Here is a 64,707-nt window from a genome sequence, read left to right on the forward strand (position 1 = left end):
GTAGAAGTGTTTAGAAACATGGCTCCAAAATGACAATCCGTTATTTACCATTAACTTCTTTCTACTGGGCACAAAATCAACTGAAGCACAACCAAAACAAACAGAAAATGCATCTAACAAAATTGTTGTCACAAGCTTGATGTAGTCATTCCGTGCTAGGAATATGGGCCCAAATATTTTTGCTCCACCAAAATGGGGGAGGGGGTGGGGGTGGGGGCAGACTATGTACAAAAAGTACATACCCGAAGTGTATGAAAATACCCTCAAAAGTATTTGCCATATTTTACCAAGGTCTGGTTTAATGTAGCAGTATGGGTTGACTCTCACTCAGGTTTTGCCGTTAATTCTTCCTCCGCTCTTGGAGAACTGAGAATAAGGGATGGACACACAAGTGGTTATGACAAAGGTCAATGGTAATCTAATTGCCTGGGACTTAAGAAACTGTGTCATGCGGATACTGTACACATCACATCGTTATTCACACATGGGAGTTCTCCAAACAAGGGTCTTTTACAGAGAAAGTGTTTATGATACTGTCACGACTCTTGTCGTCGGTGGAAGAAGTGGACCAAAGCGCAGCGTGGTAAGTGTTCATGATTTATTTTCAAAAACACTCGAACAAAATAACAAAGAGCAAAACGACAACGAACAGTTCTGTCAGGTGCAGAAACACAAAACAGAAAATAATCACCCACAAACACAGGTGGGAAAAGGCTGCCTAAGTATGATTCTCAATCAGCGACAACGATAGACAGCTGTCCCTGATTGAGAACCATACCCGGCCAAAACATAGAAGTACAAAACCTAGAAATAAAGAACATAGAAGGCCCACCCAAATCACACCCTGACCAAACCAAATAGAGACATAAAAAGGATCTCTAAAGTCATGGCGTGACAGATATGCTTCTGGTCCTCCCTCTATTTTTCGGTTCTTATTCCCTCCGCCTCTGATCGGAACCAAGGATGATGGTTTTCCGGCACCTTGCAACCCTTCCCTGTGAATTTCACTGTGACGGAGCTACTTTGACGCTTTTAAAAGCAGGCCAAGAAAGTAATTTCCCCCTAGTGTCACCACAGCTATGCTTTAAAGGATTTCTGTGAAACTAAGCCGGACAATAGGGAAAAGGGTTAGACTTTTACATCATTATATTTTTCCATAAAATCGAGTCAATTGTCCATGCACACGTCATAATAGGCAAGGCCAATGGTGCATGTATACTATCTTTATAACACTGAGTATGTTTAAACATAGAGATCAGATGAAATCGATAATCTGTTGACCATATATTGACTGACCCCATAATCTCAAACAAGGCAATGTACTGTAGCATCTGCGTTTTGTTTTTCGTGAGCTCAACCAAGCTTTCAAACAGTGGAAAATTGAATTAGAATTACAGACGAAAGAAAGAACACTGTAAACCTGCCCTCGCAGATTAATCTCTTTGTTGAGCCACAGATGGTGCCTTCAGCACAACATTGTCAAACTCTCCCATCTCGTGTAGGATTTTTAGTCCCTTTTGTGATGGAGAATATCTGTATAAATGTTTGATAACAGACTCTGGGCAATTGTTCCTGATAACCAGCTGTCAGCCTGCTAGCTAAAGCCCCGCCTTATCTCTTTTGATGAACATATCAAGACTGTTTCAAGGACAGCTTTTTTCCATCTACGTAACATTGCAAAAATCAAAAACTTTCTGTCCAAAAATGATGCAGAAAAATGTATCCATGCTTTTGTTACTTCTAGGTTAGACTACTGCAATGCTCTACTTTCCGGATACCCAGACGTGATCACTCCTGCTTTCCTCATTTCATATGAATATAATGTATTCTCTAATACTGTCTTTAAGTCAGTGCCACTCCGAAATTGTTTGTCCTAATATTTATACATTTCTTAATCCGTTCTTTTACTTTTCGATTGTTGTGTATTGTTGTGAATTGTTTGGATACTACTGCACTGTTGGAGCTAGGAACAAGCATTTTGCTACACCCTCAAAAGCATCTGCAAAATATGTGTATGTGACCAATAAAATTTGTTTTGGTCACAGATATATTAAAATAAAAGGTAGGGGCATGGATCAGAAAACCAGTCCGTATCTGATGTGACCACCATTTGCCTCATGCAGCGCCACACATCTCCTTTGCATAGAGTTGATCAAGCTGTTGATTGTGGTTTGTGGAATGCTGTCCCACTCCTCTTCAATGGCTGTGCGAAGTTGTTGGATTTTGTCAGGAACTGGAACACGCTGTCGTACACGTAGATCCAGAGCATCCCAAACATGCTCAATGGGTGACATGTCTGGTGAGTATGCAGGCCATGGAAGAACTGAATTTTCAGCTTCCAGTAATTGTGTGCAGATCCTTGCGACATGGGGCTGTGTATTATCATGCTGAAACATGAAGTGATGGTAGTGGATGAATGGTATGACAATGGGCCTCAGAATCTCATCACGGTGCCTCTGTTCATTCAAATTGTCATCGATAAAATGCAATTGTGTTCGTTGTCTATAGCTTATACCTGCCCATACCATAACCCCACCACCACCACCATGGTGCACTCTGTTCACAATGTTGACATCAGCAAACCGTTTGCCCACACGACGCCATACTGACTGTCTGTCATCTGCCCGGTACAGTTGAAACCAGGATTCATCTGTCAAGAGCCTGCCAGTGGCCATCGAAGGTTAACGTTTGCCCACTGAAGTCGGTTACAACGTCGAACTGCAGTCAGGTCAAGACCCTGGTGAGAACAAGGAGCACACAGATGAGCTTTGCAGAAACGGTTCCTGACAGTTTGTGCAGAAATTCTTTGATTGTGCAAACCCACAGTTTCATCAGATGTCCGGGTGGCTGGTCTCAGACGATCAATTTTTTTCAGTGTAACAATTAACTTTTTTTTTTTAATGTGAACTGTTTGTGAACTCGTTCTTGCCATTGGGCCTGGGCATCAGACTGCAGAGCCATTTATGGCATAGATATGTCAGTGAGGTGGCCGGTTTTAATCTGGCTAACACTTATCACATGGTTAGTGCAGGCTGAAATGTGTAAACTGATATATGGTGTGTTGAGATATACAAAGTATTCACACCCCTTGACTTTTTCCACATTTTGGTGTTACAGCCTAAATGTTAAATGGATTCAATAGCGAGGGGGGGGGGGTCACCCCATAATGTCAAAGTGGAATTATGTTTTTCTAAATGTTTACAAATAAATTCAAAGCTGAAATGTCCACCCCTTTTGTTATGGGAATCCTACATTAGTTCAGGAGTAAAAATGTGCTTAACAAGTCACATAATACATTGCATGGCAATAATTAAAAAATATGTATGACTACCTCCTCTCTGTACCTTATCTCTGTACATAGATATAATTGTATAAGGTCTCTCAGTCGAGCAGTGAATTTCAACCACAAAGAACAGGGAACCTCACAAAGAACGACAGATATTGGTAGATGGGTAGTTATTAAGCATGAAGACGTTATTAATGACACTTTGGATTGTGTATCAATACACCCAGTCACCACAAAGATACAGACGTCCTTCTTAACTCCGTTGCCTGGGAGGAAAGAAACCGCTCAGGAAATTCACCATGAGGCCTTTAAAATGGTGACTTTAAACCAGTTACAGAGTTTAATGGCTGTTCTTGGAGAAAAGTGAGGATGGACCAACATTGTAGTTACTCCACAATACTAACCCAATTAACACTTTGTATTCAGGACAAAAAGTTATGTTTGGGGCAAATCCAATACAACACATTTTTCTGAATACCACTCCATATTTTCAAGCATAGTTGTGGCTGCATCATGTTATTGGAATGCTTGTAATCGTTAAGGACTGGGGAGTTTTTGGTATAAGACAGAAACAGAATGGAGCTAAGCACAGATAAAATCTTAGATGAAAACCTGGTTCAGTCTAATTTCCACCAGACACTGGGAGATGAATTTACCTTTCAGCAGGACAATAACCTAAAACACAAGGCCAAATCTACACTGGAGTTGTTTACGAAGAAGACAGAGAATGTTGGCGTTACAGTTTTGGCAAGACCTGAAAATGCTTGTCTAGCAATGATTAACAATGAATTTGACAGAATTTAGTTTTAGGAATAATGGGCAAATGTCACCTAGAAAGACTCACAGTTGCAATCGCTGCCGAAGGTGTGTCACAACTCCTACCGAAGGTGGCTCTCCTTCCTGTTCGGGTGGCGCTCGGAGGTCGTCGTCACCGGTCTACTAGCTGCCACTGATCCTTTTTTTCCCCTAGTCTGTTTATTCGTTACACCTGTGTTTAGTTAGGTTAATTGGTTGGGCTTTATTATCCAGCCGGCCCGCCTGCTGGGTGTGCGGGATTATTTTCTGTGTACTATTGTGCACGACTGTAAGTCACGGTTGTCCGTGTATGTATGTTTTTCTGGACTGTTTAGTTCCCCGTGTTTTGGGGCATTTGTTTGGGTGGCGTCCTTTTCACCGGTGTGGTGAATTAAAAGTATCGCTACCTTGAACTCTCTGTTTCCTGCGCCTGACTTCTTCCTCCACTACACCCCGGGCATTACAAGGTGCTTCTACAAAGTGTTTACTCGGGCGTGAACACTTACTGTATGTTAATGAGATATTCCTGTAATTCAATTTCAATACATTTGCAAAAAAGTCACATTTTGTTTTCAATTTCTCATTATGTGGTACTGTATGTAGATGGGTGAGGGAAAAATCTATTTAATCAATTTTGAATTCAGGCTGTAACACAAAAAATGTGCAATAAGTCAAGGGGTATGAATACTTTCTGAAAGCATCCCAACCATACTGTGCCATCGGAAACAAGCATGGTAACAAGCGTTCATTGTTACACCTCTGTAATTACAGACTGCAGTTACCATCAGATACACGTTATTACAGTGTAACTATGTATTATTACAATTGTACAATACTTGTTAATGTAATTACATATGTAATAAACTGTAATAAGGACCCCTTAAATGAAGGGTTACTCTTTCGAATTATAGAAAGATCCGTCCTGAAACAGCTTTGCAATGCATACAGTAGATACAAATAACTCTGAGTGAAAGCCTCGTTCTCTCAGAAACCCACAGTACAGCAGCTAGGTGAAGTGCTGACACTGTTCATGTACGTGTCTGTTTGGAGGAGACTGATGCAGGAGCTACCAATGCTCTCGCTTGGCTGTCAAAGATGATAGAGTGGCCAGGCAGCGCTTTCCCTCTTAGTGAATGCAGAATGGCGTCCGGGTCACGGTGTGAGCCTAACGTGACGTGTTGTGGGGATATGGGAGGTGACAGATGACAGAGTCGGTTGCCACTGACTGCAGCACCATCTCAGACAGTGTTTATCTCCACCTCAATGTCCTAGATGGAGAGGGATCTGGACAGAATTTGACTTGGCATCAAATAGAAGTGTGTAAGTTAATATGCATGTATCACACTACAATGCTACCCCATGATATTGACCTGTCAAGGTTAAGATGTTCGATCATAACAATACAGATTACACTTGGACAAAATATGTTGCTTCATCGACGTCACTTTAATTAATTGATGTTAATCTTTAATTAACAGAAGCAACATTTCCATTCAGTTCCCAGCTATAATTGAACTATGAGTAAACATTGTTCAAACGCACGCACACACACACATATATTAAAACTATTATAGAAACTTTAAATAACTGACTAGTCCAAACGATAAGGATGATACAGCACATATGGCCAGAACATTATCTCTCCTGTTCATGACACAAATACTCTCCTGTTGGTGCAGGTTTAAAGCTTATTTCCTGCAATTCTACACATTTTGTCATGGGTGTAGTTTAGACAATGTTTAGACAATGTTTGTCACGTTCGTCGTATAGAGGAGACCAAGGCGCAGCGTGATGAGAATACATTCTTCTTTTAACGAACGAAGAACACTTACCAAACTATACAAAACAACAAAACTAACGTGAAGCTATGAACAATGAGTGCCGCCACAGGCGACTACACATAGACAATAACCCACAAACTATCCAAGGAAATGGCTACCTAAATATGGTTCCCAATCAGAGACAACGATAAACAGCTGCCTCTGATTGAGAACCAATCTAGGCAACCAATTTTGTCAAGTTGACCAGTGTGTTACTCATGCTCCTGCTTTTTCCTTCTGTTTCTTGCCTGCCTTGACTCTGAACCCGCCTGCCTGACCATACTGCCTGCCCTGACCTCGAGCTTGCCTGCCACTGTACCTCCTGGACTCTGACCTTGTTATGAACTTTTGCCTGTCCACGACCATTCTCTTGCCTGCGCCTTGGATACTAATAAATATCAGAGATTCAAACCATCTGCCTCCCATGTCTGCATCAGGTCTCACCCTGTGCCCTTAATGTATTAACAAAGATTTACAGTTTCTATGCCTTCAGTTTTCCATGTGGACAAATTTATCAGTAAATTCTGAAAAGCTATCCAAGGATTGTTCATTAGGGTTGTGTTTTTAGGGAGTGAAATTAGTTATTGTAAAAAATGTTTAATTTTCGTCCATATTGTTATAGTGTTCTTGACTATGAAGTTGTTAATGTTCATAGCTTTATCCTTTTGAAAATAGACATGTAAAAAGATTCCTGGGATGAACATACATGTTCAGTATGTACCCATTCTTCCTCTTTAGTACCTTTAATTATATGTCACAAGTAAAATCCCTGGGTAGCGAGTTGATACAATTCCAAGTCTGGAAGATTAAAACCACCCTCAGACTTAAGAAAATGTAAAACTTTCCTTTTTATTCTCAGTTTTATTTGCCCATTTCAAGTCGGCTTTGACCACAAGTATACTTTTTTAAAGAATGTCTTTTGGTCGGGTAATTGTTATTACCGAGAATAAATATACAATGTTTCGGAGCCATGCCATTATTTTTTTTATTAAAAAAATAACTTTTTTCTCCCCAATTTGGTGGTATCCAATTGTTAGTAGTTACTATCTTGTCGCATCGCTACAACTCCCATACGGGCTCAGGAGAGACGACTGTCGTAAGATTTATGGGGAAATGTTTCCATTTAATTAGATCTGCTTAATGGGATAAAGTTATCTTCATATATTTGTGGTTTGTCACTTATTAAGCTTCTGTCTTTATTTAAAGGGGAGATCAAGCTGATTTTAGCTGTTAGGCCTATTTCTATTTTGTACTGTTTATCAAAAGTTTTGGGAAAAACTTGTCAATAATCAACTGACTGGCTTTCTTGATGTCTATAGTATTCTCTCTAGTATGCAATCTGGTTTCCACTCAGGTTATGGATGTGTCACTGCAACCTTAAAGGTCCTCAATGATGTCACCATTGCCCTTGATTCTGAGCAATGTTGTACTGCTATTTTTATTGACTTGGCCAAAGCTTTTGATTCGGTAGACCATTCCATTCTTGTGGGCCGGCTAAGGAGTATTGGTGTCTCTGAGGGGTCTTTGGCCTGGTTTGCTGTGTGTTAAATTTTTTTACATTTTTTATCCCAGCCCCCATCCCGGCAGGAGGCCTTTTGTAAATAAGAATTTGTTCTTAACTGACTTGCCTAGCTAAAAATAGGATGAATAAAGTGTTTTATGGTCCACTTAAAGGATTGTTGTAGCCTTTGAGTTATTTTTATTTGTCATATTGCCTCTCTGACTGCAATATATAAAGTCAGAACATCTGTTAAATAAAGGTTAAATAAAATAAATATTGCCTTCTCATTTATTTAGTATTTTTGAGTATTCTGAAATTGATATATTGCTAAAATGATTTTTAGCAATATGGCATAGATATATGGCATAGATTGTGAACAATATGGCATAGAGATCTCTTTCTGTAAGAGATTCAATTGCCAGTGCAAACAGAATGGGGAGAGAGGACATCCAAAGGACTGGTGCCCCTTTCTAAAGCAATTTCATCAGATAATGTATTATTTGTGTATTTTTGCTTTAGGACATACAATACCAGTCAAAAGTTTGGACACTTACTCACTCAAGGGTTTTTATTTTGACTATTTTCTACATTGTAGAATAATAGTGAATACATCAAAACTATGAAATATCACATAGACTCAAAGTGTTAAACAAATCAAAATACATTATATTTTTCAAAGTAGCCACCCTTTGCCTTGACAGCTTTCCACACTTTTGGCATTCTCTCAACCAGCTTCATGAGGAATGCATTTCCAACAGAGTTTCCACATATGCTGAGCACTTGTTTAGCTGCTTTTCCTTCACTCTGCGGTCCTACTCATCCCAAACCATCTCAATTGGGTTGAGATTGGGTAATGGTAGAGGTCAGGTCATCTGATGCAGCACTCCATCACTTTCCTTCTTGGTCAAATAGCCCTTGCACAGACTGGAGGTGTGTTTGGGTCATTGTTCTGTTGAAAACAAATGATAGTCCCACTGATTTACGCCATCCCATCTGGTTTGTGCTTAGTGGGACTATGTTAACACCCAAAATAAACACACAAGAAATAAGGTAGATATGTACAGAGATAAGGTGACTAGGCATCAGGATATATGATAAACGGAGTAGCTGCAGCATATATGATGATTGTATGTGAGTGCATGTGTGGAGTCAGTATAAATGTATGTGCATATTTTGCGTGTGAGCAAATTATGTAGTAAGTGTGAGTGTGCATAGAGACAGTGTAAAAATAAAATACAAGAGTCAACTCAGAGTCCGTATAGCTGTTTTGTTAGCTATTTATATAGTTAGCTATTTAGTAGCCGCATGACTTGCGGATAGAAGATGTTCAGGAATCTGTTGGTGTCAGACTTGATGCCTGCTGTGCTCCAGAGTTCCTTTGTGGAGATGGGAGAACCTTCCAGAAGAACAAACATATCTGCAGAACTCCACCAATCAGGCCTTTATAGTAGAGTGGCCAAATGGAAGCCACTCCTAAGTGAAAGGCATATGACAGCCCGCTTGGAGTTTGGCACCTAAAGACTCTCACACAGTGAGAAACAAGATTCTCTGGTCTGAAACCAAGATTTACCTCTTTGGTCTGAATGCCAAGTGTCCCGTCTGGAAGAAACCTAGCACCATCCCTACGGTGAAGCATAGAGGTGGCAGCATCATGCTGTGGGGATGTTTTTCAGCAGCAGGGACTGGGAGACTAGTCAGGATCGAGGGAAAGATGAACGGAGCAAAGTACAGAGAAATCCTTGATGAAAACCTGCTCCAGAGTGCTCAGGACCTCAGGCTGGGGCAAAGGTTCACCTTCCAACAGAATGATGACCCTAAACCAAGTGCTTCAACAAAGTACTGAGTAAAGGGTCTGAATACCTATGTAAATGTCATATTTTAGCTTTTCCTTTTTTATTTTTAATACATTTGCAAAGGTAAAAAAAACAATGTAATTAATTTTAGAATAAGGTCAAGGGGTCTGAATACTTTACGAATGCATTATATTGCGCCACTGGCCTGAGATGATTGAAGTTCAATATGTAGCCTAGATCTAGCCTAGTAGGCTCACGTTAACTGGCTAGATAACTCAGCTGGTTCATTGTTGTACATGAGAGGAAGTTAGGCTAGCAAGCATTTTATCTAGGTAGCCTATGATAACAAAAACTAAAAGCGTGCTGTATGACAGTTCCACAGACCATTTTGCCAACATGAACGAGAGGAGGATGTCAATGGTGTTCTACTTGTCTACAAATAGGGTGAGTGAACTTACTTACGCACACACAGATGGAAATCAGTACCATGGACAACCATATGATGTTGGCAACATTGAATGGACTAAATTGTTTTTGTTACCTTTAAGTTTGTTTTCAATGTATTAAACTAAGCATTTATAGTTAATGTGATGATGTTTAAATGTTTAAATTGAAATGGTGCTGGAATAGAAGAGGCAATGATTCTGTTGTCCTTGTGCTGACTTGCAGTAACTCCGTGGTTCTAAATCAGTAGTTGTTTAGTAAACTGTCTGAAACATTAACTTGCTTGACCATGCTGCAACATAGCTTCAGCGTATAAATCAGCTAGAAAGATGTGCTGGCATCGAGTAATTGTCTCTGGCCCCCTCCTAGTTAGGGGGAGTGATGAGCTCTACAGCAGAGTCCCACAACTCAATCGCTGGTTGAAAACTGTTTTCTGCCCCTCCCAAAAGATAGAATTTGTAGATATTTGGACCTCTTTCTGGGACTCACCCACACACAGGACCAAGCCTGGCCTGCTGAGGAGTGACGGACTCCATCCTAGCTGGAGGGGTGCTCTCATCTTATCTACCAATATAGACATGGCTCTAACTCCTCTAGCTCCACAATGAAATAGGGTGCTGGCCAGACAGCAAGCTGTTAGCCAGCCTGCCAGTTTAGTGGAGTCTGCCACTAGCACAGTCAGTGTAGTCAGCTCAGCTATCCCCATTGATGCCGTGTCTGTGCCTCGACCTAGGTTGGGCAAAACTAAACATGGTGGTGTTCGCCTTAGCAATCTCACTAGGATAAAGACGTCCTCCATTCCTGCCATTATTGAAAAAGATTGTGATACCCCACATCTCAAAATAGGGCTACTTAATGTTAGATCCCTCACTTCAAATGCAGTTATAGTGAATTAACTAATCACTGATCATAATCTTGATTTTTATTTTTTTACCTTTATTTAACTAGGCAATTAACTAGGCAGTTAAGAACAAATTCTTATTTTCTATGACAGCCTAGGAACAGTGGGTTAACTGCCTGTTCAGGGGCAGAACGACAGATTTGTACCTTGTCAGCTCAGGGGTTTGAACTTGCAACCTTCCGGTTGCTAGTCCACCGCTCTAACCACTAGGCTTCCCTACCACCCCGATGTGATTGGCCTGACTGAAACATGGCTTAAGCCTGATGAATTTAATGTGTTAAATGAGGCCTCACCTCCTGGTTTCACTAGAGACCATATCCCCCGTGCATCCCGCAAAGGCAGAGGTGTTGCTAACATTTACGATAGCAAATTTCAATTTACAAAAAAAAATTACGTTTTTGTCTTTTGAGCTTCTAGTCATGAAATCTATGCAGCCTACTCAATCACTTTTTTATAGCTACTGTTTACAGGCCTCCTGGGCCATATACAGCATTCCTCACTGAATTCCTATCGGACCTTGTAGTCATAGCAGATAATATTCACATTTTTGGGGATTTTAATAATCACATGGAAAAGTCCACAGACCCATTCCAAAAGGCTTTCGGAGCCATCATCGACTCAGTGGATTTTGTCAAACATGTCTCTGGACCTACTCACTGTTACAGTAATACTCTGGACCTAGTTTTGTCCCATGAAATAAATGTTGTGGATCTTAATGTTTTTCCTCATAATTCTGGACTATCGGACCACCATTTTATTACGTTTGCAATCGCAACAAATAATCTGCTCAGACCCCAACCAAAGAGCGTGCTATAAATTCTCAGACAACACAAAGATTCCTTGATGCCCTTCCAGACTCCCTCTCCCTACCCAAGGACATCAGAGGACAAAAATCAGTTAACCACCTAACTGAGGAACTCAATTTAACCTTGCACAATATCCTAGATGCAGTTGCACCCCTAAAAATTAAAGACATTTGTCATAAGAATCTAGCAAATTACGGACTCCTCTTTAAATCTACGTATTCCTCCAAAGCTCAGTTGTCCTGAGTCTGCACAACTCTGCCAGGACCTAGGATCAAGAGAGACACTCAAGTGTTTCAGTACAATATCTCTTGACACAATGATGAAAATAATCACGGCCTCTAAACCTTCAAGCTGCATACTGGACCCTATTCCAACTAAACTACTGAAAGAGCTGCTTCCTGTGCTTGGCCCACCTATGTTGAACATAATAAACGTCTCTCTATCCACCGGATGTGTACCAAACTCACTAAAAGTGGCAGTAATAAAGCCTCCCTTGAAAAAACCAAACCTTGATCCAGAAAATATAAAAAACTATCGGCCTATATCGAATCTTCCATTCCTCTCAAACATTGTAGAAAAAGCTGTTGCGCAGCAACTCACTGCCTTCCTGAAGACAAACAATGTATACAAAATGCTTCAGTCTGGTTTTAGACCCCATCATAGCACTGAGACTACACTTGTGAAGGTGGTAAATGACCTTTAAATGGCGTCAGACCAAGGCTCTGCATCTGTCCTCGTGCTCCTAGACCTTAGTGCTGCTTTTGATACCATCGATCACCACTTTCTTTTGGAAAGATTGGAAACCCAAATTGGTCTACACGGACAAGTTCTGGCCTGCTTTAGATCTTATCTGTCGGAAAGATATCAGTTTGTCTCTGTGAATGGTTTGTCCTCTGACAAATCAATTGTAAATTTCAGTGTTCCTCAAGGTTCTGGTTTCGGACCACTATTGTTTTCACTATATATAGTGGGACAAAAAAGTATAAATACTTATTTTCCACCATAATTTGCAAATAAATTCATAAAAAATCCTACAATGTGATTTTCTGGATTTTTTTCTTCTCATTTTGTCTGTCATAGTTGAAGTGTACCTATGATGAAAATTACAAGCCTCTCTCATCTTTTTAAGTTGGAGAAATTGCACAATTGGTGGCTGACTAAATACTTTTTTGCCCCACTGTATTTTACCTCTTGGGGATGTCATTCGAAAACATAATGTTAACTTTCTCTGCTATGCGGACGACACACAGCTGTACATTTCAATGAGACATGGTGACGCCCCAAAACTGCCCTCGCTAGAAGCCAGTGTTTCAGACATAAGGAAGTGGATGGCTGCAAACTTCCTACTTTTAAACTCGGACAAAACAGAGATGCTTGTTCTAGGTCCCAAGAAACAAAGAGATCTTCTGTTGAATCTGACAATTAATCTTGATGGTTGCACAGTCATCATAAATAAAACTGTGAAGGATCTCGGTGTTACTATGGACCCTGATCTCTCTTTGGACGAACACATCAAGACTGTATCAAGGACAGCTTTTTTCCATCTACGTAACATTGCAAAAATCAGAAACTTTCTGTCCAAAAATGATGCAGAAAAATGAATCCATGCTTTTGTTACTTCTAGGTTAGATTACTGCAATGCTCTACTTTCCGGCTACCCGGATAAAGCACTAAATAAACTTCAGTTAGTGCTAAATACGGCTGCTAGAATCATGACTAGAACCAAAACATTTGATCATATTACTCCAGTGCTAGCCTCCTTACACTGGCTTGCTGTTATGGCTAGGGCTGATTTCAAGGTTTTACTGCTAACCTGCAAAGCATTACATGGGCTTGCTCCTACCTATCTTTACGATTTGGTCCTGCCGTACATACCTACACGCACGCTACGATTACAAGACGCAGGCCTCCTAATTGTCCCTAGACAACAGCTGGAGGCAGGGCTTTCTCCTACAGAGCTCCATTTTTATGGAATGGTCTGCCTACCCATGTGAGAGATGCAGACTTGGTCTCAACCTTTAAGTCTTTACTGAAGACTCATCTCTTCAGTGGGTCATATGATTGAGTGTAGTCTGCCCCAGGGGTGTGAAGGTGAACGGAAAGGCTCTGGAGCAACGAACCGCCCTTGCTGTCTCTGCCTGGCCGGTTCCCCTCTCTCCACTGGGATTCTCTGCCTCTAACCCTATTACAGGGGCTGACTTACTGGCTTACTGGTGCTCTTTCATGCCGTCCCTAGGAGGGGTGCGTCACTTGAGTGGGTTGAGTCACTGACGTGATCTTCCTGTCTGGGTTGGCGCCCCCCCTTGGGTTGTGCCGTGGCGGAGATCTTTGTGGGCTATACTCAGCCTTGTCTCAGTTGGTGGTTGAAGATATCCCTCTAGTGGTGTGGGGGCTGTGCTTTGGCAAAGTGAGTGAGGCTATATCCTTCCTGTTTGGCCCTGTCCGGGGGTATCGTCGGATGGGGCCACAGTGTCTCCTGACCCCTCCTGTCTCAGCCTCCCATATTTATGCTGCAGTAGTTTATGTGTCAGGGGGCTAGGGTCAGTTTGTTATATCTGGAGTACTTCTCCTGTCTTATCCGGTGTCCTGTGTGAATTTAAGTATGCTCTCTCTAATTCTCTCTTTCTCTCTTTCTTTCTCTCTCTCGGAGGACCTGAGCCCTAGGACCATGCCTCAGGACTACCTGGCATGATGACTCCTTGCTGTCCCCAGTCCACCTGGCCGTGCTGCTGCTCCAGTTTCAACTGCTCTGCCTGCGGCTATGGAACCCTGACCTGTTCACCGGACGTGCTACCGGTCCCAGACTTGCTGTCTTCAACTCTAGAGACAGCAGGAGCGGTAGAGATACTCTCAATGATTGGCAATGGCTATGTTCTGTTATAATCTCCATACGGCACAGCCAGAAGAGGACTCTGTTACAATGTACATTGTCTGGGAAAGCCCAGGAAGTAGTAGCTGCTCTCTCCCTGGAAGACAGTTTACATTACGATACAGTTAAAACTACCGTGTTGCGGGCTTATGAGTTGGTGCCTGAAGCTTATAGACAGCGCTTCAGGAACCACAAAAAACCCTCTCACCGTACATTTGTTGAATTTGCTAGGGACAAAGAGTCTCTGTTTAGTCGCTGGTGTTCAGCCAGCGAAGCTAACACCTTTGCTGATATTCAGGAGTTGATGCTGTTGGAGGACTTTAGAAGCAACCTCCCAGATAGAATTGTAGTTCATTTAAATGAACAGAAGGTGGCGACATTGGCCCAAGCAGCAGTGTTGGCAGATGAGTACGCTTTGACACACAAGACTGTCTTTGGTGCTCCGCGTTTTGAAGGCCGGGCGATTACGTCATCAGTTCCTCGTTCAGGTCGCTTTTCCTCTGACAACCCTAAGCCTTTTCATGAAATCCGTGAATGTTTTTACTGTCACCAAAAGGGTCACGTGATTGCGGACTGCCTAGTTTTGAAAAATAAACCGCAACAGTCCCAGTCACCGTCCCCAAAAATGAAAAGTTTGGGTTTAGTCAAGTCTTTGGCCCGTTCCTTGGATCGAGTTATTGATTCAGCATTTGAGAAACCGGATCCTGTCTATGCTCCGTTTATCTCTGCCGGTTATGTTTCCTTAACGGGAGAACAAGCTGATCAAAAGCCTATCCAAATCCTACGTGACACCGGGGCGGCGCAGTCAGTAATCATTACTGATGCTTTACCCTGGTCTCCTGAAACGTATTGTGGCTCGCATGTCATATTACAGGGGATAGAGACCGTACCTGTACCATTACACTGGGTCCACTTAGTGTCAGACTTGGTATCAGGACGTTTCCATGTTGGTGTAGTGTCTACACTGCCAGTAAAAGGAGTCACATTGCTACTAGGGAACGATATCGCTGGTGGTAATGTCACTCCTGTGTTAGAGGTAGTAGACAACCCAGAAATCAGAACTACAGATGAGAAATTGGTTCAAGCATTTCCACATGTTTTTCCTGCTTGTGTGTTAACGAGGGCACAATCTCGCAAGCTAGGAGATATGGTGGATTTGGCTAGTTCCATTTTTGAGAATGTTGAGGTAGAAGACAATGCACCGAGTATGCCTTCTGCTATGCCAACAGTTTTTACCCCCGTAAAAACTAAGGTAGGGGAAAACGAAATTGTGCCCCAATTACATGACATTCTTTTGTCTGTCACCCCCGAGAAGGTGATTGAATGTCAAAAAGAAGACACCAATCTTCGCAAGTGTTTTGCTTCGGTAATTTCCATTGAGGAAGCTAAAACTAGAGAGACCGCCTACTTTATGGAAGCAGGAGTTTTGATGCGTAAATGGGCATCTCATGACACCGTTAATGACTGGAATGAAGTGTGTCAAGTGGTTGTTCCTACACCGTTCCGACAGCAGGTGCTGTCACTCGCCCATGACCAGGCGTGGTCTGGACACTTGGGGATCACAAAGACTTATAACCGGGTCCTTCGTCATTTCTTCTGGCCAGGTTTGAAGTCTGACGTGGTCCAATTTTGTAAAACATGTCACATATGTCAACTCACTGGGAAAGTGAATCAAACAGTTCCTCGAGCGCCGCTCTGCCCGATTCCTGTGGTGGGGGAACCGTTTGAAAGAGTGATAATTGATTGTGTATGTCCATTGCCGAAAACCAGGTCAGGTAACCAGTTCCTACTAACAATAATGTGCAGTGCTACTCGATACCCAGAGGCTATTCCTCTCCGTACTATAACGGCTAAGACTGTGGTGAAGGCACTAGTGAAGTTCTTCTCTACGTTTGGACTCCCTAAAGTAATCCAAACTGATCAGGGATCCAACTTCATGTCTAAACTGTTTTCAAATGTGTTAAAGACATTGTGTATTTCCCATCAGGTCTCCAGTCCGTATCATCCAGAGAGTCAAGGGGCACTAGAACGCTGGCATCAGACGCTGAAGGCAATGCTGCGCAAGTATTGTATGGATACCAGTACTGATTGAGATGAGTGGGTGCCGTTTGTCCTATTTGCTATAAGGGAAACGATACAAGAGTCCTTAGGGTTCAGCCCTGCTGACCTTGTGTTTGGACACACCCCACGGGGTCCGCTGAAAGTTTGAAGGAGAATATCTTATCTCCTACACCCAGTAGCGCCCCTAAAAAATGTGATGGATTATGTCAGTAAGATGCGGGAGAGACTGCACGCCGCATGTGCGTTAGCCCAAAAGTCTCTCTCCTCGTCTCAAAAACGCATGAAGTTGCATTATGACAAAAAGGCTGTTGGCCGTTCATTTGCACCAGGGGATCAAGTTTTAGTTTTGTTGCCAATCCCTGGCTCATCTCTGTCAGCACGTTTTTCTGTCTTACAGTTCTTTGAGGTATATGTGGGCTTCAGTGCTTCAGTACAGATAGCTTATGTGAAGGGCTCGGCGAATGTGGTTGCTGACGCTCTATCACGGGTTTACTAACTGGGGATGCGTTGGCTTTTGTTATTGCAAAAACTAGGTTTGCAATTTTTGTGGTGGGCGTGTTACGTTCCCCAATTTATGTGTTGTAGTTTGTGTATTTGCATGTGTTTATTTCAGGAAATGGCTTCCTGAAATCCCTCAAGCAGCTGATTGGTCGACTCCATGGCTAATTGGAGAGCTGACCCCGCCCCCTCGTCAAGACACAGCTGTCTCCAATGACCCATTCCTTCTGAAGCTATATAAAAGCCAGTGTTCTGTTCAGGAGAGAGAGATTTTGGGAGATAGAGATTTGCTAGAGAGATTTGCTAGAGAGATTTGCTAGAGAGATTTGCTAGAGAGATTTGCTAGAGAGATTTGCTAGAGAGATTTGCTAGAGAGATTTGCTAGAGAGATTTGCTAGAGAGATTTGCTAGAGAGATTTGCTAGAGAGATTTGCTAGAGAGATTTGCTAGAGAGATTTGCTAGAGAGATTTGCTAGAGAGATTTGCTAGAGAGATTTGCTAGAGAGATTTGCTAGAGAGATTTTGGCTAGAGATTTTGGAGGTAGGGATTGCTGAGAGAGATTTTGCTAGAGGTTGGTTTTTGCTGGGAGTTCATTGCTCAGATAGAGCTTATTTGATGTCCTTTGTTTCTTAGTTTGTTTGTGAAATTGTTTAATATTCTGTTTCATTTGTTCCTAGGGGAGAAGGGGAAGGCACCTTGGGAGTGCTTAGGCAAGAGGCCCGCGGGCATACATATACCCGTAGTATATTCACTGTCTAAGCACACTAGGTAAGACCTGGGCGGACCACCCCCTGTATTTTGGTTAGGGCACCAGGTGGTGCTAAATTAGGTAAGTAGTGGGTAGGCGGTAAGATAGGAGAGGGGAGGCTTTGAGATTTACTTTCTTTGCTTTGGTTCCATCCAGCCCCTTTTCCCCATATTACCGTGTAAAGGAATAAAGTCCTTGTAAACGGTACCACATTCTGCCTGTTGTCATCCTTACTCGCACCTACAGTCCATACCTTTTTCACTTCACGAAGAGCTTAGTTGTAGCAGGGTGTTGCGTTCCCTCTTCATAGAGGCGTGCGTAACACAAACGTATGTGTAGTTGAATTTATTCGGCCAGTGTGTGACTTGTCTTATTGTTGTCATGGCCTTATTGTACTTCACGGTGGCGTATGAACGAATGGGTTATTGAGCAAACAATGCAATTATCACAACAGGTTGTAATCTGGCTTTTTTACTGGCTTGGCCTCCTCAGTGATATTACCCACACAACTCTACTGCTTGTGTCTTTGGGGCTCCCGAGTGTCACAGTGGTCTAAGGCATTGCGTCTCAGTGCAAGAGGCATCAATACAGTCCCTGGTTCAGTTCCAGGCTAGATCACATCCGGTCGTGATTGGGAGTCCCATAGAGCGGTGCACAGTTGGCCGGGTTTGGCTGGGGTAGGTCGTTATTGTAAATAAGAATCTGTTCTTAACTGACTTGCCTAGTTAAAAAAAAAAAAATAGCCCTACACAAGAGAAACTATCAAATGTCACAGCTGCACACATTTTGCAATAACACCTGACTACATTAATCTATCTCAGTGCATACAAGCTACTGCATCTTCTACCACAACACCAAATATCAAATCTGCAGTGTGATCTGTTAAGGAAAGCTGTTTTCTGTGTCCATGCTTGTAAAAATGAACGTGGGCTTAGCGTCAGTGTGAACTCACATGCAGAAATGTGGGACAGGCTGGGTAAACAGGATGGTAACATTAGTGCTCGAAGACATTCTGCTTTTAGAAAATGCTCATTTGAATCTCGCCCCTTTTGTGGGCTACTTGGATTGAAACACCGAAAATACAAATGTACACCACAGTTGGTCACAAGTCGTCCACATACAATATTCCATGCAGCTTCATGAAATAACTAAACTATACTAGTAACTCATGATATTCGGTCAGTTTTTCTCTCACTACCCAATTTAATCATCACCTTATCTACAGTTGTCATAATTGTATATGCAGTTGAGTCATTGTTCTCTGAGATCTATGTAGGTATATGAAATTAAAGTCATTGCATGGCATGAGGGCACATTTCATGTAAAGCTTGATAGTGATGAAAGCAATCCAGAGACTACAATCCAGTACTGTTGAAATGAATTGCATAAATCATTGAGAGCCTTGTCCTGAGGAGGATTTCACACTCAATAAATTATGTAAATACTCCCACAATCACGTGAGTGTGTGCGTGTGTGTATAAATCACCCAGAAGGAGGAAAAGCTCTGCAACTCAAACTTCAGGACTTTTCAATCACTACACAATGCCATTAGGAACGCAATCACAAAATGAAGCAAGTCATTGCAAAATCCCCAAATCCCCAAATCCCCAAAAAAGCCCAGCTGCCTAGCAAGAGCGAGCTGTGGTAACAAACCAACCCCCCAAAAAACGGCTCATGAATTTCATTATGAAATGAGCTCTAGAGACTTCCTGTGGACTGGCCAGTATATCTCTGAGGATGATTTTGAGCTTTGTAAGCCATGTTAGTATCTGTAGCCAACTTATCAGTGACAGATGAAATACTACAGTCCTCCTGGGGGGCTGCAGAAGGATGGGTGAGGGTGAGCGGCTGAGAGAGGAGTGAGGGGAGGGGATGTCCTGTTTAGGTCATGTGCACTGGAGCAGTTAGTGTGGGAAAGGGGAGCGCCTCAGTGGTTCGGGTGAAGGGAGAGAAAGAGACCGAGAAGCAAGGCCTCACTGTTGTGACAGTCTGTTGGAGGACTCAGGGAGTTTTGAATGTTATGGGGACTCCGTGAGAATAGGGAACTTAAGCACACACGCACACGCATGCATATTTTCCTGCAGTTGGCAGCTTTTGGGTTCTCTTCCTCCCTATGGTTCACTCTCTCTCTCTTTCCCTCTCTATTTCTCTCTCTTTCTCTCTCTCTCCCCTTTTTTCTCTCTCATGGAACACACTTGACATTTCCATGAATCATGACTGTAACCTTTAGTAATTCATATTCTACACATTATAAACAAGGATTGGGGGGTGGAGTGTGTGTGTGGGGGGTGTTGCTGGAGACCGTTAAACTCTCTGAGCTGAACAGTGCCGTTGGCAGACCCAGTCATAACAATGCATGTATGGGGAAGTATGGCACTCTTTGTAGTTCCTGTACCTCTTTTGGTTAAAATCATAGCCAGCCCATTTCCTTTAATTCTTTGCCTACTCTGGGAAACAATTTTATATCCTTCCTGCAGTCCAACTTTTGTGCTGCGGAGGCACTGGGAAGTCATCCTTGAGGGCATAATGCAAGACGGCTTCTCAGAATGAACTATTGTCTTTTTGTTTGTGTTTTAAACCCTTAATACAATGCCGAGCTGTTTCTTGTAGTGTAAATAACGCCCGTTGTCTTGCTCTTCTTTGTTTATACCCGAAAACAATGCTAACAATAATCACTTCTCATTGTATATCACTCCGTTTGCCATCCTGATGATCAGAGCAGAGTCGCATTGTCAACATCAATTCTCTTGTCTTTTCATACGTTTGTTTTCATTTCATAATAATGGCAAATGCTCCCAATTTTCAAAAGTGACTCTGTTTTGTCTTTACTGATTTACACAGGGGAATATGAACTCATTGAATAGGCCTAGTTAGTATCAATGCCCATATGGGACTGTGTCAATCAACAATGTTGAGTTTTACCTTGAAATTAACCTCATTTTCAGAACAACATACTTTTAGTTATGTAGTGTATGTGGACACCTGTTTGTCGAACATCTTATTCCAAAATCATGGGACTTGGTCCCCCCTTTGCTGCTATAACAGCCTCCACTCTTCTGGGAAGGCTTTCCACTAGATGTTGGAACATTGCTGCAGGGACTTGCTTCCATTCAGCCACGAGCATTACTGAGGTCAGACACTGATGTTGGGCGATTTGGCCTGGCTCGCAGTCTGCATTCCAATTCATCCCCAAGGTTTTCTATGGGGTTGAGGTCAGGGGTACGCGCATTGCCAGTCCATTTAGATTTTCCAACGGGGCTATACATTTTGGTGACATTTTTTTTTCTCACCTGAGTAGCCTCATTTCACTGCCAAAAATAAAATGAAACCATCTTGTGTTCAGCGAAATTCCAACACAATATCAAATAGAGGTAGCCTAGTCAAATAATTAACATTCAATCACATTAACAGTTACTCTCTCGCAGGAATTCCACTAACAGTCCATATGTAGCCAAACGTAGCTGCTGCTCATTCCGTTTGCTTGAAAATGGATAAATGGTTAAAAAAGTAAGGCACTCGTCCATAGAGACACACATACCAGCTTAACTGGGCTCCTGAGTGGCACAGGGGTCTAAGGCACTGCATCTCAGTGCAAGAGGTGTCACTGCAGTTCCTGGTTTGAATCCAGGCTGCATCACATCCGGCCGTGATTCAGAGTCCCATAGGGCTGGCTGTGTTTGGCTGGGGTAGGCTGTCATTGTAAATAAGAATTTGTTCTTAATTGTCTTGCAATAGTTCTTAAAATAGAACATGTACTGGTAGTGCTGCTACTACCAGCAGTACTGCACCTGCCGACGACACAAGTTGTCCTGCTTCCATGAGCACATCCAATGCTAACATCAGTAATTCTACATTTGTTGTTAGCCCAGCTAGCATGGACACTGACAGCTGTGAATCTGATGCAGCTGAAGAGCTACTGCCCCCTTACCTGGGAAAACACCGAACAACAGACAGGGATGTTGGACCATGGAAGAGGTGTAAATATGATGAGAACTACATTGATTTGGGGTTCACTTATATTGGAAGTAGTGTGTTATATGTGCCAAAGTACTATATCACAACTCAATGAAACCTTCACTCTTGCGCAAACATGCCAATTTGAAAAATGAGCCACTGGAGCATTTTGAGTGAGAATTAAGAGTATAAAAGCAACAGATTCCATTAATAAGAAGGGGCTAGAAACATCTTATATGGTGAGCTACCGAGTGGCTAGGACAGGCAAACCCCATACGATTGTGGAGGGCTTCATTCTTCCTGCTGCCGCGGATATGGCTGGAACAATGCTGGGGGAAAAGGACAAAAAACTATACAGACAATGTCTTCATCAAACAACACTGTTTCACGACGCATCAGTGACATGGCAGGAGATTATTTTAAACAATTACAGTTTCGCATACAAGCCAGTGAATTCTATGCATTACAGCTGGATGAGTCAACAGACAGACAGACTCAGGGCCTGGCACAGCTCCTGGTATATGTCTGTTATGTTTATGGGGAGTCAATTAAGGAAGACATCCTCCTCTGCAAATCACTGGAAACCAGGACAACAGGAGAGGATATTTTTTTAAGTACGGGACAGCTTTGTGACATTAAATGGACTTTGGTGGTCAAAATGCGTTGGTATCTAATACTGATAGCGCAAAAGCCATGACAAGGAAACATAGTGGAGTGGTAACGCACATGCAAGCAGTTGCTCCCGACGCCACTTAGGTACACTGCAGCATCTGCCAAGGGAATGCCTGACAGCTTGAAATACGTTTTGGACACTACAGTGAAAATGGTTCTCGTGTAAGAAGAAAGAATCTTGTGTATTTTCTGCATTATGCAATGATATGGGCAGCGACCATGTAACGTTTTTACAACATACAGAAATACACTGGTTATCAAGGGGCAAAGTATTGACAAATGCATTTTAAATTGAGCGACGAGCTTAAAGTTTTCTTTACTGACCATCATTTTCATGTCTGACCGCTTTCATGATGACGAGTTTCTCACACGACTGGCCTATCTGGGTGATGTTTTTTCTCGCTTGAATGATCTGAATCTAGGATTATAGAGACTCTGCAACTATTTTCAATGTGCAGTACAAAATTGAGGCTATGATTAAGAAGTTGGAACTCCTCTCTGTCTGCATTAACCAGGACAACACATCCATCACTGTATGATTTTTTTTTGTGTGCAAATGAACTCCAGCTTACGGACAATGTCAAATGTGATATAGTGAAGTACCTGAGTGAGTTGGGTGCGCAATTAAGCAGGTACTTTCCCGAAATGGACGACACAAACAACTAGATTCGTTATCCCTTTCATGCCCTGCCTCCAGTCCGATATCTGAACAAGAGAGCCTCATCAAAATTGCAACAAGCGGTTCTGTGAATTAACAAAAAAAAATCAGAAGCCACTGACAGATTTCTGGATAGTGCTGCGCTCCTGCCTTGGAAAATCACACTGTTAAGATGGCCTTTTAAACCACATACCTATGTGAGAGTGGATTCTCAGCCTTCACTAGCATAAAAACTAAATACAGGCACAGACTGTGTATGGAAAATTATATAAGACTGAGACTCTCTCCAATACAACCCAACATTGAAGAATTATGTGCATCTTTTCAAGCAAACCCTTCTCATTACCCCGTGGTGAGTTATTCACAATTTTTGATGAACAAATAAGGTTTTATATGTAAGATGGCTAAATAAAGAGCAAAATTGTTGATTATTATCATTATATTATTATTTGTGCCCTGGTCCTATAAGAGCTCTTTGTCACTTCCCAAAAAACTCACACTCATTCTTATGTTGGAAAATGTATTGTGTAGTGTGTGTGGTAGGCTTACAATGATGGCAAAAAACAACATTTGAGAGTGCGTTGACCCTGGCGCCCTGGTGTTTGAAGGGGTACGGGACTATAAAAAGTTTGGGAATGTGACGACCCTCCCACTCTGTCTGCCGTATTCTCTCTCTTTGCTCTTGTTTCCCTATTAGGATGCCGGCGGGCGGAGCCGGGAGGGTCGTCAGCGACATGGGAAACACCTGGGCCCTGGTATGTCCCAGGATAAATAGACCTCTTCCACATTCATTGGGAGACTCTCTCCATGCAGACACACTATTGTTGATTTGTATATAGGGTACCTTAGTTAATAAATATATTTTGTTAGTCTTTATCTCCACGTTGTCTCCCTTTTGTTACGGGCTTCGAGCTGGTTCGTGACAGGAACCAGTGGTCTAGAATGTCATTGTACGCGGTAGCGTTAAGATTTCCCTTCACTGGAACTAAGGGGCCTAAGGGGCATTATTCCTCCTCCAATCTTTACGGTTGGCACTATGCATTGGGGCAGGTAGCGTTCTCCTGGCATCCGCCAAACCCAGATTTGTCTGTCGGACTGCCAGATGGTGAAGCGTGATTCATCACTCCAGAGAACATGTTTCCACTGCTCCAGAGTCCAATGGCGGTGAGCTTTATACCACTCAAGCCGATGCTTGGCATTGCACATGGTGATCTTACGCTTGTGTGCGGCTACTCGGCCATGGCAGCCCATTTCATGAAGCTCCCGACAAACAGTTATTGTACTGATGTTGCTTTCAGAGATGGTTTGGAACTGGGTATTGAGTGTTGCAACTGAGGAGAGATGATTTTTACGTGCTTCAGCACTCGGCGTTCTCGTTCTGTGAGCTTGTGTGGCCTGCCACTTCAAAGCTGAGCCATTGTTGCTCCTAGACGTTTTCACTTCACAACAGCACTTACGGAACTTACTGGCTCTAGCAAGGCATGAATTTGACGAACTGACTTGTTGGAAAGGTGGCATCTTATGATGGATTAAATAATAAAAGTTCCTCAGCCATCTACACACTAACTCATAATGACAAAGCAAAAGTGGTTTTTTATTTTACGTTTTGCGAATTTAGTAAAAATAAAAAAGTATACCTTTTGCTATGAGACTTGAAATGGAGCTCAGGTACATGCTGTTTCCATTGATCATCATTGAGTTTCTAAAACTTGATTGGAGTCCACCTGTGGTAAATTCAATTGATTGTACATGATTTTGAAAGGCACACACTTGTAAGATCCCACAGTGGATACCAGAGCAAAAACCAAGTAATGAGGTCAAAGGAATTGTTTGTAGTGCTCGGAGACAGGAATGTGTTGAGGCACAGATCTAGAGAAGGGCATCAAACAATTTCTGCAGGATTGAAGGTCCCCAAGAACACAGTGGCCACTATCATTCTTAAATGGAAGAAATGTGGAATCACCAAGACTCTTCCTAAACTGAGCAATAGGGGGAGAAGGGCCTTGGTCAGGGAGGTGACCAAGAACCTGATGGTCACTCTGACAGAGCTCTAGAGTTCCTTGGTGGAGATGGGAGAACCTTCCAGAAGGACAACAATCTCTGCAGCACGCCACCAATCTGGCCTTTATGGTAGTTGCTGGACAAAAGCCACTCCTCAGTAAAAGGCACATACCAGTCTGCTTGGAGTTTGCCAAAAGGCACCAAAGGACTCTCCGACCATCAGAAACAAGGTTCTCTGGTCTGATGAAACCAATATTGAACTCTTTGGCCTGAATGGCAAATGTCACATGTGGAGGAAACCTGGCATCATCCCAACGGTGAAGCATGGTGGTGGCAGCATCATGCTCTGGGGATGTTTTTTAGCAGCAGGGACTGGGAGACTATTCAGGATTGAGGCAAAGATGAACAGAGCAAAGTACAGAGATCCTTCATGAAAACCAGCTCAGAGCTCTCAGGACCTCAGACTGGGGTGAATGTTCACCTTCCAACAAGACAACGACACTAAGCACACAGCCAAGACAATGCAGGAGTGGCTTAGCGACACGTTTCTGAATGTCCTTGAGTGGCAAAGCCAGAGCCTGGACTTGAACCCGACCTAATGTCTCTGGGGATACCTGAATATAGCTTTGGGCTCCCAAGTGGCACAGCAGTCTAAGGAACTGCATCACTCGACGCTGTAATTGCTGCCAAAGGTGCTTGAGCAAAGTACTAAGGGTCTGAATACGTATGTAAATGTAATATTTCTTGTTTTTTTGGGGGGAAAAATATTCTCAACCTGTTTTTGCTTTGTCATTATGGGGATTGTGTGTAGATTGAGGGGGGGGAAACAAAATGTGGAAAAAGTCAAGGTGTCTGAATACTTTGACGGCACTGTATAGTGTAGTTTTAAGCGTAATTGATCGTGTTTACACTTGAAATGTCAAAACAATATTATTTTTATGACCGCTAGACACCTTTCTAATACATTTTCAGAGTTGCATAGGAGTTTTGCTTCGACCCGGTAAAGACATGTACTACATCTCAAAGATGAATGCAATTTGTAGAAGTAGGAATTGTTTGGAAAGAAAGTGGCAGAACATTTCACCGTGGACATGTTGATTAATAACCAAAGCAGGGACCTATTCTAAGTCATTTAATTAAAACATTAAATAGCAGTACAGTAAATAATCCAATAGCTCCTCAATACCAAAAGTTTACTTCTGGCAAAATGAAATTCTCAAAATGAGATCCTAATCTTGACAGTGATTTACGTTCCTACCTCCCCGGAATGATTAAACAGCAGAATTAAATACAAGTTAGCGTGAGCAGAATTCCTGCTGATGTTACACCAAATAAGCAGTGCAATCAGTGATAACTTCTGCGGTATTGCCACGACAACCCAGACACGAGAAATAATGAAGGTAGATTCAGTGTGTGCTCTCCGGCGCCCCACAAACACTGCAAGAGAACAACTGCTCTATTATAAGGTACACATATAGGGCTTGTTCACACTCAATGGCCAAGTTCACACTCAATTTCCATATATCACGAACATGTATGAACATGAAAATATACTTTTTTTGTTGTCTGAATTTAAGCTTTGGGTTAGGGATGTGGTTAAGTTTTGGGCAAAATTAAATCAGGGATAGGGTAAAATCCCTTTTAATTTTTTTATTTTTTTATCCATCTGTGCAGCTTGACCCGATAGTGACAACTCATAACAGGTGAGGAAGAAACAGTACTGTACAGAAAGCATGGCGGCAATACGGGACCAAAATGTAGTTTCTATACAGTAGACGGCACTGGTACAGAAAAGTACTGTACATATTTAGGTCTCAGCTTGTCCATATTGTCCTATTGAGAAGACATCTTCATGAGAATATATTTAAAAGTTTAACCATGTCTTATAAATTATCATATCGAAGCAGTCCCTGGGCCTCAGTCCCATTTCATACAAAGGATCAACAATCCTAAATGTCTCGTATGTGTCTTGGGTCCTTGGGTACAGTATATCTATCAAAAGGCCTTGGACAGTCCCGAGCTCGGAAAATTGAGTTTGGATGCATCTCCTTCAAAGGCGGTGGCTTCTTTTAATCCCTTCAATCCACCATAATCCTGAAATGACACAATGAACAAACAAAAGTTCCCTCTGTAGGTTCCCTAACCCAATTCCTCATCTAGGGTTCAATAAAGACGTTTATGGGTCTCTGGACATGCTGGACAGTCACATGGGAACCAAACCAACCAAGATCCTAAGCCAGGATGTCACTGCGCTTGCTGCACCACACCACCAGGGCGATCATGGCCAGGGTGAGGAAGACAGGGATGAGGATGAGGATGGTGAGTGTGTCGTCCGGTGGGTCCACCAGGATCACCCTCTCCAGGGTGCAGTTGGAGAAGAAGTGCTTGTGGATCCGGATGATGTAGCTCTCCACCAGTGGGTTGGGCCAGTAGCAGTTGATGCGCTCGGCGTTGGTCTCCGTGCACAGCGAGAAAAGGTGGTACTCACTACAGAGAGCAGAGGAACACAAAGGGTTAAAACAAAATGGGAATACAGGCTTTTGTTCCAGCCTTGCTCTAACAGCCTATGAGCAGCTGATCAGTAGATTCAGGTGTGTTAAGGCAGGGCTGGAACAAAAGCTTGCCCTCCCAGTAGCTCTCCAGGAGGGTGGTTGGCCAATCCCTGGTCCAAAGGGCTAAGAAACACAAACTGTTGAGTCGATCATAGGGCAGAGAAACACAAAGTGATTAGCCAATCAGAAGGCAGGGTGAGGGGAATCTGGGGCCATGGATTAGACTGCAAATCATGTTCTCTGTATCTCAAAATGTATTCTCCATTTCAGGGGATAAGAAGAGCTCAGCTACTTAGGTAGGATGTGTTTCAACTGAGAAATAGGGAGGGTTTATCCCTCAAATTCTTACTCTGCAAAAAAAGTTCTCTCTATAGATAGACGCTAAAGTCCTGCATCTTGTTTCATAATACTCTATCGGAGACTGGTTTGTGGTCTCACGTGATCGTTACATCAATCTGGTCAAGAGTCAAATAGGCTGGTCCCACTTTAAATGAACAACATATAGAGCATTCATAAAGCCTTCATAAGCACTACTTAGATACATGAGACATAGTCCACTACGTCATATACCCATAAGTATGTCCTCCGTTATAGAGTATGACACAAGCCAATAGATGATTTGTGAAGAATCTTTGTAGTGCTTATGAAGCCTTTAAGAATATGTTATAAAGCCCTTGTAACTTTGTTTGTTTTTAAATGGGACAAATGTGTTTATTTCACTGTGGAAAATTATGGAGTAGCCATATGCCTAGGAAACTAATGACTCAGACCCTGTGGCCAGATGTGTGTCCTCCTCATTGTTTACTTAATTAGCTACTAGTTGTACCCAGGCTGCCTCATTAGGGTCAATTTCTGTGTGTCTTACAAAGTGCACTAAAAGCAACCCATTCGAACATAAACATGACACAAATGAGCTGCACTTTCAAGGCTTGGTATAGTACAGGTTTAGGAGTTAATTGGGTGATTCGAGCCGAGATAATAGCCATCTAGGTGACATGGGATCCCGGCCATGATGCTCACCTAGCAAAACAGATCATTTCAGCCCCTTGTTCGATGAAACTAGTCAAGACAAGTGGTTAGTTCTATATTTATCTTCAGTTTCCCCTCCAATGCCTTTCACACTAGCGGTGTGGTTTGACGTCAGCCAATCCCCGTCATTGCTTTCAGACGACCTCCACCTAAGTGCTGCAAATCGAATGAGCCTCGATCAAGCGTATAAATTGTGTCTCCATATGGACATAAGCTACCTGATTGCCGAGATAAGGGAGGCTGCTGTAAAGTCAATGGATTGGTTGTATGGTAACTCTGGAATAGCTTTTTGGCTTGGATATTATTGTAAAAAAAAAACTATGGTAAAACACATTGACCACAGACTGAAAAGTGATGGAATATGTCAAATTAGGATTTATGTTTACCAAGAATTTGAGGCTGTGTTGTCTTTTTATAATTTAAAACCGGCAAAATCTTACCTATCATTAGAAAAACCAATGAATTCTTATAAAAGCTGATATTGACTCTTTCGTAACACTTTTATTTGTATTTATTTTACCTTTATTTAAGTAGACAAGTCAGTTAAAGAACAAATTCTTATTTACAATGACAGCCTACCCCGGCCAAACTCTAACCCGGACGACGCTGGGCCAATTGTGCACCGCCCTATGGTACTCCCAATCACGGCCGGTTGTGATACAGCCTGGAATTGAACCAGGGTCTGTAGTGAAGCCTCTAGCACTGAGATGCAGTGCCTTAGACTGCTGCGCCACTCGGGATCCCGACAAGGGTTACATTTTGAAAGAATGTAGTTTTTCCATCCACAAGGAGCATTCAAGAGGCAACTCATTAAGAAATGGATCGAAATGTACAGGATGGTTACCTGGAGGAAAATGAGGAAGTCTCATGCTTTTTCAATTTCAGTCTATTCCAAGGGAGGGTCATGCGATTTGTAATTGATTACATTTCTATATTTCTCAGAATTTGTTGCTTATTTGGCTATATATATATATATGTGTGCCTGATGCCGCCCCCATCTCTAATTCTCAGCTGAGCGCGTAATATCAAGTGTGCCTGTAGGCTATTTAGTGTGGTCTCAATCAAATGATCCATAGCCTATAGACAATAAGCTAGGAAGTGCATGATCAGAGAAGCACAGCACAAAGTTATATTTCTAAGATAGGCTATACTGTAGTTTAGTCAACTATCTTCTGTTCAGAAACTAAAAAGGTTCTGATTATATAAAGTGATCTATAACAGTATTTCCAGCAGCCCTTTACATTTGGTGTAAGAGAAGAGCTGAGGAGACTGTTATTCAGATTCAGATGTATTTCTCCTGTAAGGAAAGCGAACAAGTTCCATGCTTCCTACTCGCAGTGCCAGAACAAAACCAACCCTCAATGACAACATTACATGTCAAATTCACTGCCAAACATTGCCTGGACAAATATTCTTGAAAAAATTACCTTAAAGCCTTTTGGGTCAGTTTTTAAATTAGCAGTGGCTTTTGAAATGCATCTGAACCATGGAGCACAGTCTCCCTGGCCACATAGAATACTTTCAGGGTGTCACACCGTGATCTGTTTCACCTGTCCTTATGATTGTCTCCACCCCCCTCCAGGTGTCGCCCATCTTCCCCATTGATCCCCTGTGTATTTATACCTGTGTTCTCTGTTTGTCCATTGCCAGTTCATCTTGTTTGTCAAGTCAACCAGCGGTTTTCTCAGCTCCCGCTTTTTCCCAGTCTTGGATTTCTCGCCCCCCTGGTTTTGACCCTTGCCTGTCCTGTCTCTGAGGCCACCTGCCCGACTACTCTGCCCGACTCTGAGCGCGCCTGCCATCCTGTACCTTTACCCCACCTCTGAATTACTGACCTCTGCCTGACCTGACCCTGCCTGCCATCCTGTATCTTTGCCCATTTACTCTGGATTATCGACCCCTACCTGCCTTGACCTGTTGTAGCCTGCCTTGACCTGTTGTTGCCTGCCCTGTTGCTATAATAAACATTGTTACTTTGACAGTCTGCATCTGGGTCTTACCTTGATCCCTGATACAGGGTAAGTAAAAAATATTGGAAAGTGAAAATATTATTTTTAAAATTATTTTTAAAATTATTTATTACAAAAAACACAAGGAAGGGGTAACATTAATGTATTAGAACATGAAGGACAAACAATACAGCATCAAGACACTATCAAACATGTATCAGTTTCCGCAACAGAGCCATCCTTATGTGTGAGGGTGCGTGTGCATGATAGTGATATAAAATATATATCATAGTTTCCTTTTTCATGATCACAATCTTGTGAAACCAGAACCCTCCAAGATCCCCCCACAGTTCCCCAATAGCTGTCCCTCAACCATTCGAGATCCCTCTCACAGTCTCCCCCCGAAGAAAATAAAATAAAAAATACAATTAATTCCATTCCCCACACCCAAGAATGCACCAACAACCAATAGAAAGAACTAAAGAGAAAAAAGGAAAAGACAGAAGAAAACAGCAAACAACAATGCAATTTAAAAAAATATATAATAATACATTTAAAACAAACGACATCAAGGACAACTGAAATCATAACAGCAATGCCTACTTGATATGTTTGTGTGTATGTCTGGCACTATTACATGTATGTGTGTGTGTTCTTGTATGTGATTATTTGAATGAGAGTGTGTGCATATGCATGTGTACAAACACCTGCAAGTGAAGATATTCTTTGCTGAAGCCATATAATATCCTCTTTATAAGGTCTAGAAAGATGCTTCAGAAATCGATGACGTCTTTATGCATGTTCTTCTGTAGAAAGCCTTGATAAAGTGTTTGTTTCAAATGACACCCTGTTTTGAAGTGTTGAGTCCAGCTTGTAAAATACAGAACCAAACATAATTGTCTGATTGTGTAGAGTCAATCAGGTTGTCAGAAGAATCTGTGCTGCTGAAAGATTTATCATAGTCCGCATTTGCCCTTAATTAAATGTCCGCATTTGCCCTTAATTAAATGTCTGCATTTGCCCTTAATTAAATGTCTGCATTTGCCCTTCTTTCTTTTAAACTACATGTTTAGAGAGGGATACTTGATGGAGGAGAGTCTTTATCACTCACATTTTAGATGGATTATTGCAAGATTGTTTTGGATTATGGTTGTTTAGGCCAATGTTTAATCCCAGGAGATCAACCTGGGTTATGGGGGGGAAAAAAACGGTTCTCTTCAAGTGATACATTTAATTTATTTCCAACTCCTCTCCCCATCTGTCCTCTCTGACTGGTTCTGTACTGACTTCATTAAATGTTTTACTAAATCACACAGACAGTAAATTCTCATTGTGTTTGCAAATGGCTGCCAGGATGCCATTTAAGGCCACTCTAACATGCACTGATGACCTTGGAGCATCTGTTAGTTGGAAGACAGACCAGGCCTGCTGATGATAATGTCCCTGTGTTAATATTCATTAAGAAGGGATGGCACCGTACCTGGCAATGGCATTCAGTCTCTGTGAGTGTTCTGCAGTTGGTCCTGGCCTGCTCAGCTGTCCCATTTGCTTGAATGTGTACCCGTGGTTCAGATTTGCTCATTTGAATCAATATAGCTGGCCATACATTTTAGAGAGCGTTCACTCTAACATGTACCGACACCTCACTGACATGGCCACATGCTTTGTTTCTCTCAGCGCGGAAGCACTGGCGTTTAGTCATGGATGCCAAAGAATGCCAAGCTTTCCCTTCAATTTGCAAGATGCTGAATGTATCTCACCGGAGAAAGCATCCAAGCAAGCGAAACAGCTCCCCTCTGTCTCTGTATGTGTAGGCCATATATCTGATACTGTCTGGTCAAAAAGAGTATAACATTGTTGCCACCTGTAGCATTGAATGCAATGGAAACCAGTGAGAATTTGGCCTCACTTGATTAAAAAAAAGTATAAAATAATAGCCAATTAGCATTGAGCTCAACTGTGAACGGTCCTGTCTCACCAAAAAATAGTGTCAAGGGAATTGGCTTCAATCACATCGAGAGCCAAAAGTCATTGACAGAAACAACTGAAATGGTTGCCTCTCATTGTGTTGTTGTCCTCCGGTGACTAGCTAGCTAAAATGGGCCCTTTCCTAAATTACCCATGGATGGAGATAGGGATTTGGACTTGTGGTTTTACTTAATTCTCAGTACTGGCCAATGATTAACGGTGATTCTGATCCAACCATGAATTCATACATTGTACCCCTGGCCTGAGAGGAAGGAAGTTCAAATGTAGCTAGATGTAGAAGGCTAATGCTAACTAGCTCGGTCATTGTTGCCCATGAAAGCAAGTTAGGCTAGCAAGCAAGCATTTTAGCCAGGTAGCCTAGGACAACAAAAAATAAAAACGTGTACTGTATGACAGTCATAGACCGTTTCGTCAACATGAGAGGATGGCATTGGATTTCTCTACAAGTAGCGTAAGTCAACATGTTTTTTCTACTTGCATGAATGCACACGCACGCTCACACACTCACAGAAATCAGAACCATGGACAGCCACATCATATTTAGCTTACGTTGATTGGATAATTAAAAATATATTTTTTAGTTTTCACCGTATTAGACTGAGCATAGGTGATGTTGAGATGGTGCTGGAATAGTGGAGGCAGCTCCTGTTTTCTTTGAGACTTGAGGTAACTCTCCGTGGTGCTAAATCAATAGTTGTTTAGTAGTCCGACAATGGCGGAAACATTAACTTGCGTGACAATGCTGTAGCTCATGCAACTGTTATATGCAATATGCTTTGTGGACTTCACCGACAGGTTGCTCTCCGGTTTTGTAATGAAACAAAGGTGAGGTTTAAGTTATTCTACCACTGTGTCTTCTCATTGTCTCAGCCTTAGGCCTACATATCAAGGTTGCAAGGCATATTAATTAACAGGTTATAGAGCAAACAATGCAAATATCACAACATAGGTTGTAATATGTCTCTTTTTTTTGGGGGGTGGGGGTGGCTTGGCTTCACCAGTGATTTATTAAAAAGATAAAAAATAAATGTTTTACCCACGCACCACTACTGCACGGAACATAAACGAGGACCACTGTTTACATCAATCCAGAATCACAGATTATTGTGAAATACACACATATCGTATTGGAAATTCGTGAAAAGGCAAAATATATATTTTTTGTTTTCAGTGAATTTTAATCACAGATAAAGATAGGTGGACGAGGATGAATAGGTGGATGGGCATATAACATCTAGCAACCCAAAGATTGCATGTTCAAATCTCATCACTGATGACTTTAGCATTTTAGCTAATTAGCAACTTTGCAACTACTTCCTACTTTTTAGCTACTTTGTAACTACTTAGCATGTTAGCTAACCCTTCCCCTAACCCTAAACTTAACCCTTTACCTCCTTAGCTAGCATGTTAGCTAACCCTAACTTTAACCCCTAAACCTAACCTTAACCCCTAACTTGATAGTGTGTTGGTTTACATAAAGGTCCTTCACTTTCTCTCTTTTTCAATGTCTGTGTCTCTCTCACTCTCTTTCATCAGAGTGCCACAGGCTCCCTGGAGATATACATATCTCATGAATAACACATGAACAAATACTGTAAACATCATTCTCAAATGCTCCTCATGAAAAAGAATATATATGTATGGTAATGGCTGTCTCACGGAGAGAGAAATGTCTTGACAATATAAAGCTACTGGACAATATTATAAGAGGTATTGTACTAGGTACAATATACGTGTATTCTTCCGAGAATTCCTTATCTAAAGCTTCAAGTGTATCATGTTGTATTCTTCACAGATAAAGCACAGTGTAAACTTAGCATCAAATAAAGCTTGTGCCCTGTTGATATAAACAGATTGGAACTTTCAATGGCTGGTTATTACAAAAGGCCTTATGGTTCAACTTCTGTCGAAACCCTGTCTGTGGAAGATGGGGTTTACATGTATGTTTTCCTTAGATCCAATATTTGTAAATGTCTTGTCTGACTACAACATGGAATGTTGATCTCCCGATCGGGACTCCCCACGGAGAAGTAATAGAGAAAGTGAATTTCCCCAGAAACCATGTGTGAGGTGCCCACAAAGCTACTCGCAATGTTTTGATGGGCTAAAGAACAATGTCCATGACCACATTGATTCTAGAAACGGAGCAGGCTTTGCTGACACTAGGGGAAAGAGGGAAGGGTTCTTAGAAATGTCCGTTTCATCCCTATTACATTCTGTCATTCATGCTGAATTCTATTGAGGCTTAATCGAATCAAATAGGGGAAAAATCCATGTCAGGCTTCTGAATCCCCAGCACAATTATTTACAAAACACTGACATTTACATAGGGACATTTTTCTAGTGTTGATTTGCCTGTGTATGTGTGTTTGCATGTGTGAACGGTTGAAGGGTGTTAGAGAACCATGCTGGGTCAGCCAGCAGGTGCAGGTGCCGCTCATTGGCCAGGGGGGAATTAACACTGAGCAGGTCCAGCCAGGCAAATGGCCCCCTGGATCTACTGTGCCAACAGGCATCTGGATTCCAATCGCCTGTTCACACACAAACAGCCAGATAGTGGGTTCAGAATATTGGCACGTTTTATTACATTTTTTACTAGACTACCTACACTGCAATACAGTATTCCTTGATTCCTCCTACTGTGTGTCTTAATTGTTCTATTTAAAAAAATACTTTTAGCAATTTATGTTCTGAACTTCCCCAAAATGTTGTACAACAATGTTAGTGCATTTCATCATTTGAATGGAAATGTGTTTTATTTTGGCTTCAAGTTCCAAATCTTAGACTGGATCCAAAAGCTAAAAGTTTACCAACTGGTGTAGTGGGATTACACAGGTTTTGCTTGCCGGAAGTAATCCTACCTTTGCATTCTGACATGGATTAATATAACAGTTATACTGAGTGCCCTTTAAGAACTGGGGCAGTGCATTGATAGACGGACTCTTTGGCTGGTTCTGATAACACTGAAAGGGCTTTTACCTGATGAAGTGTGTTAAGTTGCACCAGTTCTGGGGATCCACGTGGTCCATCTTTCGCTTGAATTCCTCCCCACACACCTCCATCTCCCACAGTAGCTGGGTCTCGTTGCACAGAGCCACACTAGGCCTTCGTGGTATAGACTCAACATTGATATTCTCTGTGGCTGCAAGACATAAAAAGGTCAAAATTAGAAGAAAAAAACACCACCTTTAATGTTCCACAGTAGTATTAGGGCTGCCTTAATTAGGGAATGCAACAGGAAAAAGTACTACAACTGAAAATGGGGTGTTTCTTAATGGGAGCCTAATGAACATACTGTAACTGAATCTATTGTTATTACAAATAGTGGCTATAACTTCTGGCACAGGGTAAGTCAGAAGTAAGGAATTTACATTTGACCAATTTTGCCTATTATTATTGGCACAAGTTTAAAAATGTCATTGTAAAAAGTAGAGCATTTGTAAGCCATGCTGCGCAGTGTTTCATGTCTTCAGAAGGAGATGTAAGCTAAACTTCCTTACCTGACGATCCTCTTGTCATCCAAGAGTTCACTGTCAAAGACAAAATCACACAGAAACATGAAACAGAGTTACTATGATAATTAGAATAACAGTCATTAAGGAGTTTTCTGGTACAAATGCCTAGCTGTCAGATGTTGTTACTGCTGGGTTATTAAAATGTTGAAGCTGAGGAGAAGGGCAATAGCTAGTACTCTTTTCACATTATCGTGTCGACTTGAACCAAACCGTGCTGGCAAAGATATTTACTTTTACATTGTCCTCTTCAGCAGGATTCCAGCAACTAACGTGGATGCGTAACCAAGGACAGCTCAGTGCAGTTCGGTTTGCTCTGCTTGGTTTCGGCTCAGTATTGTGAAAAGCTCTTAACTTAACTATATATACAGTACCAGTCAAAAGTTTGGACACACCTACTCATTCAATGGTTTTTCTTTATTTTTACTATTTTATACATTGTAGAATAATAGTGAAAACATCAAAACTATGAAATAGCACATATGGAATCATATAGTAACCAAAAAAGTGTTACACAAATCTAAATGCAGTTTAGGTCGGAAGTTTACATACACTTCAACAATGTAGAAAATAGTACAAATAAAAGAGAACCCCTTGAATGAGTAGGTGTGTCCAAACTTTTGACTTGTACCGTGTGTGTGTGTGTGTGTGTGTTGAAGTAGGAAGTTTACATACACTTAAGTTGGAGTCATTAAAGCTCGTTTCAACCTCTCCACAAATTTCTTGTTAACAAACTATAGTTTTGGCAAGTCAGTTAGGACATCTCCTTTGTGCATGACACAAGTAATTTTTCCAACAATTGTTTACAGACAGATTTTTTCCCCTTATAATTCACTGTATCACAATTCCAGTGGGTCAGAAGTTTACATACACTAAGATGACTGTGCCGTTAAACAGCTTGGAAAATTCCAGAAAATGATGTCATAGCTTTAGAAGCTTCCGGCTAATTGACATCATTTGAGTCTATTGGAGGTGTACCTGTGGATGTATTTCAAGGCCTACCTTCAAACTCAGTGCCTCTTTGCTTGACATCATGGGAAAATCAAAAGAAATCAGCCAAGACCTCAGAAAAAAAATTGTAGACCTCCGTAAAGTCTGGTTCATTCTTGGGAGCAATTTCCAAATGCCTGAAGGAACCACGTTCACTATGCCCTAGGACCATGCCCCAGGACTACCTGACATGATGACTCCTTGCTGTCCCCAGTCCACCTGACCGTGCTGCTGCTCCAGTTTCAACTGTTCTGCCTTATTATTATACGACCATGCTGGTCATTTATGAACATTTGAACATCTTGGCCATGTTCTGTTATAATCTCCACCCGGCACAGCCAGAAGAGGACTGGCCACCCCACATAGCCTGGTTCCTCTCTAGGTTTCTTCCTAGGTTTTGGCCTTTCTAGGGAGTTTTTCCTAGCCACCGTGCTTCTACACCTGCATTGCTTGCTGTTTGGGGTTTTAGGCTGGGTTTCTGTACAGCACTTTGAGATATCAGCTGATGTACGAAGGGCTATATAAATACATTTGATTTTATTTTGATCGGTACAAACAATAATAAGCAAGTATAAACACCATGGGACCATACAGCCATCATACCGCTCAGGAAGGAGACATGTTCTGTCTCCTAGAGATGAACGTACTTTGGTGCGAAAATTGCAAATCAATCCCAGAACAACAGCAAAGGACCTTGTGAAGATGCTGGAGGAAATGGGTACAAAAGTATCTATATCCACAGTAAAACGAGTCCTATATCGACATAACCTGAAAGGTCGCTCAGCAAGGAAGAAACCACTGCTCCAAAATCGCCATAAAAAAGCCAGACTATGGTTTGCAACTGCAGATGGGGACAAAGATCATACTTTTTGGAGAAATGTCCTCTGGTCTGATGAAACAAAAATAGAACTCTTTGGCCATAATGACCATCGTTATGTTTGGAGGAAAAATGGGGATGCAAGCTGAAGAACACCATCCCAACCGTGAAGGACGGGAGTGGCAGCATCATGTTGTGGGGGTGATTTGCTGCAGGAGGGACTGGTGCACTTCACAAAATGGCAGGAAAATTATGTGGATATATTGAAGCAACATCTCAAGACATGAGTCAGGAAGTTAAAGCTTGGTCGCAAATTGGTCTTCCAAATGGACAATGTACCCAAGCATACTTCCAAAGTTGTGTCAAAATGGCTTAAGGACAACAAAGTCAAGGTATTGGAGTGGCCATCACAAAGCCCTGACCTCAATCCTATAGAACATTTGTGGGCAGAACTGATAAAGTGTGTGCGAGCAAGGAGGCCTACAAACCTGACTCAGTTACACCAGCTCTGTCAGGAGGAATGGACCAAAATTCACCCAACTTATTGTGGGAAGCTTGTGGAAGGCTACCCAAAACATTTGACCCAAGTTAACATTTTTAAAGGCAATACTACCAAATACTGATTGAGTGTATGTACACTTCTGACCCACTGGGAATGTGATGGAATAAATAAAAGCTGAAATAAGTCATTCTCTCTACTATTATTCTGACATTTCACATTCATAAAATCAAGTGCTGATCCTAACTGACCTAAGGCATGAATTTTTACTAGGATTAAATGTCAGGAATTGTGAAAAACTTAGTTTAAATGTAGTTGGCTAAGGTGTATGTAAACTTCTGACTTCAACTGTATGTCTTGATGATCTTTTCTAGAGATTTAAGAGAGGTCAGAGCGACAGGTCTGTAATCATTTGATGCAGATGGATGAGAGGTTTTTGGGACAGGTACAACAGCAGATTTTTTCCATGAAGATGGAATTTCCGATGCACCCAGGGACCGCTGAAAGAGAGAGCAGAAGACACCTCTCAGCTGAGTGGAACAGTGTTACAAAACACGACCACTTATGTTATCAGTCCCCGGGCTCTTTCGTGCTCCTTTGCTTTTGAACACTCGTTGTACGACTTCCTCATCGATGACACGCGCGCTCTTGGTTCCCATGACATCCTCTTCCAGATGATCCAGGGCAGCGGGGGCGACCCCTGTTTCAAAGCGGGCGAAGAACTTGTTTAGTTCATTGGCTATAGAGAGGCACACCCTCTCATCAAGGCAGGGATCAATACATTGCCTCTTTTTTGAATGGGGAGTTTGACATATTCTTAATGCTCTATCAGGCTGACTGAGTCTTCCTGTAATATTATCTGTTGCACCTTATCCTTTTACTGGAATCTCAACATTTTAATCTATTTCTTCACCTCTCTCTGTACCTCTTTTATTTCGAGTGGATTCCCGGAGGCAAACACTTGTTTCTTCTTGTTAAGCACCACTTTCAATTCTTTGGTCACCCATGGTTTGTTGTTAGGAAATATCTTTCATGTTTTTTTTGGAGATCAACAAATCAACACAGAATTCAATATAGCCAGGTATTACATTAGTCAACTCGTTCAAGTCAGCTGATGATTCTTCAAATACACTCCAGGTGGTACAATCAAAGCATCCCTGCAATTGATCAATACTGTCATTGTCCCACACCTGTATTTGTTTTTCCACCACCTTCTCCCTTTTGATTAACTGTCTATAAGTTGGTTGTAGAAGACTAGTATTATGATCTGATCCAGCCAGTGGAGGTCTGGCCAAGGATGAATACGCTTTCGGGACCGAGCCGTAACACAAGTCAATGATCTTATGTTTTCCTTGTTAGACAGGTCACATACTGTAAGTCCTCAAATTGCGCTTAAGAGTACAGCCATTGAAATCCTCCATGATGAATTTGGGCGCATCGGGGAAAATCACATCAAGCTCTTGAGTGAGGTTAAGAATTGAGTGAGGTTAAAAATGATGTCAGCTGCATTGACATTGTTTGCTCTTGGATGGATATAAACAACTGTCAGAAAAAGCATGGTTCACGGGGAGGTAGAAGGGGTGTTAGTGACGCTTATAGTAGCTCTGTATCAGGAGTGCAGAGTGTTTTCCTGACAATCGTAGTTTTACACCATCTATCATTTATCAGAACACAGACTCTGCCTCCGTGCTCCTTACCAATAGCTTCACTGTCTCTGTCCATACGAGTGAAGGTGAATACGTTAGGGTTGACTTCAGAGTCGGGCACCGCCTCCGACAGCCAAGTTTCAGAAAAGGCCATTACACAGGCCTCCCTGTATTCATATAGATACTGTGAGTTTGCCCACAATTCGTCAATTTTCCCCTTAAGTGATTGGACATTGGAGAGCAGGATAGTTGGAAGCGGAATCTTTGTTTTGTTCCTTCTCAACCTCTGCCGCACCTCGCCTTTCCTGCCCCTCTTCCTCTTCCTACTTAATAGTCCTTCACCCAGGTTGTTTTGTCTCACGATCTCTGCAGGTATGTCCCCTTTGATCTGTTCTCCCCAATGTGAGCTATTATATTGTAAGAGTTTCTGCTGTTGCGGATGTGTTGTGCCGGCGACTTTCTCATAGATTCGCATCCTGTTTCAGGTACCAGCAAAGGGAATTCAAGTAGGAGAATAATCCACTGTACACACTTCATGTCGCTCTACCGTCGCCTAATCGGTAATCCGATGCAACATAAAACATTATTAAACTACTAAAAGCAAAGCAACAAAAACGGACGAGTTTAAACAGAGAACAAGGAACAAACAAACGCTGCAGGGCACCATTGGACAGGACAGGATAGGATAAGAGGTGGAACTTTTCTCTGAGCTTTTAGTGCAGTGTTTCTCAAACCTCTCCTTGGGGAGCCCCAGATGTTTCACAATTCTGTTGTAACCCTGAACTAGCCCACATGATTTAACTAGACAAGGGTTTGATGTTTAGCTGACAAGTTTAATTAGGTGACAAAGTGGAAATCCACAACCCTCTGCACCATCAGACAACATACTCCAGAAGCACCTTCTGGTTGTGGGGAGATGGTACTTGTAGAACTCAGGAAGACATAGCGTTACCCTTAGCCATCCTCTACACTAGCTCTGGGAATAGATCAAATACATGTGGCGGGAATCCCTGAGGAGAGGTTTGAGAAATGCTGCTTTCTACCACGGCACAGCACAGAGAGACAGAGAGGGAGGCAAGTCGATATGGCGCAGCGTGAAACCCCCAGTCCGACTCCATGCAGTGTCTGTTGTTTGGCGCTGGTGCTGGCACTGCCAAGTGTGGGACACACATAATCAATCTTCCATCCTCCGCCCTGACCCAGCTGCTTGTTTGCTTCAATAAGCCTGTGTAGCAATCCTGTTAAGTGGGACAGCTGTCCAAAATTGAAGCACCACTGAAGGACCTACTAGAGAGTACACACGTAAACACACACACACTCACACTCTCGACTCATTCGTTTAATTTTCACCTCAGTCTTTCCTTGTCTCACTCTCCCACCATTATCTCCCTATTATAATTACAATACCTTCATGATACCAGGCAGTAAAATGTTTGTCCTTGTTTTTTTCCAGTCTTAAGCCCCAATTCAAACAATCACAGATAATGATAAACCTCACTGCAGGTTCACTTAGAATATCTATGTTGTACCAGAGCTGCTAAGCACATTAAAACAGATATCTTCGTAGACTTTGTCATTGTTCTATATTGAATCGTAACCTCAACTGTCCTTAAGAAACAGTCTAAGTATTCTGAGTGAACACACAGTTTAGATTTTTCCTTCATATGGGATTACAGAAACCATCCTGTTCAGTTCAGTCTCAACCAGGGGATAACTGTTGTTGAGCAGCCAAGTTAAATTTAGCAATTTCTTCCTGCAGGATATGTGTTCAAAGCATAGAGGTCTGTGATTGCTAAGCCTGATAACTTCAAACAGTAGCAGGGCATGACGCGAATACAGGGTTGCGTCACATTTGTTTTTAATGCCAAACCTTCAATGTTACCCCCCCCTCCATCCCTTCCCCTTCCCCTGACAAACCTTTAATACTATTTGCATTCCCAGCCTGGCGTCAACGTCATGCTAAATATACTTTAGGTATTTCTGAGCACCTCCAAGACGCATCATGGTCTAATCCGCAACAATCTAGAAATCCAAAGGCTGCATTTTCGTGTCGCATCGGGGACAACTGTAGCATTTTAGCTTACCTTCCCTAACTATTATTCTAAACATTATCCAATTCACCTAACCTGCTCCATAAAGTCATCTAACCATTTGTCGTTTAAGATCTTCTAACATTTGTCGTTAGTTTCCCTAACCGCCACTGTAAATTATCCCCTTAATTCTCCTGCAAGAGTCAACCTGGTCTGAGATAAATACATGCACTACTATACGTCCGCCAAGAAGGCCTCCAAAACGTATGAAAAATTATTTCATCCAATTCGTATGCTATTGTACAACCAGGTAAGGCGTATCATATACTTTTCTCTCTGCTACCGCACGGCAAGTTGTACCGATGGACCAAGTCTGGAACCAACAGGACCCTGAACAGCTTCTACCCCCAAGCCATAAGACAGTTAAATAGCTACCCCGACTAACTATTTAGCAATCTGCATTGACCGTTTTTGCACTCATTACATACGCTGCTGCTACTGTTTATTATACCTAGTTAGAGTGCCTTTAGAAAGTATTCATACCCCTTGACTTATTCCACATTTTGTTGTTACAGCCTGAATTCAAAATGGATTAAATAGAGTTTTTTTCTCACCCATCTATGCACAATACCTCATAATGATAAGGTGAAAACATGTTTAAAGAAAATGTTGGGCATTTATTGAAAATTAAGTACAGAAATATAAGTATTCACAACCCTGAGTCAGTCATTTGTAGAAGCACCTTTGGCAGTGATTACAGTATTGGGTCTTTCTTGGTAAGTCTAAGAGCTTCCACACTTGGATTGTGCAACATTTGCCCATTATACATTATACTTATCAAAATTCTTCAAGATCTGTCAAATTGGTTGTTGAGCATGGCTAGACAAACATTTTCAAGTCTTGCCATAGATTTTCAAGTAGATTTAAGTCAAAACTGTAACTCGGCCACTCAGGAATATTCACTGTCTTCTTGGTAAGCAACACCAGTGTAGATTTAGCCTTGTGTTTTAGGTTATTATCATTCTGAAAGGTGAATTAATCTCCCGGTGTCTGGTGGAAAGCTGAACCCTGTTATCCTCTAGGATTTAGCCTGTGCTTCGCTCCATCCAGTTTCATTTTTATGCTGAAAAACTCCCCAGTCCTTAACAATTATAAGCAGACCCATAACATGATGCAGCTACCAGTGTGCTTGAAAATATGAAGAGTGATACTCAGCAATGTGTTGTATTGAATTTGCCCCAAACATAACACTTTGTATTCAGAACAAAAAGGGAATTGCTTTGCCACATTTTTTTGCAGTATTACTTTAGTGCCTTATTAATGCAAACCGGATGCATGTTTTTAAAATATTTTATTCTGTACAGGTTTCCTTCTTTTCACTCTGTCAATTAGGTTAGTATTGGAGTATCTGCAATGTTGTTGATCCATCCTCAGTTTTCTCCTATCACAGCCATTAAACTCTGTAACTGTTTTAAAGTCACCATTGACCTCGTGGTGAAATCACTGAGTGGTTTCCTTCTTCTCTGAAAAATTAGTTAGAAAGGACGCCTGTATCTTTGTAGTGGCTGGGTGTATTGATACACCATTCAAAGTGTAGGTAATAACTTCACCATGCTCAAAGGGATATTCAATGTATGCTTTTTTTTTACCCATCTACCAACAGGTGCAAGGCATTGGAAAACCTCCATGGTCTTTGTTGAATCTGTGTTAGAAATTCAGTGCTTGACTGAGGGACCTTACAGATAATTGTATGTGTGTGGTACAGAGATGAGGTAGTCATTCAAAAATCATACTAAACACTTATTAATGTGACTTGTTAAGCAAATCTTTACTCCTGAACTTATTTAGGCTTGCCATAACAAAGGGGTTGAATACTTATTGACAAGACATTTCAGATTTAAATGTTTAATTCATTTGCAAACATTTCAAAATCATAATTCCACTTTGACATTATGGGATATTGTGTGCAGGCCAGTGATAAAAAAATCTAAATTGGATCCATTTTAAATTCAAGCTGTAACACAACAAAATGTGGAAGAAGTCAAGGGGTGTGAATACTTTCTGAAGGCACTGCATACAGTATGTACATATCTACAGTACCTCAATTACCTTGTACCCCTGCACATCAACTCGGTACTGGTACACAGTGTATATAGCCAAGTTATCATTACTCATTGTGCATTTATTAGTTATTTATTACTACTTTATTATCATTACATGTTATTACTTTTCTATTATTTCTCTATTTTCTTTCTTTCTGCATTGTTGGAAAGGACCTGTAAGTAAGCATTTAACTGTCAGTTTATGAAGTTTGTCACAAATAACATTTGATTAAACATTTTATTTGATACTATATGTCCTCTAATTCGTATGATATTGTACGACCACTATTCCATTCATAATGCAGCCTAACGTAACGGAACGGAACATATCATACTAATGGAGAGTATTGATTTACGTACAGAATAATACAAATTGCCCATGAGACCAGGTTGGCATCTAAAGACAAAAGGGCACTCGGCATCCCTTACACAGTGCATCCCTTACACAGTGCATCCCTTACACAGTGCATCCCTTACACAGTGCATCCCTTACACAGTGCATCCCTTACACAGTGCATCCCTTACACAGTGCATCCCTTACACAGTGCATCCCCCACCATTGTATAGGTGGCTCACGGCCCTCTTTCCCCCTACCTGAAAGAGTTTCAATTGACAGATTTGGTTTCCAATTGGTCTGGAAATTGCTTTGGGGGCCTTTGCACCTCACCTGAAATGTCTGGGAGGGAAACACGAATGACACTCAATGTCATGGAAACCACTGTATCCCTAAAGTTTGGGAAAGCGAGACCCTTCCGAATTGATGTGCTATTTCACTCTTTCTCTCCTGTGTCACACTACAGTGATGGTTTTGCAAACATACGCCAGGACCAAAATACAATCCAACAGTCGATCCAGTACGAGGTAGCTCTGAGTACATATCATGTAAAGGAAGTCTCTCTGATAAACCTACATTGCCACACTGAATCGTTGACAGCTGTTCTTGTGGAAAGTAGAAAAACAGTCTTATGGTGCCACTTTAAACCAACAAGTCTTTATAGAGCATTCATAAGCACTTTATGACCATTAAATAGATGTTTCACATTAGGACAAGTCATACTACATAAAGGGTGATATATAAGGTCCTTACATCTAGTGTTTTCCAAATGTGGCATAACCCTTTTGCTACTTTGGCTGCCTTCATCTTTACTGTAGCCTTGTATCCTCTCACTTGGCAATAGGATGACATGGTTTATGAGAAGTAGCAACTAGAAAGCTGAAGTCTCACACTAAATAATAGGTGTCTCTTGATATTCATGGTTTACATTTCCACAGCAGTCACAGTGCCAAATACATCCATTAATTAATGGAGAAATTCAGCTTTTATACGCCTCCAGCTAGCAAGCCTTGTCTGTCTCTCTTCCACACTACAAGGATATCAGAAAGCTGAGAAATTAATTTGCATCCTGTCTCGAAAGAAAATAAACATTATTCTAGGGCAGGAAAAACTAAAATAGATATGGGCTATAAAAGAAGAGGCTGTTTTCAAATTGTAGAAACAGTATCGTAATTAGTTTCTTCCTAGCAACCACATAATCCATTTACAGTACCAGCAGTCTAAGAGAAGCCATAGAAGCCACACCTCCAAGACCTAAAACATGCCAGGTTCAGATAATACAAATAGAATACAGCATAACGCCAAGTGCAGGGCCATCAAGCATAACACTTCCCATTAGGTTTCATCTTCATGGGGACATTGTTGAGACTCCGAAGTCTTGTCAACACCTCCCCACACCTCACCCCTCCATGTGCCTAATATAGTCCCGTGGTTGAAACACTTAAGACCTTGAAGGTAGAGAATGTTGACTAAAGCAGGAAATACAAAGGCTTCACCTTGTCGCATTGCCATGTTCCTGAATTGCAAATTTGTCTGGCATATACATATTCATATTCTTTACACAGATATCCACTTAAAGCTGAGTGTACGAATGTGATGAAGTGGGGTGAAAAATGTAGCTACTGCAAAAATTGAGTACGTACTGTAGTGGGGCTTAGGCAGGCTAACTGTTTGAGCTCACGATCATCTTTATGTGAAGTAATATGATGTAATGGGTCTGTGTTCGGAAAATGGGAGGCAAGGAAAGAACAGATACTGTAGATTCTAGCACATTCACGTTGACTGACAAACCAGAAGGGTTCCCATTAGAAATACCTCATAATATTTGCCTGCCCTGTTACTACTAATACACTATACATCTAGAAAAACAGTAATGGGCACATTACAGATGGAGGAGGGGGTTGTGACATGACGTCATTATGGTATGTTTGTCTCCATCCTTATTGATTAGCTTCCTTGTTAAAAGCCGAGGAACGTTAAATTGGAGACATTTCTCAGAGACCATGACCAGGCTTAATTAAAAGTGCTAATTTCTCAAATGTGATAGTTCTAATCTCCCAGCCATTTCCTTGAGGCTGCTTGAGGTTAACACAGGGCCAGACCCCGAATGTAATCAGAAAAGTACCAGTCTGTACTCTGCCATCTACTGTATCTGTACGGGTCAAAACGTCATTCTTCGCTGGGCCCTGGAGTCGAGGACACTTACTCACCCTGCCAAGTACAGCTCTGGCTGTTTAAAAAAAAAGGACAACACCACTGCTGCCCCTTCCCTTGGCTGTATGGCTGTTTGTCTGCAGAGAGGAAGGCTCTTTGGCTCCATCTCAACTCACTGTATGCTTCTGTTGGTGCTTAACGACATCACTGCTAATGTTGACCTATCGCTTTTTTATTACTCTGAAGTTGAGCTGGAGAATTGTGCATTTGTTTTTGCTCAAGCTCTGCGGCTGAACAACAAATCTAAAGATCAATGAATACAAACTGTCTACTGGGATACATGGGGAGATGTCATAGAGAGAGAGAGAGAGAGAGAGAGAGAGAGAGAGAGAGAGACATATACTGTAGACCTATTTTCTTAAGATAGATGTGGGTGTATAGTAGGACTACATGGTTATAATCTTCTCTCTTTAACAATCCTTCACAATGAATACACGAGGCCAGTAGAATGAGCTCATTGAAGTCCATTTCAAACGGGAGCCTTTATTTAAACAGAGATCATATTAGAATACAGGTGGTCCGGGTATATAATAATGAAAGGGTACGTCTAGCAATTTATTTTAGTTGATAATATTGACATTGCGGCCCTCAAAGCCTTCATCCAAAGCATAGAAGCCATTACTGCAGGAAAAACTGAAGTAGTCTGATCTCAACATTGCTATTGTCCAAATATCTGTCATTAACTGTGATTTTATAAATTGACTCTCACCACAAGGGCAGAAATAAGCATGTTCCACTTGTCACAGCGACAATTGGAGGATGTAAGTGTGATACTAACAACTGGCCAAGGTTCCCCAAGGTTCTTCTACTATCTATTTGAAGCTTGTCTGTCACTTCTTAAAGTACAAACCGCTTCCTGCTAAGGCTGTACTCTAAAGGTTAAAAAGGCAGTCATCTAGTGCTGGCCATGTTGGGATAGATAGAGAAACTCTATATTGCTGTGTTTAACCAGGCAGCCCAATTCTGATCTTTTGATGAATTATTGTCTAAAGATCTGATCTAATTGGTCAAAATACCAGTTAGTGGCAAAAAGTCTGAATTGGGCTGCTTGTGTAAATGCACCCTTTGTGGACCAGGATTGGAATCTCTTGCAATCCATATATCAATCATTACTGAGAATGAGGGGGGATCTGATGGGGGAAAAAACAAATAGCACTAGCTTGCGTTTGGCATATCTGATACCAATCAGATTTTTCCAGAATATGTAAGCAAGTTCCAATTTTCTTCTCATGTGGTTCTCCATCCTGAAGTGTTTTTTTTTGTGTGTGGCTATTTTAGAGGCTATATCAGTGTGGTCAAGCAAATCTGATAAGAGTCACGTGTAAAACTGCGTGTGGACAGTGGCTGCGTTTACACAGGCAGCCCAATTCTGATATTTTCGCCCAATATTGCAATACATTTGATTTCTGTTATGTACTTAGCTTTCTGTTGCCTTACTAAGCTGAATACTTTGGATAAAAGTGTCTGCTAGTGTCATACAATATTATTATCATCATCATCATGAGGTTGATACATTTTTGAAGTCGAAAATTTTTTAAGTGGAAATTACAAACTTCAGAAGTGTCACGCCCTGGTCAAAGTATTTTGTGTTTATCTTTATGTATTTGGTCAGGCCAGGGTGTGGCATGGGGTTTTTGTAATTGTGGTGTGTTTGTCTTGGGGTTTTGGTGGTGGTATTGGGATTGTAGCTTAGTGGGTTGTCTAGCAAGGTCTATGGCTGTCTGGAATGGTTCTCAATCAGAGGCAGGTGCTTATCGTTGTCTCTGATTGGGAACCATATTTAGGCAGCCATATTCTTTGAGTTTGTCGTGGGTGATTGTCCTTAGTGTCTTACTTGTACTCTCTGTTAGTTTGCACTAGTTAGGCTGTTTTCGGTTTTCATTACGTTTATTGTTTTGTAGTGTTTAGTGTTTAGTCGTGTTTAGTGTTTAGTCGTGTTTACGTTTTGTTTAATAAATATGGATCGCAATCGACACGCTGCAGTTTGGTCCGACTCTCCTTCATCACCACTAGAAAACCGTTACAAGAAGCCTTTTATAAAACTCAAATACACTACAGATATCCTGCAGCAAGGTGATCAAATTAAGATCCTACATCTGTATGTAGACACTGGTATTGTGACACTGGTATTGTGACACTGGTATTGTGCTGGAGATAATGAAAATGAGATTGAAAAGTGGTGGAGTTGCCCTTTAAGTACTTTTCTGTGTCTAAAGTCACGTACTTTAAAAAGCAATACATTTTCATTGCCACGGTATTGTGTATAGAGCCCTAATGGGGGAGTATTAAAAAAAGGAATAAGCTACCAGAGTGGTGTAGCAATGTTACCAGGCCTGTCTTAGTTATTGCACTTGGGGGAATGAGGGCTGGATCCCGTCAAGAGAACGTTGAAATGCTAAGATGTTTTTTTTAAATTGCGGGTTATTTGCCACATAACTAGATTAGAACAAACTGGTCTCTGTTACAACCAGGTAAAGATGCTTTTCCCATGGTGAGATCAAGACATCATGGCAAAATACATATGATGTTTTATCCTTATACAAGCAGTATATAACCTGACCTTAAAAGACATCATAAAGACATGCAACCAGTTTTGCCCACTGATTAGATACAAAACCCATTGCTGCAAAATATTATATAACTAATTAAAGACAAACAGTAAAGAAAAATCTCCAACAGGCAATGTGATCATCATCTTCTTAGATGATCTTACACCTAAAACAGGATTGGATCAAAGCACTTTGATTATTTTTCTCAGACACAACGAATCCCTTCGACAACATAATTCATATGGGGGAAGACAGGCATCAGCCCAAATAGAAAATGTACCTCTGAGCATGGTGGGCGTGATCTTTGAAGTCAACTCAATCAAATTTACTGAAATGAAACTGGGCAGACGTGACCACATGTAATGACTTAACACCAAATTCCCTTGAAGGCCCCCAGTCATTCGCCTAAAACTCAGTCACCTAAATAATGAACCGAATTACATTTTTTAAATATTATTCTTAATTGCTAACTGCTAATACATACATCCTATTTATCCCAGAAGCTCTGAAATATTTGCCCACCTTGTGCCTGACTTCAGCTTAGATTGGGGGGATGAAACACTAAGTGGACCAATGGACAAAAGCTCAAGATTACATTGATGTTGTGGTGACTTGGCACAACACTCTCAATCCGAGGTCTGAGGGGAAGGTTCCATGTGGGATTGTGACACTGGCCCTGGGGGATTGGACAGAAAAAGGAGGGGAAAAGGCGACTGAGGAAAAGCGGACAAGGCACTCTGCACTTGGCAAACAAAAGCAGGAAGGGGTTGTCATGGGTGGCCAAGATGAAGAGAGACAGAAATAAATGCTGCATAGCCTGAGGAAAGAGAGAACCTGAATTAAATCATGTGAGGGACGGTCACTCCATGGAGGGACTTTCCAAAGAGGCTATAGCATTAACCCATTCCAACGGTTCGGAGAGGAAAGTTACTGTGGGGAGTGTGGACAACGGGATACGTGTAAACAGATGTCTCAATCTAAATCTGACAAAATATTTGAGGTGTTTTTTCTCTATTTTAGCTTAAAAGCATGTTTTTATTCACATAATGATAATTTCCCTCTAACATCTAGTACTTGTCTAGGCTGGAAGTGTTCTGAGAATGTTCCATTTGTCAAAGTTGCTTGAACGTGATGAGGATATTTCTGGAACATGATACTGGACAATCACTGCTGAAGATACAATGGGCATGTGTCATCACTAGGATCAGTCAATATTACCAATGCAGACTGTTAGTTACAGATAACGAATCTTAAGATGACATCATGGTGAATTGGCTGGAGCTGAAGCGTCTGAGCCATGAAATTCCAATACGGGGAAAGAAAAAAAAACAGTGGGGAAAAGTCACTGAGGCATTTCGTTGATTGTCCCTGCTGTTCACAACTTCAAGCCAACTATTTAATTCATGAAAAAAATTAAAGAATATCCTCCAGCCTCTTTCTTCCTTCAGTTCTCTCAAAACACATAAAATTTAGGGCTGATATTTTTACAAACACTGGCATTGCATGGCAGTCTATTAGCACATGATCTTCAGTAAGTTGATTAATACATTTAATACCATTGGCATTCTAGCAGTTGCATTAAATCCAGCAACAAGGGGCTGAAAGAAACTACTAATAATTAAAACAGTTTAGCTTGGCAAGGCTATGGTTTCCTTGAGAACCAGCATCAATTTACACTCATTGGGCAGTTTATTAGGTACGCCACCCCGTTCACAAAACTGGTTAGCTCCTACAGACAGTGAGTCACGTGGCTGTGGCTTGCAATAAAAAGCAGGCGGACAGGCATCTAAAGATTCAGTTACTGTTCGATTGAACGTTAGAATGGGAAAAACGATGGACCTAAGCGACTTTGAGCGTGGTATGATTGTCGGTGCCAGGCGCGCCGGTTCCAGTATCTCAGAAACGGCCGGCCTCTGGGATTTTCATACAGGACATTGTCTAGGGTTTACCGAGAATGGAGCGACAACCAAAAAGCATCACATCAGCGGCAGTTCTGTGGGAAAAAACAGCTCGTTGATGAGAGGTCAAAGGAGAATGGCAAGAATGGTGCAAGCTAACAGGCGGACCACAAACAGCGCAGTACAACAGTGGTGTACAGATCAACATCTCGGAACGCACAACTCTGCGGTTTTGGTCACAGATGGGCTATTGCAGCAGACACCAGGTTCCACTCCTATCAGCTAGAAACAAGAAGCGAGTCCATGGTCCCACCCTGCCTGGAGTCAAAAGTACAGGTTGGTGGCGGTGCTGTAATGGTGTGGGGAATGTTTTCCTGGCACACGTTAGGTCCCTTGATACCAACTGAGCAACATTTCCATTCCCCAGAGAATTCAGGCTGTTCTGGAGGCCAAGGGGATTCGACCCGGTACCTAATAACCATTTTATGAGGTCACATACAACGGTGGCTTTAAAAACAATACCGAACACCCCATACATAAGCGAAGTAATCACTACTTTGTGAGCACAAATCAAAATAATGCAACATCTTACATGACTTACATTGTATTGTTGATATCTATGAGGGAGTAACTTCTGCACAAACCTTGTTCTAAGGGTAGACTCAGCTATATGAAATCATCACACATAACAGGGGGACTTTATAAGGACACAAGGCGAGACCCAAATGCAGACACAGGAGGCAGATAGAGCACCAATATTTATTATAACAAAGGGAGTAGGCAAATGCAGGTCGGGGACAGGCAAGAGTTCATAATTCATAAACCAGGTCAGAGTCCAAACAGTACCAGATGATAGGCAGTCTCAAGTTCAGGCCAGGCAGGTGTCAGAAACCAGATCCAAGTCCAAAACAGTACAAGGGGATAGGCAGGTTGGTAGTCAGAACAGGCAGAGTGGTCAGGCAGGCGGGTTCGGAATCAGGACAGGTCAAAACCAGGAGGACTAGAAACAAACGGAGACTGGGAAAGATAGGCACAAGGAAAAACGTTGGTTGACTTGGCAAACAAGACGAACTGGCACAGAGAGGCAGGAGGGGGTGGCACCTGGAGGGGGTGGAGACAATCACAAGGACAGGTGAACCAGATCAGGGTGTGACAGTACCACCACCCCCCCCACCCCCCCACCCCCCTCTAGGGGCGCCCCGGGGATGTTGGCGGTGGAAGTCGGCGATGAGGGCTAGATCCAGGATATCTCAAGCGGGAACCCAGCACCTCTCCTCCGGGCCGTAACCCTCCCCCCTGCCCCATGGTCGAACACCCAGGATGCATTTTACCGTGTATGCCGGATGGCCATCAATGACACGGGGAGGGGAGGTGGGACAGAAGACAAAGGACTGTGAGACACGGGCTTAATCTTAGACACATGGAAAGTAGGGTGGATACGGAGGGTACGGGGTAAAGTGAGATGGACAGCAGTAGAACTAAGGACTCTAGAGTTAGGAAAAGGACCAATGAAACAGGGGGACAGTTTGCGTGACTCTACCCAAAGAGGCAGGTCCCGTGTGGACAGCCAATGAGGTAGCGGGGAGTCCGGCGGCGGTCCGCTTTCTGACGATACCTATCTTGAGAAGTGCTACCCGAGCTCTTCTCCAGGCATGTCGACAGCGACGGATGAACATCTGGGCCGAGGGTACGTTGACTTCCGGTTCTTGTTCTGGGAAAAGTGGAGGCTGGTACCCCATGGAGCACTCAAAAGGGGAGAGTCCCGTGGCTGAACAGGGAAGGGTGTTCCGGGCATACTCCACCCAGACCAGTTGTCGGCTCCAGGTAGTAGGGTTGGTTGAGGTCAGGCATCTTAGGGTGGTCTCCAGGTTCTGGTTAGCTCGCTTCGACTGGCCGTTAGATTGGGGTTGGAATCCAAATGATAGGCTGGCTGACGCCCCAATAAGGGTGCAGAACATCTTCCAGAACTGAGACGAGAACTGAGAACCCCGGTCAGAAACCATATCCACTGGGAGTCCATGGATCCAGAAGACGTGCTGCACCATAAGCTGGGCCATTTCCTTGGCAGAGGGAAGTTTGGGGAGTGGGATGAAATGAGCGACCTTTGTGAACCAATCCATCGATGCCATCAGACGGTGGAAGCCGAGTGACAAAGTCCAGAGAGATATGGGAGCAGTGACAATGAGGTACCGGTAGTGGCTGAAGAAGGCCAGAAACAGCTTGCCTTGGAGTCTTGTTCTGAGCACACGCCGTGCATGCGGTGATGAAGGCAGAGACGTCAGGAACCATTGTGGGCCACCAGAAACGTTGTCAGAGGAATGCTAGGGTCCAGTGGGAACCTGGATGACAGGTCAGCCTGGAGGAATGAGCCCATTCCAGGACCCGGGGACGGACTGAGTTAGGGACAAATAGCCGGTTAGTCGGGCCCCCTTCAGGTCCATGCTGGGAACATTGTGCCTTGCAAACCAGGGTCTTAATCCCCCAACCCACTGAGGCTGCAAGGCATGAGGTAGGGAGAATGCTTTCGGAGACCGAGGGTGTGGCAGAGGAACTGTATAGGCGGGAGAGGGTGACTCGATTCACATTTTTTGGACCTTGGGCGGTAGGAAATGGTGAAGTTGACTCTTGTAAACAAGAGAGCCCACCGGGCCTGCCTGGAGTTAAGGCGCTTGGCTGTACGGAGATATTCCACATTTTTATGGTTGATCCAGACCAAGAATGGCTGTTCTACTCCTTCCAGCCAGTGCTTCCACTCTTCCAACACCATCTTGACCGCCAGGAGTTCTCGGTTGTCTATGTCGTAGTTCCTCTCTGCAGGATTTAGACGATGGGGCAGGAAGGCACAGGGATGAAGCTTTTGGTCCTGGGCAGATCGCTGGGACAGGATGGCCCCCACTCCAATGTCAGAAGAGTCGACCTATATCACAAATTGACGGAACAGGTCCGGATGGATGAGGGTGGGTGCTGCGGTGAACCGATGCTTCAGGTCCACAAAGGCTCTGTTGACAGCTGGAGACCACGTGAATGGTACTTTGGGAGAGGTGAGTGCAGAGAGAGAGGTCACCAGGGCCCCAAATGAAACAGCAGTAGAAGTTAATGAAACCCAGGAAACATTGTAACTGCACCCTGGACATTGGCCTCAACCTATCTACAACTGCTTTCACTTTTCCAGGATCATTTGGACATTTCCCTCAGCGATGACATATTCACACTTCTCAGCTTTCATGAACAATTGGTTCTCCAGGAGGTTCTGAAGGACCTGTCTGACATGAAGAACATGTTCTTGGGCAGACCGGGAAAACAAACAGGATGTCGTCAAGGTAGACAAACACAAAACGGTTTAGCATGCCTCGGAGCACATCGTTTACCAGAGCCTGGAAGACAGCAGGGGCGTTGGTGAGCCCAAACGGCATGACCTGGTACTCATAATGTCCGCTGGCTGTGTTGAATGCTGTCTTCCACTCATCTCCTTCGTGTATCCGAACCAGATGATAGGCATTCCGAAGATCCAGCTTGTAAGAAATGGTGGCCCCTGGAGAGGTTCAAATGCTGAGGAGAGGTAGGGGGTAACGATTCTTAATCATAATGACATTCAGACCTCGGTAGTCAATGCATGGATGCAGGGTCTTGTCCTTCTTCTCCACAAAGAAAAACCCTGCGCCGGCAGGAGATGCAGACGGACAGACGCCTCCTGTAGCCAGAGAATCCTCAATGTACTCCTCCATGGCCTTGGTCTCCGGCCCAGATAGAGAATACAGCCGACCATGAGGTGGTGTGGTGCCTGGGAGGAGATCAATGGCCCAATCATGAGGATGGTGCGGGGGAAGAGAAGTAGCATGTGCCTTACTGAAAACTTCCAGGAGGTCATGGTATTCAGTGGGAATGGCAGAGACATCCAAAGCCTTGCTACCGCCCTGAGGAGGACGTCTCTGGGACGGCTGTGCTGCTTTAAGACAGTGGGAATGGCAAAATGGGCTCAAACCCAGGATGGAGCTCATGGTCCAGTCAATAACAGGGTTGTGTTTTTGAGCCAGGAAAATCCCAAGACATCAGGAACATGGAGAGATGCAATGAGGAGGAACTGTATGGTCTCCCTGTGGTTTCCTGAAATCCATATATGAACGGGCACTGTACTATAGGTGACTCTTCCAATTGAACGGCCGTCCACTGCCCTTGCATCCATGGGGACAGAGGAGGGGTGAGTGGGAATGCTAAGTTCAGAAACAATAGTAGCATCCATAAAACTTTCAGCCCCAGAGTCAATGAGCAATTAGATTGGTGTCCCCACAGCAAAAGCACAAAAAAAGCGGGTGATGGGAATTAGGGAACTCCCAGTCTGGCTCACCAGAGTACGTGTACCCACCAGAGATAAAGCTTTCCTAACAGGGCAGGTAGCTATATAATGTCCTGCCCCTCCACAGTACAGACAACAGTTTGAACTCCGCCTACGTGAGCGTTCCCCAACCGATAAACTAGCTCTTCCCAGTTGCATGGGCTCAGGAGTATTCAACTCACCCGTCGTTGATGATTCTCGGGGAACCTCGGGTGTTTCGGCTCTCCTCAGAAATACACATTTCGGGAATTTCTGGATTCCTTAGGACGAGTGCCATCATCAGACCAACGAGTATTCCCAAGGCCCGACCTCCTCTCACACCGGCGTTCATGTAAGCGGCCATTACTCCTAATCGAAAGGACGATAAGGGAATCGAGATCCAGTAGTATTTCCCGAGCAGCGAGCTCGTCCATTATCCCCTCCGACAGTCCATGGAGGAAGGTGTCGAACAGAGCCCCCGGATTCCAGGAACTCTCGGCGGCCAATGTGCGGAAATCTATTGTGTAGTCTGCCACACTACGGGAGTTCTGATGTACCTGCAGTAGTTTGAGCCGCCTACCTCCCGGGCAGCATAAACCAGGTCAGAGTCCAAACAGTACCAGAGTACTAGAAACAAACTGGGAAAGATAGGAGAATGAACAAAACGCTGGCTGACTTGGCAAACAAGACAAACTGGAACAAAGAGACAGGAAACAGGGATATATACATCGGGGATAATAAGCGACACCTGGAGGGGGTGGAGACAATCACAAGGACAGGTGAACCAGATCAGGGTGTGACTGACTTCCTGCTTACAAACATCAACAACAGCCCTTGAGGTATGCCTAGCATTGCCTACATTAAGAAGGCGGAAATCCTGGTTGATTTGAATGTTGTTCTTGGTTTCTGTGAGCAGGAAGTCATCCCACTGTCAATGATGACGTCATATTGCTGAGTGCCTACCTATCGTCAACACAGCACTTCTGCTTTCATACTTACTTTTTGCAATGCATCTGGGATAAGTTCAGAAGAGGGGAGAGTCATGGATAAAGCTTCACTGACTGTGAAAAGCATTCATTCACACCAGTTTCATAGGATTTGTTGTTAGGATAGTGTCAAATTGAAGTTGCTAGGATTTCTTGTTAAATTAAGGTTTTATTTAGATTTTCTCCCAATCTTATTTCTAAGACATTCAATTCCAGAAACATATTATTATTTATTATTTTGTTCTACCTTGCTATTTTTTGTTTTACGTTGTTATTGATTAGGGCATTGTGCGGAGCTTGTAATAAAGGAATTTCACTGTACTTGAGCACGTGACACTAAAACTTGAACTTGAAACTAGTAAATCACAGCACAAGAGTTAAGTAATGGAAAGTTATGATTCTGTCAACTGTGCTCATTTGCCAAATCTGTCTCAGTGCCGATTACCCTTGCCATACAGGAAGGCGACCCACTGCCAAAGATGACCTTTGCCATGCAGGAGAGCAGCCCACTGCCAAATATGACCTTTGCCATGCAGGAGAGCAGCCCACTGCCAAAGATTACCTTTGCCATACAGAAGGGAAGACCACTGCCAAAGTGGCTCTGTGACTTGCTGTGTGTAGGCGGAGAACAGATAGAAGTGTGTGCGTGTGTGTGTGTGAGAGAGAGTGAGAGACAGAGAGATAACGTGAGAGAAGAGTTTGAAATCAGGCAGAGAAAACACTACATGCCTTTCCATAGGAACTCAACGTTCAGCTTGCATGAAAACGTACTCAGCACAGCACCCCATTTAAGTACTTAAAACCCATATGGAGGTGTGAAAGATGGCATTGAGGTTCACCTCAGTTTCAAATCACACTGACAGTACTCTTCCAGACACCCACACAATCCAAGAAAGCATACCCCACTACCACATTACACAGACACACTCCATTTAAGCAAAACCTGGATTTATTCCTGGCCTACATATTCAGACTACTGTATCAGTAAGCAGACAACAATAATGCTAAACATGTCTGCTTATTGAGAGATATGAGAACAGTATGTGTTCCTTGCTTATTTTCAGAAGTGCGAGAGGAAAGCCACGGTGGAGCTGTTGCGCACACACACACACAGGCAGGCAGGTAGGCAAAAACACACACACACACGCAGACAGGCAGGTAGGCAAAAACACACACACACACACACACAGCACTCTGCTTTCTACACTATCCTTGGCTGATCTACAACACTGTTCAAACTCTGCCCTCTTGCAGTGACAGTGGGAAGCCAAGCCAGAGGCCTGGATTCCTACTCTGCCCTCTTGCTGTAACAGTGGGAAGCCAAGCCAGAGGCCTGAGTTCCAACTGGGGGTTTCACTCATCAGCACTATTACATTATCGGAGGCGGTGACCCATTAACAGTGCACGATCTCAGCACTATTACATTATCGGAGGCAGTGACCCACTAACAGAGCATGATATTGATTGAGTGCCTACTCAAGATGGAAGACACTGCAAATGCAAATACAGGAGCCATTTTGAAAACCTGGACAACCTGCAGAACTGAAATTTAGGTAGAGTACGTTGACAATGTGGTACTTTGCCTCAGTACAGGCATGAGTCTATATACAGCTCCAGCTGGGGACTTCATAACTTTCCAGGGGCCAAGTTCATGAGCCCACGGAGTGTATGAAAATGTTACGAGGTCATTGAAAGATTAATACAGCTTTGTACAGGGTTTTCACAGCTGTTGAGAGGGCAGCTAAAAGAAGAGGCCTTTTAGTGAATCCACATAAGGAAACTTACAAGACTTCTGAAACATATAACTACTAGCAAGTCTTTATTACCACTGGTCTGGCTGCTAGTACCAACCAAATGTAGACGTATAGTAGTAGAATTGTATTACAGAGATGTTTTTGAGCACTATACTGGAAGCAGCTGTGGCTGATGAGCCCAAGGCATTTTCCTTGGTTATGAAATTCCGATGCCCCTTTATCACCATTATTATCTGCTAATTCAAGTAGACCGACCTTACTCAGTGGAGCAGTGCTACTTGTGCTTCAGCTCTGATCTAATTACATAATCGTCCTAAAATACATTTTACAACAAATAAATCATAGCCCCCCCCCTGTGCTCCAGACAGTTGTTGAGGATATTATGTGTGCATGTAAGATGTTCCATTTGGGTTGTAAATCTCAGAACTTTGCATTTTCCACTGGCCACTGGCTATTTCGCTGTGCACATAGCCTACATGGCAGTTATCCAGGAGAGTTCTGGACAGTTTTGGGGACTTTAGTATATCCCTGATCCATAATCTTTGGGCCTCAGCTCTCTCTTAATCTCTTGGGTATTCTGAGATGGGTTCCTGTCTCTTCCTGATGAGAGAACCAGAAAAAATCCTTCCTAAAGAGAAATCATCTTGGGTCCGGGACAATGAAGTCTGATTTTTCATTGCACTTTCTATAGGGTCCAATTCCATGTAGACGATATGTTACCAAAAATAAACATGAACTTGGGATAAGATCATAAAAAATGTTAATGATTGCATATCATTATAGACAATCATAACGCTGAATACCCCCTTACAATGACAGGTAGGCCGTCATTGTAAATAAGAATTTGTTTTTAACTGACTTGCCTAGTTAAAGGTTAAATAAAACATAAAAATGTAAATACATTTAATTTCAATGGACATCCAACATCATCATCCCTTAAAGACCCATGTTTTCATGAATTTACCTGAAAAGCATACTGGTATGGAGATTCTTACATTGTTTTATGAATTCTTATGGTATTTTAGCATACAGTCTTTTACATAGCCACCAGGGTCAAGAGACAGTGGTGTTAATTTGGCGATTGACTATATGTTATCAAATATATTATGAAATCATATCGAATTGTGGAAGTCATTGATCAAGATGGATTTGATTTCATATTTTTTATTAGCCTTTTTAAAGATGATAGGCCATGCAACTTAAATATCTTATTGGCTATGGAAGCAAAAGGATCTGAGAATTATTGAGAGTGTTATTAATATGTTGTTATGCATTTTTTCGATTATAAGATTCAATTTCAGACAGTGGCAACACAAAAAAATCATTAATAAATAATATATTTGAATAATCTAGAACACTATCCAATCGACTACTAATAGCCTATACAATAAAACACTAAAATACTCACCCAAAATTCCAACCACTAAAAGTTTAAACACAGCCAGCGCATTTGTATCCATCACGTTGAGAATAACAATCCCCCACACGATTCGGATTATTTCAATGAAATCTCAACTGGGTGATAAATGTCTGTAGCAAACCATTATTATCCAAACTAAATGAAAGCACGCACGCGCGCAACTTCTTTCATAGTTCATGAGTCAAATTTAGAACTCCGCAATACGTCCTCAAATCAGGCACTGAACCTCCACATTGGATGCGCGTCCTCGGTGTTCTTGCCTCACTGTCCTTGTGCAAGCTTGCCTGCACATCTCGTTGCTAAAATGACTTCTGCGCTCTAGCATCCTATCAGAGGGGGGAGAAAGGAGGGGAGATAGATCGTCCCCTTCGTCTCCGTTCCTATCTCCTTCCATATGCAGGAAACCGTTATGAAATTGACAATTTAATATGAATGATAACGATTTTATTGAATGACACGTGCATATTAAAGGTCCAATGCAGTCGTTTTTATCAAAATATCAAATAATATCTGGGTAACAATTAAGTACCTTACTGTGATTGTTTTCTATTCAAATTGTCAAAAAGAACCAAAAGTAGCATCTTAGCAAAGAGCAATTTCTCAAGCATGAATTGTGCTAGTCAGGGAGTAGGGAGGGGAAGACTGAATACTTGCTGTTATTGGCAGAGAGGTTTGGAACTCTCTTTCTTATTGTTCTCTTTACTAATTTACTACCAGGTGATGTCACCAAGCAGGCCAATACTCCATCCCACCCAAACAGGCTGACATTTCAGGCAGTCTTTTCAAACAGCTCTTGCACTAAAAGGTCATTAACATAATTTTCAAAATGTCTCACTATTATTTCAACCTCATAGTGTGGAAATATATATATAATAAAGGAAAATCACGTTTTTTTGCACTGGTCCTTAACATGTCTACTAGACTATTTGTTTAGCTGTATACTTTACAGATTTTGCATTAAACAATCTAAATAACCTAGAACTATTTGTTACATTTTTTAAATAGCTTTCAAGAATAAGCCATTGTAAAATGTTATAAATGTGTTATATATTATTACATTTTATGTTGGACTATTCATTCTTATGCAATATTTTTGAATGGTTTAATATTCCTATACATATCCATAAATTGTAACAAAGAATGAAATACTTGTTTATTAATAGGCCTATTATGTAAGCCTACTCTAGGCTATAAATATGCCTAGATTTTTCATGAAAGTTATTATAAAGTGTTACCACCTACCTAAAACATGACAGAGGAAAAGTGGGCAAGCCACAAGTAGGATTGATACAAATATAAATTGATGATGCTGTTTGTGATTTTAGGCCTAGCAAAATTGTATTCAATCTAGGCCATTCTCTACATTATTATCCAAACATTTTAACCTGTCAAATGCTGCAATTCAAAGAAATGCGTGCAAAATAAAATCCATATTTGGAATATCCAAAAAAGTACTCTGAACGGTATCAAATTGTATACATGTTATGTATTCCTTTTCATGCAGATGCTTTATTTGACTCATGGATTCCTTTCTGGAAGAAAAACAACCGGGCGCTATCTTGAGGATTTACTGAGAATGTCAGTGCTGCCAAATGAAAGCAGAACTAAAAAGGAAAACACTTGTTTCTCAGGGGACGTATAACGAAGAAGAAACATCAGTTTGGCGGGCCAAATTGAACGTCGCAACTAAATATTTATAACAGTTAGAATAACATTGAAGATGAGGTTCCGAGCAAAAATGAATGATGTTCGTTGCCTTAATAATTTCACACGTAAGTAATTTGTAATGTTGCTCTTGTATGTGGTTGTTTTTTGTGTAGCTAACTAGATAGTTAAACGGATAATCCACCCCCAAAATATGGTTCGGTTCGGCACCGGGGTAAAGTTAGTTTTATATTGGATATTCCGATTTCTCTCTTCCATAGCAAAACAGGGAAAGGGGAATACCTAGTCGGTTGTACAACAAGTGTGTATATTCTGAATCAGAGGAGGATGGAAAATATTCACACTTTTTTTTGTGTGAATTTCAAAAAAAATTCTTTCTTCAATTTGTTTTTAAATAAAAGTGTTGATTGTTCTCCATCCTCAGCTGATTCAGAATACACCTTTGTTTTTCTATTGATTCTACCGAATATCTACCGAAAATGTAAAACTAAGAGCACAAGCTTTTTTGTGACTTTATCAAATCATCAATAGCCTATAGTCACATCATGCAGGCCATATACACTATATATACAAACGTATTTGGACACCCCTTCAAATGAGTGGATTCGGCTATTTCAGCCACACCCGTTGCTGACAGGTATATAAAATCAAGCACACAGCCAGGCAATCTCCATAAACAAACATTGGCTGTATAATGGCATTACTGAAGAGCTCGGTGACTTTCAACATGGCACTGTCATAGGATGCCACCTTTCCAACAAGTCAGTTCATAAAATTTCAGCCCTACTAGAGCTGCCGGAACTGTAACGGAGAGGAAAACAGCATCAGGCAAGGATAACAGGATCTAATCGTAACAAACGGCTAGACACGTAGACTGACTGAGCAGTGATTACAATCTGGCAGTGTGGAAGTGGCAGGGCTGAGTATTTGTAGACGTCTTGATTATGGAACAGGTTGCAGCTGGTGGGGATCTGCTCTGACTCCAGTACACCTGTCTCCACCCACACAATCACACACACACACACACACAGAGGGAGAGCGTACTGGGGGAGTGGCGGCAGGTCAAAGAGACACAGGATGAGCAGTAGAGGGCGTTGCAGGAACAGATGTGACACTCATAAGGATACAGTATATTGTCCGCTAAATGAACAAAGTTATGGCATGGCGCATAGCCAGATAACATACAGTAGGCCAACTCATATTCTGTTCTTCTGAAATACATGTTCTTCATATCATGTTTCTTTAGACCTGCCTAAAATAAATAATGGATTTATTGTGATGTTGAATATTCAATTGATTTATTAGACTTTTGTAAATGTAGATGTTCCAAAGGAGCGTCTCAGAGGTTTCTATGTGGCATGTATACCTGGAGCCTGGAGATCCTAAACGTGTTTATGTTAATTAATGTTCAATTATTGTGAGCCGGCAGGCTTTTGCATGTCAATAACCTGCTAACAAAATGTAATGACTGCAACAGCCCTACCCAGACACATCAAAGATACAGATGTCCTTCTGAACTGGGCTGCAGGACAGGAATGAAACTGCTCAGAGATGTTACCATGAGGCCATTGGTGATTTTTAAAACAGTTACAGAGTTCAATTGATGGATGATTAATGTGCAGGTAGAGATGCTAGGGTGCAAAGGAGCAAAAATAAATAACTGTATAGGGATGATGTAGGTGGATGGACTATGTAGAGGTGTAGTGATTTGTGGGCTGCTCTGACAGCTGGTGCTTAAAGTTAGTGAATGAGATATGAGTCTCCAGCTTCAGTGATTTTTGCAATTCATTCCAGTCATTGGCAGCAGAGAACTGGAAGGAAAGGCGGCCAAAGGAGGAATTGGCTTTGGGGGTGACCAGTGAAATATACCTGCTGGAGCGCGTGCTACGGGTGGGTGCTGCTATGGTGACCAGTGAGCTGAGATGAGCCGGGGCTTTATCATGGTTGCATCATGGTATGGGTATGCTTGACATCGGCAAATACTGGGAAGTTTTTTCAGGATAAAAAGAAACGGGATGCAGATAAGCACAGGCAAAATCCTAGAGGAATTCCTTTCTTCAGTCTGCTTTACACCAGACACTGGGAGATTAATTGACCTTTCAGCAGGACAAAAACCTACAACACAAGGCCAAATCTACACTGGAGTTGCTTACCAAGAAGACAGTGAATGTTCCTCAGTGGTTTTGACTTAAATCTGCTTGAATATCCATGGAAACACTTGAAAATTATCTAACCATGATCCCCAACACCTTGACAGAGCTTGAAGAATTATGAAAATACATTGAACAAAAATATAAACACAACATGCAAAAATGTCAAAGATTTTACTGAGTTACAGTTCATATAAGGAAATCAGTCAATTGAAATAAATCCATTAGGCCCAAATCTATGTATTTCACATGACTGGGAATGCAGATATGCAAAGATACCTTTTTTAAAAAAAATCTGAAAAAGTTGGCAAAAAGTGTGGCATGGGCCCTCAAATACCTTTTGTTTATCCCATGTGTGTGTTGTTTTTAGTCCTAGTCGCACTGCTAGGTTTTATCTTGGCCAGATCGCAGTTGTAAATGAGAACTTGTTCTCATCTGGCCTACCTGGTGAAATAAAAAATCCTCAAAGTTCTACAACTGTACCATTGAGAGCATTTTGACTGGCTCCATCAGTGCCTGGTATGGCCCTCGATCACATGGTGCTACGGAGGGTGGTGCGGACAGCTCAGTACATCACTGGGGCTGAGCTCCCTGCCATCCAGGACATCTATATGAGGTGGTGTGGTAGGAAAATCGTTAAAGACTCCAACCAGCCAAGCCATAGACTTTTTTCTCTGCTTCCGCACGACAAGCGATACCAGTGCATCAAGTCTGGCATCAACAGGCTCTTGAGCAGCTTCTATCCCCAAGCAATGAGACAGATGAATAGCTAACAAAATAGCTACATGGACTGTGTTAACCTTGTAACTTTCTTGACCTTTTAATTTTTTTGCATTTTCTCTATGCACACACACAATCATTTGATCACTCACACATAATATGCACATACATTTATACTGACTGTACACACACACACACACACTCAAGCTGCTGCCACTCTGTTTATCTTAAATCCTGTTGCCTAGTCACCTTACCCCTATACATATCTACCTCCATCATTCCAGTATCCCTGCACATTGTAAATATTGTATTGGAACTGACCCTGTATATAGTATGCTTACTTACATATTGTGTTCTTATTTCTCGTGGGTTTTTGCTTCTTCTAGTATAACGTTATTGATTATTGAATTGTTGGGTTTTGAGTTTGCTAGAAAGGCATTTCACTGTACTTGTGCATGTGACATAAAAACTTGAAACTTGTCACACTGCAAAAGTCAAATTGTGGTCATCTCCTTCGCATAGAGTTGATCAGGCTGTTGATTGTGGCTTGTGGAATGTTGTCTCACCCCTCTTCAATGGCTGTGCGGAGTTGCTGGATATTGGTGGGAACTGGAACACGCTGTCGTACACGTCGAACCAAAGCATCCCAAACATGCTCAATGGGTGACATGTCTGGTGAGTATGCAGGCCATGGAAGAACTGGGACATTTTTAGCTTCAAGGAATTGTGGACAGATCCTTGTGACATGGGGCCTTGCATTATCATGCTGAAAAGTGAGGTGT

At 42.2% G+C, this 64,707-nt stretch overlaps 1 protein-coding gene across 2 annotated transcripts; it reads right to left on the minus strand.

The window, feature by feature from the left end:
- Nucleotides 1-25,925: 25,925 nt before the first annotated feature.
- Nucleotides 25,926-59,690, minus strand: LOC112215361 (receptor activity-modifying protein 3-like). 2 transcript variants are annotated; one of them, XM_024374338.2, is made up of 4 exons: nt 59,379-59,690; nt 35,828-35,857; nt 35,307-35,469; nt 25,926-27,295 (listed from the first exon to the last, which is right to left on the minus strand). In XM_024374338.2, exons 1-4 carry the CDS (start codon nt 59,428-59,430, stop codon nt 27,040-27,042), a joined length of 501 nt encoding a protein of 166 aa, XP_024230106.1. In that variant the 5' UTR covers nt 59,431-59,690; the 3' UTR covers nt 25,926-27,039. The 2 variants fall into 2 exon arrangements, with proteins under 2 accessions (XP_024230106.1, XP_024230107.1); XM_024374339.2 differs by lacking the exon at nt 59,379-59,690 and adding an exon at nt 36,074-36,229.
- Nucleotides 59,691-64,707: the final 5,017 nt, after the last annotated feature.

The sequence above is a fragment of the Oncorhynchus tshawytscha genome, linkage group LG16 (genome assembly GCF_018296145.1).
Source record: "Oncorhynchus tshawytscha isolate Ot180627B linkage group LG16, Otsh_v2.0, whole genome shotgun sequence".
NCBI classification, from domain to species: domain Eukaryota; kingdom Metazoa; phylum Chordata; class Actinopteri; order Salmoniformes; family Salmonidae; genus Oncorhynchus; species Oncorhynchus tshawytscha.

Coding starts and splice junctions, on each gene's coding strand:
- LOC112215361 (XM_024374338.2), bottom strand. CDS start 59,430: ATGGATACAAATGCGCTGGCTGTGTTTAAACTTTTAGTGGTTGGAATT. Junction 35,858..59,378: donor TTTAGTGGTTGGAATTTTGG/GTGAGTATTTTA, acceptor TGTCTTTGACAG/TGAACTCTTGGATGACAAGA. Junction 35,470..35,827: donor GATGACAAGAGGATCGTCAG/GTAAGGAAGTTT, acceptor TATGTCTTGCAG/CCACAGAGAATATCAATGTT.